At 48.9% G+C, this 71,194-nt stretch overlaps 1 protein-coding gene across 4 annotated transcripts; it reads right to left on the bottom strand.

Moving 5' to 3' along the window:
• Nucleotides 1-13,290: 13,290 nt before the first annotated feature.
• SFXN1 (sideroflexin 1) lies at nucleotides 13,291-49,329 on the bottom strand. Of its 4 annotated transcripts, none has more exons than XM_040972465.1 (11): nucleotides 49,229-49,329; nucleotides 40,976-41,148; nucleotides 39,314-39,484; nucleotides 37,373-37,471; nucleotides 35,660-35,735; nucleotides 34,414-34,499; nucleotides 33,207-33,334; nucleotides 28,520-28,569; nucleotides 20,742-20,791; nucleotides 19,860-19,907; nucleotides 13,291-15,246 (listed from the first exon to the last, which is right to left on the bottom strand). In XM_040972465.1, the coding sequence occupies exons 2-11, from the start codon at nucleotides 41,137-41,139 to the stop codon at nucleotides 15,150-15,152; spliced, it is 969 nt and encodes a 322-aa protein (XP_040828399.1). In that variant the 5' UTR covers nucleotides 41,140-41,148; nucleotides 49,229-49,329; the 3' UTR covers nucleotides 13,291-15,149. The 4 variants fall into 4 exon arrangements, with proteins under 4 accessions (XP_040828399.1, XP_040828382.1, XP_040828374.1 ...); XM_040972448.1 differs by having other exon boundaries at nucleotides 40,976-41,143; nucleotides 49,229-49,276; XM_040972440.1 differs by lacking the exon at nucleotides 49,229-49,329 and adding an exon at nucleotides 42,491-42,572.
• Between the last annotated feature and the right edge of the window lie 21,865 nt (nucleotides 49,330-71,194).

The following is a 71,194-nucleotide window of genomic DNA, read 5'->3' as shown; positions in this document are numbered from 1 at the left end:
ACACCAAATGCCTCCTGTCCCCACAGCCCCAGTGTGGTCCGTGCGCCCTGGAGGAAAACAGGACTCGCACTGGCGCTTTTTATTAAGGAGCTAAACACAAACACAGACCCAATCTCTTCTTGCCTAAGCACTGACTCCCTCATCGTGGCTCAGCTCAGGCTGGCGTTTCCTGCCCCACAAAGGAAATCGCCCTTCACATTTGCATGGAGCGCATCCTGGGTGCCCGGTGCAGAGCCAAGCCATCTCCACGCATGCCCTCCTTACATCCTCCCAACAGCTGCTTGGGTGTGTGGGCACCTGATATTCTTATTTGAGTAGATGAAAACATCTGAGATTTGTGCGGGTGGAAGTCGCTCTGTCAAGTTGCCAGAACACAATTTATACCCAGAGGTAGATTCAGAGGCTTGCACTGCATGCTGAAACCCTGGATCTAAGGACAAGGACCCAAACCTGTTTTTTATATATAAAAAATTATTTATTTGATTTGAAAGAAAGAGGGGGGAGAGAGAGAAAGAGAGAGAGAGAGAGAGAGAGAGATCGCTGTCTTCTGGCTCATTCCCTAAGTGCCTGCAACAGTGAAGGCCAAGTCAGGCTGAAACCAGGAACCAGGGAGTTCAGTCCGCATCTTCCACATGGGTGGCAGAGACACCATAGCTTCAAGTTCTCACCTGCTGCCACCCAGAGTCCACTTTGGCACGAAGCTAGAATTGGGAACAGAATGGGGTCTCAAACCCAGCGACCCTCATGTGGGATACAGCGGTTCCGGGCAGCACGTTAACTGCTATTCCAAACACGTGCCCTGTGTTTCAAATTTTAAGGTCCTTTGATTTGACAGGCAAAGGTGGACTCTATTCAAGGCACGCAAGGTGTCAGTGTGATGCACATGGGCATTGTGCAGCGACTGCCACAGCCAACTGAATGACACAGCCATCAGCACCCGTGTTGGACATGACATCCCCACAGCTTGTTCACCTTATAACTGAAAGTTCGTGTCCACTTCTCCTTTCTGCGTCCGTGAGTTTGGTTCAGATTTCATACATCAATTAGGTCACGCAGTACTTGTCTTACCATGGCTGTTAAGATTTTGCATCATTCTGGACCGTGGGCTTCTGGAAGCAGAACTAAGATTTGGCAACATGAGTTCAAAAGAAACACGCTGAATGAGTGAATTAATGGATAGTAATCCAAGACCAGTGCAGGAGGGTTAAGTAGAAAGAGACCATCCTTTGGAATCTAACATCTGGGTCGTGCCAAGACCTTGCTACACAACCTCTCCGAGTCTAGAATAAAATAGTATGCTTCACATGAAAGCTCTTTGTCCATGGCATTTTCTTTTACGGAGGCCTACAAAGCATTGTCCAAACCAGGACAGTGGGCAGTGGAATGGGCTGCTATTAACAATGTCATCAAGTCCCCCTCAACGAACAGCCAATCTCATCCTGAGTGTGCAAGCTGAAGTCTCCAAGGCTTTGCTAAGAACAGAAGAGCAGCACTTTCAGAGGAGGACCTGGGGAGGTATTTATCAAAGTCATTAACTCAACCTTCTTGGCGCTTGACTTAGAGTGCCTGCTCTGTCCCACTCGCTCACCAGGTCTCCAGTTCCACACACAGAATTTTGGGCTTTCGATTCAGTCCGACGGGGGCTGAGATGATGGGTGAGGGAGTCTGTGTTGTTGAATCCTTTTCCCGTTTGTTAACAGCCTGTGTGAGTCCAGGTGCTTTGTTTCCTACAGGACGTAGAGCCCAAGTTCACAAGCTGTGGAAGATCCTGAGCTTGGCTCAGTCCTTCATTCAGGGAGGCCTCAGTGTCTGGCAAGTGTCCATCTTTCTTTCGCAGTGAACCATGGAATCCATCCGGGTACTTGCTGACACCTGCTACACAGAGATCTGAATTGAGTTTATCATCATCATTGTTTCCCTAGTGACAATTACAATCACCAAGGTGGGAGGGAGAGATGCCTCTTCTGTATTCTGTGGGTCCTTCTGACTTGGCTGGCAGCTGCCCACATCTCTCCTCAAGCATTGGCCTGCATTTCCTCCTCTGCTGAGGGTGTGTCACCCACCAAGGCCTCCCAGTCCCCCTCAACGAACTACTGCAGCTGGGGACTGGGAGTCTGTGGACTTCAGTTCCCTAGCCATTCTGAGCACATTTCAACACTCTTTCAGAGGCCCCCCCTTTGGGGGCCTCTTGACTTTGGCAAAAGTGCAGCATCTCGTCTACATGAACCCCGAGTGCTTCTCTTGGCTTGCTTTGAGTCAGGTTTCCAAGGCAGGTCTTTGGATGCCACTTTCCTGGGGAGGGTGGCAGGGTGAGGAGGATGAGGGGGTAGGATTTATTTTTAGTTGTCGTTGATGAATTTATGACCAGACTATCAGGAAACTTCATCCAAAATTAGACAGATTTGAGGAAGGAAGTCTCATTTTTCAAATCGAACGGAAATTGGAGCCTGGAAAGCATCTGGGTGAGTGGTCGGTCTGGGCAGCAGCAGTGTGGCGTGGTCACCCCAGAGCCTCTGATCCCTAGGTGGACTTGGTTCCCATGCTCAGTTCTGGCCCTGTCTCTGTGTGGCAGGTCCCTGGGTGAGCCATAGCATCAGTAAGATATGGATGACACTGGTGCCTGCCTGCCTGCCTGCCTGCCTGGTAGGGTTGCTGAAGAGGATCCAGAACAATGCCCCCGCCCTGTGGTTGGAGAAGTTACTATAGAAACCCCAGAGCTGCGTTTACTCACTGGCTAGGTGCAGAAGGCCAATGCCATTTGTTGCAATGCATGGGGCAAGGAGGCAGGCTCTGATCAACGGTTTGGCTCTCAGAAGCTCAGAGCTGTGCAGGGCTGAAGGTTCTTTCTGGACAAATTCAGCATGTGTCCAGCTTCCTGGTTTGCTTGGATGTGTCAGTGATGCCATGTGCTTTAAGGAATTTTTGTAATGACCCTATGGATTTCAGTCCATCTGGCAGGCTACTTATAGGTTTGTCCCAGAAATGAAACAACCTTGAGACAATACCATCCTCAGTGATTGAAAGCTTGTAGAAATGGTTGTACCGCTCCCCCAGCTCAGCAAATTCACTTTTACATAGGGCCTCGTGGTTTCTTAGCATCATATTCAAGACACTGTATAGGAGCTTGGTTTCATGGGGCCTGAATGGCAATGCAGTTGGACCACTAAGTGCTGAGAAAGATGGCTTTCCTTTCAGCTGATATGCAGCTTGGGAAAAGCTCCTCCCTGTCCAGGCTATCACTCCCAGTCTATCTGCCTTGCTGGTGCTAGCTCAAGCAAGACCTTGGAGAGCCTGGGGGCTGCAGGATGGCCAGAGGTGGTCCTGTGGCTCCGGTTGCCCCTGCACAAAGCTCTCCTCCTTCTGACATCTTCCTATCTAGGAATCGCAGAGAAGTTGAGGTAAGCACTGGGCCTGGCTGTGTGACTTGCTCTAGCCAACGGCGTATCAGCCAATCTAAAGCAAACAGAGGTGTGACAGTGCTTTGGGTTTGGAGGCCTGACTTCTGGGAGGCTGGGCACCATGAATACAAAGCTGTGTAGCGTTTTGGAAACCGAGGGAGCACGTAGAGGAACACCAAAATGCCCCTGCCAGTGGGCAGCGCCAAGTGTCCCAGACCTCCTGGCATGTGAGCCTTAGAGACACCAGCATGGAATGGCCCGGTCAACCTGCCAACTCAGGGGAAACCATAAACTTTTGTTTTAAGACCCTGTACTCGGAGAGGGTTATTCTGCAGCAATAGACAGCTGATCCACCCAGACCCATAAAAGCGCTTCCAAGAGGGAAAAGCGAATTCTCTGAACCAGGGCAAAATATGTGGCGCCCAAAATGAATGAATGAACAAATGCATCCAACAACCCCTTACTGAGAGTCAACCACGTGCTATACATCCTGGAAGTGTTCTGCTCTGACCCAAATATGGACAAGAAGGCAAACCAAGATTCCTCTCTGACAGTGATACGGAGTTATCTAGGTCAGGGCCCCGTCGCGTTGCTGCATTTCAGCTGAAGGAAGCTCCCCTAAAATTAAGGTTTTTTTTTAAATTTTTTTTCTAATTGTGAAAGGAATAACTACTCATTGCCAAAAATCAAAACATACAAAAAAAAAAAAAAGGAAAGGAAGAAGTGAATATTACCATTAATTTCACTGTCTCTATTCACGGGGCATTCCCCTTGCTGATTCTCAGGCTAATTGAACTGGGCTTTGAAGAGCAAGAAGTTTGCTAGGCAAATCAAAGACTGAAAGAGGCATGATGGGGCACACAGAGCTATGAAGCTGTGAGCATGGTCATGCCTGCAAAGACGCAAACGAGGTCAGGGGAAAGCAGGCTGGATGTGGCCGTGGAAGCTGTCCAATGTCAAGTGAAGGAGCTAGGCGTCTGTCCTGGATTCAATGGGAAGAGGTCACCGAGCTGCAGGAGAGGCTATGGCTGCCCAGGCAGTGCAGGAGATGGGCTGGAAGGGGGAGATCTGGGAGCTGGGACTGGTGGTCACGGTCCCAGACACAAGGAGGGGAGTCATGCTCAGCCTGAAGGTGTGAGACAGCAAGCCAAGAAGGACGGCCCTTGGCTTTTCAGTTCCCCGTGCTGGGAAGGGAGTGAGGACATGGACCCTTCTGCTGGAGTGGACATTGGTGCTAAGTTTTTGGAGGATGGGTCCACATGCTAGCCGTATGATTTGGGGTATGGGGTTGCCTTCTTTGGGGCTCCGTTTTCCTGCATAAAAGTGAAGGTAATGATAGGAACCACCTGTAGAGTTAGTGACATGACTGAATCGCAGACGCAATGTTCTTACGATGCCTGGCATATTCAAATAGATCCTAAATGCAGTTGATCGTCATCAACAGCAGCTCACATTCTACGACCGAAATAATCTCACTTTGAGGAACCACTCTTACAGAAACGCCAGCGTAAGAATATAAAGCTCAGCCTCAGGATATTGTGACTGAGTTTAGTTTTCATTCTAGCAAAAAAGATAGGAATAACTGATATGTCCATCAATAGCGGATTTATAAATAAATGAAAGGATTTCACGTTTTGGAATGAAGCTCTTGACAAGAATAAGGGAGATCTATAAATAGGGCCGTGAAAACATTCACAGTTTTGGTTTTTTTTTTTTTTTGGTAGGGGGAAAAAATAAGGTTTTAGCATAACACCTATATTTAGATTTTTCATTTTTATGAACAAGTCAAACCCAAAACACTTAAAGATATACGTACTGCAGAAGCGTGTAACAGGTTGGGCAAAACGCACGGCAGATTGTAGCTGCCTCTGGGAATAGTTGTGGGAGGATGGAATTAGGAAAGGGGGAAATTGTTGCATTAAACCCTCCTGCCTAGTCTTATCAGCATCCACGTTTCTTTCTACTTTTCTTTTTTTTGTGGTAATAATAAAGAGCTTTTGAGGTCAGAGTGGCTGAGGCGTGAAGGATGGCGGAGAGAAGAGGAGCCCCAAGCATGGCCAGCACAGAGCTGACGTGGGGATATACAGAGAGGCAGGCAGAACAACAACCCCGCCGGGACTCCTGACCACGTCCTGTTTGAGTTACAAACTCCATTCCTACTGGCATCTTTGAGAGCCACGTCCTCCAGGAGCAAGGAGCCTGCCGCTTGTCTGCAGCCACCTTCCAGACTCCTACATCCAGGAGGGGCTGAGTGGAGACCAGGCAGCTGTTCCATCCAGCCTTCCCTCTGAAGAGAAGGCAGGCTAAGCGCAGGGCATGACTGTGACCGGGAGTTGGCACATCCTTCAAGAGACCCCTGGGCCAGATGTCCTGGCCCACTTCTACCTCTGCTGGCTGACCTTGGCCAGGTTACCTAAACATTCTTTGCTGCAAGTTCATGTGCCGAGTGGGGATAACAAGAATAGTCATTTCCCAGGGTTCTTGCAATATTAAGTGAGTTAATGTCTAGGCAAGAACAGTTGTTGAATGAATATTAGGTGCAAATCAGGGCTCGCTGGAATGGAGTGGCTTTCAATGACATAACACAAGTCGTAACTCTTAGTTCAGGACTGGGCACTCACACCTCCCAGAGCAGGATGCTGGACTGAGTGACGTCTGATTTCCATAGTGGAGTGTCTGGGTCCAATCCGGATCTGCTTCCCACGCAGCGTATGGGCATCTTGGGATCTGACCCTGCCACCACACAGGGGCCCTGGATTCAGCCTGGTTCAGTTCTGGCTGCTACATGCATTAGAGGAGTGAGCCCACAGATGGAAGATCTTTCTACTTCTCTGCCTTTTGAGCAATGGGAAAGTAAAGAAATAAAAATGAAAAAATAAAATACCACCCTCTCAAAATTTCTACCACCTAGCACCCTCAAATCTATTAAGATATTTCAAAGCCATCGTCTGTGCCTGGAAAGGCAGTTCGCAATCCATACTGCACCCCAAAACGGCAAGGTTCACATGCTGATTTCCAGGCTGCCCCCATGAACGCAATGAGGACGTGTGAAACACCCCTCGGGGGCTCTGGGAGCAAAGCCTGGAATGGAATATCCTTGCCTGCAGCTACGCCTGCTGCTCTCCTTGCTAAGCCGACTCAGGGGGTAAGACCCTGTCGTTGGACCCCACCCCCGGCTCTCCACACCTCCTCCCTCCTGAAGCCTCGCTGGCCCACTCCTAGCTGCTGTGCGTCTCAGGCCAGGTGCTGAGCCCCCTTCGCTTTGCGCTGTGTCAGCTCTCTGAGCTTTCTGCAATGCCCACACTCTCGTTACGGGGAGAGCTGGAAGCGGGACACAGCTGGGTCACATGGCAACTTCTTCCTCCCTCCTTGGGTCATCGATAGCGGACTTATCCAAGCAACTCCTTCCTTGGCATGGAGACTGGCATGCAGGAAACTATTCTGCTTAGCTCCTGTCCTTGCCTCTTCCGGCTGGGCCTGCACCTGCTCCCACACAGGCCCTCCTGTGTGACACCTGCCCCTGCCCTGCTCCAGATGCGAAATCCTTCATTCTCCCTCTCCGACCTTCTCACTAGAATCATTATTCAGCGTCTGTAGCATGAGGATGGAGTCCTTTGAATTTCAAGAGTTGGTGTTTCAGCTCTATTTTTAGTTGTGTTGTTGTATTTTTAATGGTTTTCTCATGCTCCCTTCTCCCCTGGAGGTGTTATTTTTATGATCAGCATTAGACACACTTTTCTCCCACATGGGACTAAGAGGACACGACTCGTTCCTGATTGCAATCAAACACGAGGAAAATGATTTCCTGCCCCCCTGGACACACCAGCAGGGACACTTCCTCCGACTAGTAATTTCTGTCAAGCTGATGCGGGGGAGCCCTGCCTGGAAATGGCCTGCTGGTCTGTCTTGTCCATTTGCAGGATACGGCAGCGAAATGAAAGAAAGTCACCCAGCTTGGGCGTTGGCTGAGTGTCTGTTGGCCCCTGTAGGCTTCTCAAGACGGCAGGTTAGGCTCAGTCATGCCCATTTCATAGACAAGGGAGCTGAGGGCTCAGAGCCGGGCACTGGTTCATCCCTGTACCGAAAATCCCAAGTGGAAGGACTAAGATTGGATCACTGCCCCTCCCAGCCCTTCCCTGTGAGTGTCGGTGGGTATGGGATGGGCACTGCTGGGCACTCACAACCCGGCCACCTGGCCACATCCTTCTGGGCTGCAGGTCTCTGCATGGATCCCTCCCTTTATTGGGAAGCCCTGGTTTCCTTCCTCCAGTGAGGAAATCCTGCTCAACCTTGCAACCCACAGTGGTGTCCTCTCCTTGCTCTAGTCCAGCTCCATTCCCTGCTCTGAAAGCAGCTGGGGTCACCGACCTGTGTCACAGCTTGGCTCTGGGTTCTGCCCTGTCCTCGCTCTCAGCCGAGCCGGGCAACACGCACTCCGTTCCTGCCCGAGGACGCCACCCAGCTTGCGGCAGCGGGCAGGATCGCGTCTTTCTCCTGGCTTTCTTTAGCTTGTTCCTATCATCTCCTGGCCCATCTGAAGACCGAAGACCGAAGACCGGCCGGGTGGTACCAGGCCGCCTGGGGCCACCTGCCGGCGGCTCCCCGAACGCTCAGCTACAGCCGCGCCATCTCGCAGGCAATGCTGCACCCTGGCGTCATCTCCCGGCGCTGCGGCTCACTTCCCGCCCAAGTAACTAGGATGCTAGGGTGTCGCCTTCATCTCCCCTGGGCAGCTGGGATCCGAGGGAGGGCTCAGGATTCCTGCTCTTTTGACCTGGAGAGGTCGTTGCACCTCCTAGCCAGAGCTGGGAACGCTGCGCACTGGGAGGACTGGGAGGCACTGGGTCAACTTCAGCGTCTTGAACATAAAGGTTTTCTGATGCAAAGTGAATATCGGTGCATTCCAGAACATCCAAGAAGCAGAGACCTGAACAAAAAATAAAGACGACCGGTAAGTCTGAGTCATGTTAATCATATTCATGGAGTGCTCATATACCCTTCCATATTAAGTTGTTTTATATGTGTCACTGCCTTTATTACACGATTGGAGTTTATAATATATGTAGATTTTTATTTTTAAATGATCAGTTTTGTTTGAAAAGCAGAGCCATGGAGAGAAAGGCAGAGAATCCTCCATCTGCAGGTTCACCGCCCATAATTGCTGCAAGGTCGTTCCTGGGCTGTGAAGCCAGGAGCCCAGAACTCTGGAGCCTTCTGCATGGGTGGGCAGGGGTCCACGTGCTAGACCCATCTTGCACTGCTTTCCCCAGACACATCAGCAGGAGGCTGAACGGGAAGTGGAGCATGCTACAGGTGCTCCTATGGGATGCTGGCTTGGCAGGTGGTAGTTTAACCCCTTGACCCACAATGCCAGCACCTTAGACTTCTTTTCTTTTCCTTTCCTTTTTTCTTCCCTTTTCTTTTCTCCTCTCTCTCTCTCTCTTTTTAAAGAGCATTTAATGTGACCTGACTTCAGTCGCAGAAGAAAATGCGGAAAATTAGAGAAGAACACAGGAAAAAGGAAAGATTAAAGCCACTTGTAACTCATCATTCAGAGATGGCTTTTCTCCTTGGTTTACATTATATTTTTGACTATCAACTTTCCTGCATATGCACAATGTCAGACTATAAACCAGAATTTCAAAATATTTCCCAAAGGAAGAATTCATCTTAGATTACATCTGAGATTACAACTGGCACTGAGTTTGTGGGCTCCACATCTGTGGGTCCAACCTACCATGGGTGGAAAATGTTGATTATGCTTGGACTGACAAGCGCAGATTTGCTTTCTTGTCGTCATTCCCTGAACAGTATCACATGACGACTATTTGTATAGCATTTGCATTAGCGCTGACATCGTAATGACTCTAGGGATGACTTGCAGTGTGGGGGAGGCTGTGTGCAGGTTATATGCAAGCTACACCACTTTATGCTCTAGATTTGCACATCCACAGGGCTTGGTATCCAAAGGGGATCTTGGAACCAATCCCCCGTGGGTATTTAGGGACCAGTGCATTTAATTGTTTTTTTCCTGTTTGAAAGTTCCACAACCTCTTCTGGAAACAATTTTGAACTCCTTTTCCGCTGCCCTGTCTCCTTTCCACCAAACATTCTATTCGTTTGGCTGTCATAGGGGTAGCCAAGGTCTTCCATGAATGTGAGAGTGTGCAAGTGTGGGGTTACCTTTCAGGAGTGAAATTGCTTCATAGAGGGCATGTGAATTTTTTTTTAAAGATTTATTTTATTTTTATTGAAAAGTCAGATATACAGAGAGAAGGAAAGACAGAGCAAGATCTTCCATCCGATGATTTACTCCTCAAGTGGATGCAACGGCCGGAGCTAAGCCAATCCGAAGCCAGGAGCCAGGAGTTTTCTTCCGGGTCTGCCATGTGGGTGCAGGGTTCCAAGGCTTTGGGCCATCCTTTACTGCTTTCCCAGGTCACACACAGGGAGATGGATGGGAAGTGGAGCAGCAGGGATTAGAACCGACACCCATGTGGGATCCTGGCACATTCAAGGCTTGGGTTTTAGCTACTAGGCTAACACACTGGGCCTGGCATGTGAATTTAAATGGATGAATGAATGAATGAATGAATGAATAAATACATTTATTTATTTGAAAGGCAGAATGACAGAGTGGGAGAGAAAGACATGGAAGCATCACTGGTTCACTCTCCAATGAGCAGAGCTGGTTCAGGCTGAAGCCAGGATTCCAGCAGGGTGTCCCCCATGGGCAGCGTGGCCCTAGCACTTGATCTATGTGGCAGGAAGCTGGGTCGGAAGAGCTAAGCAGCCAGGACTTGGAACTGGTACTCTTTCACATGACATGTGGGTGTTGCAAACTACAGCCTAAATCACCTTGCCATGGTACCCACCCTGACACGTACTCTTTTTAGATGTTAATGTGATGCTTCACAATTGCAATGGTAATGTAATCGTTTTTACTCAAATTAGCTGTTAACTCACTATAGTTTCAATTTTAATTGATAGGCAATAGTACACGTGTATGGGGTCATGTTATACTCTGATACAGAGGCATAATGGGCAGCAATAGCCTAAGGGTCATCAGCATTCCTGTTTCCTTAAGCAATGACTGCCAATTGGTGTTGGGAGTCTCGAACTGCTTTCTCCTAGTTCATAATACACAGTAAACTGCTGTAACCCATTATCACCCTGCTGTTCTGTAAAACATCGAGCCTGAGCTTCAAGTCTTCCCTTACCATTGCAGGTGGGGGTGTGCCTGTGCTCAGCCTCACGGTCCCTGGGGATCCAGCTCCTGACTCCAACTTCCTGCAAATGCAGCCCCTGGGGAGGCAGTGATGTCGGCTCGTTTTGGGGTTCCTGCATCTACGTGGCAGCCTTGATGATGTTCTTGGCTCTTGGCTTTGGAGGATAAATCGGAGGATGGGAGCTCTCTTAATGTATATGTACACTAACATATTAATATAACATTTATTTAAAATATTTATTTTTATTTGAAAGACAGACTTACAGACAGGAGGAAAGACAGAGAATCTTCCATCTGCTGGTTCATTCCCCAAGTGGCTGCCATGGCCAGAACTGAGCTGATCCAAAGCCAGGAGCCAGGAGCTTTTTCTGGGTCTCCGACCTGGATGCAATGTCCCAAGGACTTGAGCCATCCTCTACTGCCTTTCCAGGCCATAAGCAAAGAGTTCGATTGAAGTGAAGCAGCAGCTGGGACTTGAACCTGTGCCCTTATAGGATACAGGCTCTGCAGGTGGAGGATTAGTCTGATATGCCACCATGTTGGCTCTAGCTCTGATTCTTAAAAAGTGTGTGGGGGTAATACCTTGAGAATTAAATATTTGCATATCTCCTGGCTCCCTGCTGCACCAGCAGCTTGAGGGCAGTGGCATCCTCCTTGTGAGAAGGGCTGGCTCTGGACCAGTGTTAGGGCTGGGCTGATCACAGCTCTTTCCCCGACCCTGCATTCGCAGGAACAATATTCCTTTCCAGCTGTTTCCTGAAAACCGGACACTCTCCATGACCACTGGATATGATGTGAGGATGCCCTGCAAATTCCTGAAGTGCTGGGAGAACCCAGGGACCACACGAACCCTGAGCTGCAGGGAGAGATGCCGGCAAGATAGGACTTGCTATCTTCAGGAGCCTGATGGTACCATGGCCCCACCCAGGTCAGCGGTGGTGCCCGATGCTCATTTGGAAAAACACAAGTTAACTTCAAATGAATCTAAAAAAACCTCTCTAATCTCTGGCAACATCAAAAACGGGGGTGGCCAGAAGAACCTCTTGAGCTGTGTGGTAAGTTTGAGTCCCCTGGGACTCATGTTACCTGAAGATCCTGTTGCAGAGTCCAGCCCAAGAATTTGTGCCTCTTGACAAGCTTTTAGCTTGGCTGCTGTGGACTCACAGGTCACTTCTGGATGATTTAGCCTTTGGGTGCTATCTTATGTCACCCCTGCCATGAATACATGTTGAGCGCGCACGCACACACACACGTTTGATGAGCACTCTGCAGTTGTCCACACACGGGGCTGCAGGTGTGGGTGTCAGATGTGGGCCCCCCACACACACCTTGGAAGTCCCAGCTTTCTCTTCTGTGAGGAGACGTCCTTCCTCCCCCTACCTCTGCTGGACACTTCAAAAGGGACACTTTGTGTGGCCTTTGTCTTCTGCTACTTTTAGCTGTGAGTTCTCCCAGAGGAAGTAGCCAGGGTTGCACAGCCTTAACCACCATGTGCAGGCATTCTGAATGCATGACTGTGTCGGCAGAGCAAACAGCCGACATTCGCTGAATGCTGACGCTGTGCCAGGCCATGTGCCATCTCTCTGCTGCACAAGATTGTCCTGTGCCATCTTGAGCACTCGACGGGGCAGATTCAATCAGGCTCTGCAAACAATCAAAGCAAGTCAATCAACCTGAAGGCCGCAGCCAATGTCACTGAGCTCAAAAGCATACATTTCTAAGTAGGTCCAGCAGACACTGGACCTGAGCTGACTCCCGCATCCACACTCTTGACTGTATTTCAATTCCTGAAGCAGCAAAACTGGGTGTACAAATGGGAGGAGGGTGAAAATGCACGGTTTTCTAGAAGTCTGTTGAAAGGGCTGCTGCCTATCTTAGGTTAATGTACAGTGGCAAATGCCAGTTCCACGTTAGAGCTGAGACGAGAGAAGCCGGTTTATCATCGTGCACAATGACATTAGTTTTTGGGGTCTCAAGCAGAAACTCACGTCTCTTCAAGTCCAGAACTAGTACTCGTAAAATTGCAGTTAGGGTGTGACAGGTGCACCTCAAAGTACAGTGGTTCCCCATTATCCACCCCCTTTTTAAAAATCCACCTTCAGGGACCTGCATTTTGATCAAATATTATATGGAATTTCCAGAAATAATTCAAAAGAACTTTGAACAAAGGATGTTGCTACAATTGCTCCATTTTTATTAGCTATTGTCTTCCTGTGCATAATTTATAAATCAAACTATAGACTCATGTAGGAATAGAAAAATCAGCATAAACAGGTTTGGGTAGTAACCATGATTTTCAGGCATGTACTAGGAGTCTTGGAACTTACACCCTAAGAATATGGGGGTACAACTGAACCAGTGCTTCAAAAAGTTTGAGGGAAATGGTACCAAAGGATGCATTTGTTTTCTGTTTCAAAAAAAAAATTGTTTTGAAATCCATAGTTTTTTCATAATACATATTTTTCATGAACTTTTTGAGGACCTGTCCTATACATAGTTCAAGACGCTTGAAGACTAGCAGCCCAGGACGAAACACATTTCCTGTTAAAGGCATAATACAAGTACTTTTGCTTCAGAGCTACGGATGGCATCAAAGATATTAACTCTGAAACATACAAACTGTTTTTCCTTGCCACACAAATAAAAAGAGAGAATTTATTTTTCATTTCGAGTTTATTTAACATTTCATCCAACTGAACCTAAATCGTACGTTGACTTCAGTCCTGGCAAGACACTGTGCTAATACTGAAATAAAAATGGCCGCTCAGACAAACCCCATCCTAATTCTTCGCATCCTGTCCACAGAAGTATGAATCACTATTTACCTTTGCAAGCTTATTGCACTTCATATGGATACCATTTTTTTTTCCCCTTCCAGAAAGGGTATTTCTACATGGTTGGCAAGGATTTCCAACCTTGCTTCATTTGTTCTTTTTCCATAAACGATGATTAAACCTTACAATTAATATTTCTATACAAAAGCATTAAGAGTCTGAAGCATCAATAAGCAACATTTAAAAAGATGCACCTGCAATCAAGTTCATTGTGCTTTCTAGAAGTAGGCTTGGATCACCTCTTTCTGGTGTTAAGACTGGGTCATTCATTATTCGTCTTACTCATCAAGACCTGTTCACTTAAGGTGAACATTCCGAATTGGGGCTACAAAGTTACTGGGGGCTCAGGGCTCTACTACACTGCCAGTGGGGTGGGCCTCCGGGGACTTCGCTTCTTAGGAACACGGAGCTCTGTCGTGCGTGTGAGGGGTGACCATTCTTTTGAAAGAGAAGCCTCCATGCACGTACAGCATGTCCCAGGACATAACTGTCCTGTGGAAAGCCATTTGGCTTCAAGTGGTTTAAGACAAGGAATCTAAGAAGATGCTGGCGGCAACCAGGAAGGTCTACAGCTTCTGATCTGTGAGTCCTTCCGGAGATGAGAAGCAGACACAAGGCACAGCATGGTTTATGTGAAATTCAGTCTGGTTACACTGTCAGAAAAAACAAAGAATGGCCCAAACTCAATAATCTCTGAATTACGTGGATCTCAGCGGCATGACTACCTAGACCTGACACATAGGATCCGTTTAAGTCATTGCAAATGATGATGTCACAGTGACATATGGTTTCATTAACTGCAAAACAGAATAGACAACATTCACCTAAGAGTCTCCTTGATGGATTCAGCCAGACATTGTCTTTGCAAAAGTTGAAGATCTATAACTAAAGACGTGTTGGTAGCTGGAACGGTGATCTCACTTTAAAAAAAAAAATTAATCCAACAGTCCAGGTGGAGCCCAGTAACAGAGCATTGGCAGAATTTGACAAATTCAGTTATTCAAAGACAGTGAGAGCAAGGTGAAATGGATATCTTTATAGGGATGTCAAGACACTAAACTTAACGTCAGCTGAGTCGCTCCACCACCGATGATATGCGCTGACAGCAGGGACAGCGGACAGCACTGGGGTGAGGACTGATTTGTGGCTCGAAGGGAGCCACCCCCAAAACTTCATCATTTGCTTCGGGCCTACTCACTGCCCAAACCGGGAGCACACTGCTTTTGCTATTGATGGACACGCTTTGTCAGTTTAGCCTCCAAGTTTTTGTATTTTTCCCCAACACGACACTGGGAATTTCCTGATTTGCAATATGAACGGGAAGGAAAATTGAGGAACATTTTCAACAGATAACCTTTATACGAATCCCCTACTCTAGGTCTAGCACTGCTTTTTAGAATCCTAGTGGAGGGTTGGGATATTATCTTCGAGAAACGATTATGATAGGAAGGCCACGGGAAGGGTATTTCAGTGAATCATAACATGATTTCAATAGAAGGGCGCCAGTGGGTGTCGGGCACCTCGCCTGCACCAGGTGTCGTGCAGGAAGTAGCAGCTTCATTCGAAAGGGCTAACGTGGACCTTTGCCCCTGGGAGCACGCAGGCTCAATGGGGTGTTTCCTCAGTGACATGGCTCCATCAGGCTTGTGCAGGCAGCAGGACGGAGCTGCGGAGGCATCTCTCCCAACTCTACAATCCTTTATTGAAGTACACGTGCCGTAATTCAGGACGGGACTCCTGGATCCGGGCCTGCAGCTCCGCCTCCAAGCTGGTCACAGACATGGAACTGTGGGAAGGGAGAAAAGGCGGGGTGACTGAGGGTCAGGCACAGAGAAGCAGGACCCCGAACGAGATGAGTGATTGCTCCTTTTGGAACTTTGTCCGGCATCAAAGAGATGCACTGGGCATAAGAACCTACCTGGAGTTGGCACCATGGCACAGCAAGTTAAGCCACTGGCACCCCATATGGGCACCAGTTCGAGTCCTGGTTGCTCCATTTTTGATCCAGCTCCCTGCTAATGTGCTTGGGAAAGCAGTGGAGGACAGCCCAAAGCCTTGGGACCCTGTACCCATGTGGGAGACCCAGAACAAGCTCCCAACTTTGGACTGGCCCTAGCTCTGGCTGCTGTGGCCATTTGGGATAATGAACCCGGGGATCAAAGATCTCTCTTTTTCGTCTCTTCTCTCTCTGCAACTCCACCTTTCAAATTAAAACAGAAACAAAAACAAAAAGACAAATCTTCAAATTAAAAAATAAAAATTGCACCTCTACTTCCAAATCAAAGATAGACTCCCAATGCAACTGTTAAATCTATCTTGACAATAGGATGCCGGACTGTCTGGCATTCCATACTCGCCAACGTCAGGACACACTTAGATAGCAGAATGATGGACTTCTGACTGCTTAAGAAGGACTATACTATTGTAATAAGATAGGGGAAATCAGTGGGCAGGGGAGGGATTTTGGGAGGGGATAATGGAAATCCCAAAGCCTATGGAATTGTATCATAAAATAAAAAACAAAAATAAATTAATGAAAAATTAAAAATACATATATAATAGAAATGAAAAAGAGGAACCTACTGCCTACCTTTTTACTTCTTACATTGTTGAAAGATGAGGGCCCAGGGCCGTGGCCTAGAGGCTAAAGTCCTCACCTTGAATGCACCAGGATCCCATATGGGTGCTGGTTCTAATCCCGGCTGCTCCACTTCCCATCCAGCTCCCTGCTTGTGGCCTGGGAAAGCAGTTGAGGACGGCCCAAAGCCTTGGGACCCTGCACCAATGTGGGAGACCAGGAAGAGGTTCCTGGTTCCCGGCTTCGGATCGGTGCAGCACTGGCCATTGCGGTCATTTGGGGAGTGAATCATCGGACAGAAGATCTTCCCCTCTGTCTCTCCTCCTTCCTGTATATCTGACTTTGTAATAAAAATAAACAAATCTCTTTAAAAAAGAAAAGAGAGAGAAAGATGAGCGGAGTCTTGGCTGCTGGCAGGAGTGGCAGGGAGTGGCCCCCAGCCCTTGCTGGTGTCAACATGGCAGCTGCGCTGATGTTATGATACCGTCTGTGTCTAGCTTCGACGGGGCAAGTGCTATGCACCCAGGGTGATCTGTGGCAGCAAAATATCATTTATACTAGAGTGCTTTTATTTACTATAAACTGATAAATGCTTGTTGTACCATGTTTAGAAAATAACACGGACGCGAAAAAACACCCCACGTGTACTGCCCTCCCCGAGACAGACCTGACGCTCGTCACCGATTTAAGGACTCGGTGACAGCGGCTAGCATGTCTTGTGGGGCATCTCCAGGAACACTTGCTTTGTATTGGAAGTAAATGCCAAACACAAGGAGTCTCCAAAAAAGTTCATGGAAAACCTGTCCTTTGGAAAACTGTTTATACATGGATGTCAAACTCTTCAGACCCAAAGGAACTTCCGTTTCAGGTCTGTTTCCCATGAACTTCTTGGGGCACCCTTGTGGAAGTATAAGAAAAACTGCCCAGGCTTTCTGCCAGAAGGACCAGCAGTGATACTGATGTATAATGTCTTTTAAAAACCACTGGCATTTAATACAATTCAGATTAGGTAAAAGTGAGAAGTTTAAAACGCAAAGATGAATTCCCACAAAAACAGGCAAAAGCATGAGAAAAAGTATGCATGCAGAAAAAAAAAAACACTAAGAAAAAAAAAACGCAGTGGATGTTTCTATGTAGTGGGTCTTTGGGTCATTTTAAAATGCCACTGGTGCTGCTAATGATACTAGCCATGCTTTACTGAACACTGGTCAGGGCAGACGTGGCACACGGAACCTTTATAGAAACCCTGGGGGCCAGAAGATGCTGAAACCCCGGGGCCCCTGCACCTGCTCGGGATAACCGGAAGAAGTTCCTGGTTTGGGCCTGGCTGCTGCGGCCATCTGGGGGTTGAACCAGTGGACAAGAGAGATTTCTCTCTCTGGGTCTCTCCCTCTTTACCTGTAACTCTGAGTTTCAAAGAAATAAATAATTATTAAATCTTTAAGAATAATACCTCCAAAAGGGAACTTATTATTGCAATAATTTTACAGCTGAGGAAACCCAAGGGGCAGATGAAATACGAAGGCTGACCTTTCCTGGCTAAAGCCAACGCGGTCCTAACCATCATGAGGGTCGGCTCCAGGCCCTTCCTCCACTGATCTAGGCGTGTCTATAACTACTACGAACACACCTGCAGCCTCTTTTTTCTTAGGTACAACTCAGTTCATCTCTTCTGGTCTTGCTATCTGGGCTGGGTTCACTGTAAAGCCAGCTGTGTGGGTTTGGCTGAAGATCCAAGGATTGTGTTTAAACCAGCTCTGTGCAGGTGAGGAGCAGGTGGTGCGCCAGCCTCCACCGTGAGCACCTGCCTGCACAGACTTCCGAGAGCTCCAGGCTTGCTAATGCTTTTCTAGAAACTTGGCTTTTATATGTTCTCAAATCCACTGGTTTAATAGTACGGATAGTATATTTTTAATCTCTGCCAACTCTATACTAATGCCTTTTTTCCATTTATAATATGACTCGCTGTGCTCTGACTAACCCACCAGAGAACCTTTACTCTTTTCAAAGAACCAACTTTAAGATTTACTTTCCGAAGCCAGGAGCCAGGAGTTTCTTCCGGGTCTCCCATGGGGGTACAGGGTCCCAAGGCTTTGATCAGTCCTTGACTGCTTCCCCAGGCCACAAGCAGGAAGCTGGATGAGAAGTGGAGCCACCGGGACACGAACTGGTGCCCAGATTGGATGATGGTGCTTGCAAGCTGAGGATTAGCCAGTTGAGCCATTGTGTCAGTCTCAAAAACCAACTTTTTTCTGGGTTAAACCTCTTGCTTTGTTATCTGCTTCACTTGTTTCTAATTGTCTTATCTCCTTCCTGCTTCCTATAATTTATTCTTTGGTCTTTTTTTTTTTTCAATTAGTTTTCAGCCAGGCTTTCTTCCTAACATGTACAGGTAAAGTTAACTTCTGTAAAAGCAACTTGTCTGTTGCTTCCAACGCATTTTAATGCAAATTATTTCATCACACATTCACGCAGGAGAAAGGATGACGGCAGTCACACAATAGAATGATCACACAGCTGCAAAACCATGACTGACGCACGGCCACGTGCCGCCACGTGCTGAGTGGCGGAGTTCCAGAATGTTCCAGATACCTGTATCTACATTTCCATCTGTAGACACGGACAGCCAAACATACAGACATTCCCCTGTGTCAGAGCAGGGGAGGCTGGGAGAGGGGCTGGAGGAGCCTGAGGGTGTAACTGAACGGCAGGACTTATACGGACAAAATGAAGGGCTGGGCAGTGGATTCACCGATGTTCGTGAGTCAGGCCCACAGGAGAGTGTTATGAACCCAGGATTGTGTTGGACCTAACCGTGCGCAAGCGAGGAGCCAGAGACCCAGTGAAAGAGAAATACGTGCATTACAGACGGATGGGGGAAGTTTTCATCTTCCACCGAACGAGGCCCATAAACAAGCAGAGGGTTCCCCAAAGTAAGCTCATCCTCAACTCCATGAGGCGTGGCCCCTCTGGACGCTAAAAGGTACAGAAAGCTTTTGACTTCTTAAACCTAAAACTTACAATGAATCACAAAAACAGATACTAGGAAGAATATATCGGTTTTCTCACAACACTCCAAAAGCAAGAATCATGGCTTCAACAGGAAGCTTCTCTCTGGGTTTGCAGATCTTGTAGCTGTCCCCCGTTGCGCACGGGGGGGGGGGTTAAGCTCCTGTCTCCCGGGCTTCTCTGGCCCGCAGTCTCGTGGGCGATGGCACAGCATGCGCATCTAACTGCTGTAATGCCCCTTACGTGCGATTTTTTTTTTTTAAAGAAAACCTTTATTTGTTTGAGAGTCAGACACACCCACACACCCAGAGGGGAGAGAGAGAGAGCAAGCGAGCATGCAACCTATCCACTGGTTCTTCCCAAATGCTTGCAATGGCTGGGCTGAAGCTGGGACCAGGAGCTTGAGCCAGGCAGCCCACGGGGGTGGAGTCAGAAGGAAGAGACAAGGCAAACACCCAGGACTTTAAGCTGAGTGCCGATCATCGCTGAGACCCGGGTAGAACTTGAACGCTAACACATCTGTGCAATCGCTGCGTTTTGCAAAAATAAGCACACCCGTACTGGAATAAACTTGATTCTCATGAAAGAATCAAGCATATTCAAATCCAACACTAGGGGGCAGAAAAGAGCTGCTACGAGAGGTGGGAAGCTGAGATGAGGGGCAGCTGGGCCGTCAGAGATGCTGGTTTGTGATCTTTGCAGCCCTAAATGCCCCTGCCTGTGAAACCACCATCCCAGCACCCGTGTGCACCCCAGCAGGATGGCGGGGCCCAGACGCGCACCCTGGGGAAACAGGGTCGGCAGGTACGTACCTCTTCTGGGGGAACAGGGCGCAGCACAGGGGCGTTGCAAACACCAGACTTCCAAAGAAAACAAAAAGACAAATCAGACCACTTGGAGATGCCTGGCATTCCAGGTTTTTTTTTTCTTTCATTTTACCTTTTTCATTTACCCCAAATATCGGGGTCCCTCGTCCCGCGAGCAAGACCCCGATGCAGTAAAGATTCTTAAAAAAGTTTATTGGGTAAGACTTCAAGCGTTGTGGCAAAGTGAAAGCAGTTACAGCACTTGTAAGATTTATTACAGTAAAGCAAAAGCAGCCTAGTGCTAGCTAGCAATAGCCTTGAAGTGATAGCGATAGCTCTAGCCTTGAAGCGTGCCTGGTTATTGCCCGGTTATTGTTTAAAGCATTACACTGCCTTACACAAATAGATTCTGTTTGTGGTGATTTTATGACCTCCTATTGCCAAACGAGTGGAGGAGAAAAGAAAAAGGCAGAGATAATTGGAGTTTAGAAAAGAAATCACACATGTAGCCCCATGCATAGGTTCCTCGAATGGTCATTTATTTTTATTTAAGTATTAGGACCATGAGCCCTGGATGGTTTTTATTTATTTTTTTTTCCTCTTAAAGGAATTTTTATTAAAACAAGAATTTTATCATTCAAATTATGTTTCTTTGCTCAGTTATCAACTCGTCCTTAACAGAACTGACATTCTGAGCTATCCCACAGTAAAGAATGGAATCCTTGAAATTTTTGTGCTTTGCCGAAAAGTCTTTTTTCCGGGGTCTGTGAAACCACGGGCTTTGGAATGCGGGGGGAGGGGGGGTGGTCCCACGCGTTCCACCTTTTGTAAGTTGCATGTTTAGCCCTGAAAACATGAAACGCGTTGTACGCAGTGATTTCCACTCACCAGAAGCCGACTAATCCAACCTGAATGGGGGCGCTCATCCACGGGAACCTCTGCATTGAGAAAGAGATGACGGTGAGTGGTTTACACAGGCCTTTAAGACAATTCCTGCTGCAGCCTTCTGGAAGGCACCTCTCCCCTTTGCAAAATCAGATGGACTGGGTTAGTAAGATGCCAGGGTGACACGGCACCAAGTGCGTTAGTCCGGACTTCATGGAACGCTCTTTGCTCTGTAAACACGCATGCCAACGGCCGGCGGCTTCTGTCTGCATTCGCCCTGGCCGCAGGTGCGCTGCTTTGCTGTTATCAACGCCACAGAACACGCAAACTCGTGAACAAAGTGTCTCGGAAAGTTTTTTGCCCCTCCAAATAAATGTCTCAGATTTCCAATTTCCAAGAACCTTTTTTAAAGTGCCCTCACGGAAGAGGTGGAGAAACAGCGGAGGCAAAACCGTAATGGGGAGGTTAACATAGCATGGTGGTACGGTCTGAAAATCGATGGACGTCTCAAGCTCTGATGGCTTCCTAATCGTGTCCAGAGGAGGAAATGCCAGCTAATGTCCAGGATGCACCTGGTCCAGATGCCTTGAACACAGCATCTGCCATCTCTCACCTGCCTTGCAACTTCTTCTTTCTTGCTTTGAGTTGCTGTTGGTGTGGTTCAAGCCATTTCTGCCACAAAACATTGTACTACTTGCATTTTTTTTTAAATCAATGAGTTGACCTTTTGTGGGATGAATGCTGTTAGATTTTTATAAGGGAGAGCTACCAAAATATACAATATAAGGCTCAATCAGGTCTATGGTTATGCAAATAAAGCCATGAAAAGAGCTGCAGCCAAGGTGGGAGTGGGAGTGCGGTGGTGATGAGATGAGCCAACTTGGGTCCAGAGTCAAGGCAAGGTGTTAGAAATAGCATGCGAGTGGCGTACCCTTGTCTCCAAGGAGACTCCTCTGACAACAAAGTTAACTCAGGAGGGTTGCTGTAAGACAGAAAGGCATGGGCGAGAGGGCGAGAAACACAGTCAACAGGAAGATGGTCCACACGGCTACCCCTTAGAGAACAGAGAGAAAAGGAAAGCAGTGATATGTCACTAGAATGACAGATTCTCTGAGAAATCTGCTGAGCAGTGATGCTGTCATGTATGATGCTAAAGTGTACACACACAAAGATGTGACATCGCTGGGCGACAGAGCCTCAAGGGACGACACTGCCCAGGTGGGTGGTCACCAGCTGCAGTGCTGAGATGGCTCTATTTGATGAAGGGTTTCCCTAAGGACATAGTAAGTACTTGCTCTAGTACTTTCTGGATATGTGACAGCGGTGCTGGCCGGGTCACGGCCTTGGTGACGGGAAGGCGAGCTGAATGCTGAATGACATCGCGCACACAGATGGACTTGAACCCACGGGAGCGGCCTCCTCATTACACATGAACTCTGCTCTGCCACAAACTGGCTACCCTGTCCTCCACCCAGCACCTCCGAGATGAGCAGGCTAGACAGAAGGTTGAACTGAGGGTCCTTCAGAGTTTCAACGGAAAGGCTCCTAAATGGCCAGAATCCTAGGGAATCCCAAACAGACCTTGGGTGTCAATCGGGTATCTCTCTTTTCCTGCCTCCTTGCCTAACTTAAACCCACCTTTAGCAAAACTCACTCTGGGAATCACGCCAGTGCATGGGGGTGCTGCATCTCCCACCAGCTAGACTGCCTTGCCTAACAAAACCACACAAATAAAGGGTGTTGTAGCGATGGACATTGTGACACAATAGTAGATTCAAGCTACTACCACAGTGGAGTGCCGTTTGAGTCCCATTTATTCCAGTTCCAATCCAGCTTCCTGATAATGTGCCCAAGAAGGCACTGCATAATGCTCAGGTACTTGGGAGACTCCAGTAGAGTTCCTAGGTCCTGGCTTTTGGGGACTCAGCCCCAGCTACTGTGTCCACTCAGGGGAGTGGTCTAGGTCCACGTAGGTCCATGGAAGATTTCTCTCCCTCTTCCTCCCTATCTCTGTCAAATCAATCTTAAAAAAAAAAAAGCAAGATATTTTAAGTAAAAAGTTCAAATGAACTCAATACAGTTATCACCACACAAAGCTCAAAAGGTGAGTAAGACTTCATAGTTATTTTCCTCAAGGATTCTGCTCACTTCAGTATCTTTGCTCATTCACTACCAACTGTACCTATTTGATGCGTGCAGTCTTAAGTGGCCACATTCGGCTACACTGGGAAGCCATCAGCAGCACAACCTGACGGCCATATCCACCATCTCCCACGTTTCCCTATGACCCTCTGCCACTCCTGCCTCATTCCTGAACCCTACACCCCAACTCTCTGTGCCCTCTGACCTACGTTATCTAGTATTAGCTTCCACCCCCAGGACTTCACACACAGCATCTCCTCTTTGGGGTAATCACTTTGATGCTCACTCATGTTTCTAGTTTGGGGTTATGGACACAGGCTTTCACACCTCCCAAGTAAATACCTAGGAGTGAAATGGCTGGTCACATGGTTGCCTAGGCTTAACTCTCTAAGTAACTTCCAGGAGATTTCCCAAGGTGGAAGTACCATCTGCCATGCCCGCCAGCAGCGTAGAGGGTTCCGGCTCCCCCGTATCCTCGCCCGCTAAGGTCAGTCCTTCCTGCAGCCATTCTAACAGCTGTTCAGTAGCTGTTCATGCAGTTTTAAATTTGAATTTCTCCAATGACATATCAAATGCCTTGTACATTGGGTGAAGTGTCTGCTTGATTATTTTGTCCCACTTTTTAAATTAAAAGGTTGGGTTTTTTTTTTTTTTCCTACAAAAATGCATTTGAGAAGGAGATAGAAACAAACAGAGAGAGATTGATTCTATCCCGTGTATCGGTTCACTCCTCAAACGTCTACAACAGCCAGGGCTGCAGTGAGGCCACAAGCCGGGCCTTTAGTGCAGGTCTCCCACACCGGTAGCAGGAACCCCTCGGGCATCCCTGCCCCCTGCCCCCCAGGGTCTACCCCGGCAGGAAGCTGGGCTCAGGAAGCACAGGTGGGCCTTGCCCCTCGGTGCTCTGGCATCGAGGACACAGCTCCTGGGTGTTTGCTTGGGTTGAGTGAACAGAAGTCCTCTGTGCGTTCCACGCTGTCCAGCGATGGTCTCCCAGGCTGTTTCTCGCATTTCATTCTCTTTACAGCTTTTGAAGAACAGAATTCCAAATTCTTGACAAAGTTCAGTATGTCAAGTTTTCCCTTACTGTGCTTTTGGAGTTGTGTCTTTTTAATCTGGAGTCAGCTAATCCTCTGCCTGCAGCACCGGCATCCCCTGTGGCCGCAGGTTCATGCCCCGGCCGCTCCACTTGCCATCCAGCTCCCTGCTTAAGGTCTGGGAAAGCAGCGGAGAATGGCCTAAGTCCCCGGGCCCTGTACCCGTGTGGGAGAGCTAGAGGAGGCTCCTGGCTCCTGATTAACTCAGCTTTGGCCATTGCAGCTATTTGGGGTATGAATTAGCAGATGGAAAAGCTTTCCTTCTCTCTATAATATCTGCCTCTTCAGCAAAATATATATATATATTTTTTTTTTTAAAAGATAGAGACAGAAATAAACTGTGTCTAACTCTACTGTTCCGTCACATTTTATTCTAGTAGCTTTATACTTGTAGACTTTGCCACTTTGGATCTACGAGTCAACAAGAGGTCATTTTTGTATATGGCACACTCCCCAAACACTGCTTGCAACCCAGCGCACCTCAGCATCCACAAATTCCCCAGACATGCCCTCCGTCCTCACTGAGCTTGTACGGACCATGTGCCCTGGGCCGAGTCTCCCCTCCACCCCGCCGACCTACAGCAGTTGGGTAACACACCTCTTCTGTGCCCCAAGTCCCGTGACCATCTGTCCTATGCTGCTCTTCCCCACCATGCTATCCGTTCCCTGTGTCGCTCCAGTGCCTAGTCCGCTGCCTGGCATATGAGAGGAACTGGGCAAAAGGCTGCTAAGTAAAATCTACAAATGAACAAACAGACGCCACGTTCACAGGCAGTTGCAGACAAGCCTGAAAAGCTAAGGAAGACATGGTCATGCGCTCTCGCTAAAAGGATTACGTGACAGCTACCACTTCAGGAATAAGGACCCGATGGTACACTACGCCAGAAAGACCTAAGTTTAAAGATGCCACAGCAAAAAAAAAAGCTGTGCAGGAAAGCACCCAATTTTAAGCAGTGAATTTTCAGCTTTAGCTGCAAAAACTTCCATGAGTCACCTGCCCACAGCCGACGCCTTTTCTAGCATGTACTTGGGTAGAGATGAGGCGTGGGGCAGGGGAAGGATGAGTCACAGGACATGCTCCCCTCCTATCGCTGTTTAAAAATGCCATGGCTGTTCAGCTGGTTTCACACTGGCAGAGGGCTTTGTTCACTGCCAACATATAAGCCTAGATACGCTCATCTTCACAGCGGAGGCACACGCAGGCTCTGCAGCTGCGGAATGAGAAGGGGAGTCTGAGACTATAGAGCGAGCTGCTAAGACGCCTGGCAGAACTGGGTATCAGGTGGCATCTGAGAGTCTGGGGAAAGGAAAAGGGGAAGCTTGAACAGCAGTCAGGATGTAGTCCCTAAGGGCGACCTCTGGACTGCTTTCCTGGGCGTGTGCAAATGCCCATGATGACCTCCCATCTTTCTTGGTTCAATGACCTGTATTCACAACTCCTCCCTCTTGGATGCTCTGGCTTATCTGCCAAACTGATAAGATGAGAATTTACAAGCCTCATATCCTGGGGCAAGGCAATCAGTACTTGCTTTCAAAGGCCGCTTTCACTTGTATTAAATAGGAGGGGGCTTTGCTTTAGCAAATGTGTTTTTCAGTTCTTGGTCATTTCCAAAGTGAGACACCAGGATACCTTAAGAGTCACCAATGAGGCGTGCAAGTCAAAACGTGCTTGGGTCAGCACATATCTTCCTGGAATTTTACAATCCTAATGCCTTTGCAGGACCATGAGCTGACAGAGAGCAACCCAGGACAGCGGTTCAGGGATGGACCACCCTGTCAGGGAGGGTAATGCTACTAGCCTCCATTCTGAGTTCATCCTGTGGGTGTCTCTCAAAACTTGACTTATTTCATTTAAGACCATTTTGACGTTTCGGATGAACTGGAAACCTTGGGGATGTCAAAAATGGATGAATTCCAGCTGACGACATCAAGTGGTAGCTGTAAGAGATAGCTGCAGCTCCCCCATTCAGTCATCCCTTAGTAGCTGCACAGTTAACACTGCCTAAACTCAGCACTGGAAACAGAGGTCCGTAGAACACCTTCACACGAGTAGGGACTTGCTGACGTCTGCCGCATGGCCAGTGAGGCCGCAATCACATTTTGGCTGCCACAACAGCTTCTGCTGACACCCAGAGGACACGCCCCAAGATGTCCATGAACCCCTAAGACTGTAGACAGTGTTGGATCCCACATACGCTGTGCTTTTCCCTAAACACACATTCTCATGATCTAGGTGAATTTGTGAATCGGGCATAGGCAGATGTTAATGAGAACATACTCAAAAACAGAGCCATCATGACAACAGACCACAGTGGGCGTGCCAGCATCCCTACTCTGCCCGCTGGGATCAGCACTGTTAAGCCAGGGTCCCAGAAACACAGCCCCACTCATAACCAAGATGCCTGCTATGTGACTGACAGTAGAGGTGGATCTGCTGGACAGACGTGGAGGATGTGAGGTTTCCATCCCACTATGCAGAATGCTGCACAATTTCAAACTGATGGATTGTTTATGCTTGCAACATCCCGTTTAACACGTCTGGACTGCAGTGGTCCACAAGCCACGAAAAGCACCAGAAGGCAAAACTGCCAGGAAAGGTAGTACCAAAAAAAAAAATTTCTCCTACTTGGGTATATGTAGCTGATGGTACTTCTGTTTAAGGTAGCTGTCAGAAGCCTACAGTGGAGACTGACGGGGCTTGGTGGGCTTCTAAGGGTGCATCTTCTGGGGAAGCACAGGGCCTGTGGGTTTGTTTTCAGGAGCAGAACCACCAGGATACGGAGTCACATACTACATATCAGCCCATAGGATTGCTACACGTGGCAGCTTCAAAGATGCAGCCCCTCTTGCATGTCTCCAAAATTTCTAAGAATAAATCTAAGAGCAGCTACTGAGACAGGGGCCACCTTCCCTGCCATGGGGTGGGTGCAATGACACACAGCATCCTGATGAGGCCTCTTAAAGAGGCCCCCAGTGTTGCTATTTCTTCATAGCATGGTTCCTAAGCTTGTTTACCCAAGAGCATCAATGCACAGAAAGCAATCACAAAGGGTTCACTTAACACTGACCCTCTGTGTTCCCCTGAGAGGGCCTTAGTCCATTTCCTGTGGCCAGCACAGGAAAGCTGAGATGGAGCGCTTCATGAAGAACAGAAGCTTATTTGCCTCATGGTTCTATAGGCTGGGACATCCAAGAGCAATGCCACTGTACCAGCTCAGCTTCTGCTTGGGGCTGAGCAGGGATAAGCTGAAGGGGAGTGGGCAGGGGCCAAGGAACCGGGCTCCTCTCCCTTCCCCAGCTCTGGCCTCGTCCTCCCAGGAAGCCATGACAGGTCCCAACTCCGGTGCCTCCACCTGGGCAACCAAACCTCAGCTGTGAACCTTCCATGGGGCAGAGCACATCCCAGCCGCCAGACGTAGGCATGCCTACGGACACAGCGACCTCGGTCAACAATAACGTCCCTGGGGTTAGTGGTCCTGGGACTCACCCCAAGGGAAATGCCCTCTTCCCAATGCCAAGTTCTGCCCGTTCATGGAGGAGCCCAAGCCATCTCTTCTGGTAGATCAACCATGGCAATTTCTAAGCAGCACTGAGCCCAGCCAGTTGCCCTATCCCATGGTCCCCTGTTGGTTGTGGGAATAAGCAAATGAAGACTAAGCAAGTGTGATGTGTGTGGTCAAAGAACCTACCACATGCACAGCGCATAGTGCACAGTGGATATGTTCTGAGACTCCTGCCGAAGGAATGCCTGAAGCTACACTGGTGAATCCTATCTATGCCACGTGTTTTTTTTTTTCTCCCCATTTATAACATTTCATTTATAAATTTGGCAAGAGATGAAGAGTAACTAATCATAAAACAGAAATATCATACAGTCCAACCAGATTATCATATTGTATATCACAACAAGAGTTCATCATGCTGCAAAGAATAGTGTGCACTTCGTAACTGATGGATTGGTCTGGAATTTTTCACTCAGTAATTCTGGACCGCGGTGGACGACAGCAGTGGGACCTGCTGTAATACACTGAGATGTCTTAGCTATAAAATTTCATCTTGTGATATTTTTAGGTTTTGAAGGGAGCCAAGACTCCCCTAATGAATCATTAGACTAATGAATCATTAGATATGATCACTGAAGAGAAATGTATCAGGGCTATAAAAATCAATCTTCCAGGAACCTACCACTCCAAACCATTTTTCTAATTTCCGACTGTACAGTTAGGGACTAATAAACATATCAACGCTAGGTTCACACCGTGCCTTCCTTTTCGCCTGGCTAAGCACCCCGCAGATGCCTAAGTGTACTGGTGAGATAAAAAAAATCAGTCTGCACCCAGTGGTCTTCACCGACAAGCCTTTCAAAATATCTGAGATGAGAAAGAAAATGTTCCCCAAACACCTTTTTACTGCCGTCACCGCTTGAGAAAAACCGACTTGCAAAGTCAAAGTCCATGTCGACGCCGGCAATATTTTGCATAGCTTGAAGTCTGAAAGAGGACGGAGAGGGCTGTGAAGGGGACAGAGGGTAACCGGGCTTACCTTCAAGAAGGCCTTCTTTTCCAAAGTGTTCATGATGAACGGAGGGATGGCTGAAAGCAAAGACAGAACCGTTCAATTCTTCATTTAGTCTCTTACTTCCAGCTCAAATGCCCCCATCCTCGCCATCCCCAACACGTGACAATAAACTTAATGGCACTCTTAGACTGGCAGAGTAAAAGCTACGTGTAGTAATCCTTGAAATGATTAAATTCCATTTTATTGAGTTAAAAACTGCAATCATTTTCTATATCTAAAAACAAACAACAACAACGAAAAACCCACTCTAATGCCTCCTGCCAGTCAGAAAGGTTTACAACCTTAAAGAGAACTTCACATTTTGGGGGAAGGATTTCTCTTATTTTTACTAGAAAGGCAGTTAGTTACAGACAGGGAAGTAAACAGAGAGAGAGAGAGAGAGAGAGAGAGAGAGTCCACCCACTGCTTCATGCCTCAAATGGCTACAATGGCCAGAGCTGGGCTAGTCCAGAGCTAGAAGCCAGGAGCCAAGAACCAGCAGTTTCGCCTAGGCCTCCCACATGAGTACAGGAGTCCAAGGATTTGGGCCAGCCTCCGCTGCTTCCCCAAGCTGGTTGGCAGGGAGGTGGACTGGAAGTGGAGCAGCCACCAGGACTTGAACTAACACCCACTAGGCATGCCAATACCACAGGTGGAAAATTAGCCTGAAATGCCACTGTACTGGACCTGGAACTTATCTTTTAACTTTAAGTAGGCTACTGTACAAACAGTAGGAACTTTGCTCTTCTGTTTTAGTTAAACATACAGAAATTCACACATGGCTAACAGCATGTAGAATCCTGTCTGGGACAAGGGAGAAAGTGCTTTAGCGGGAGCAAGTCCATTTGCTACCCACCAGATCTTACAAAAGTTCCCTGACTTCCCTGAGCTGCCCTTCTTTGCTTCCCTTCTCTACAAAAGGGAGGCAAACTGCTTTAGACCTGGCTATGATGATCACACGCCAACTATGTCTGCAAAATGTCAGGGATGTGGCAGGCAGCACTGGTTGATCCGCTCACACACTTTGTCAGACTGAACTGTCATATCCATGTCAATTACCCTTCCAGATTTCCCTGGGAAACAAAGAGTGTTTGTTCTCTGGGGCCTAAAGAGTCCTTAAAACAGACAACTGACTGGGAATAGACGAGTGGGCTGGCTGAGCGTCAGGAGGAGGGAAGGTGTTACATAACAAAGAAGACCCAAACCGAGAGTTCACGCAGCCGGAAGCTGGCACTGTGTCCCTTGGCCTTCTGCAGGGGCAGGACCCTCACCACCTGCTGGATCACTGCTGCCTTTGCTGGTCCTGAACTCAGGGGAGTCTGGAGTCTGCCTACATGCAGGACTGTGGTTTGCCAGACATCCCTACTCGAAGCCCTGGCATCCCACAAGGCTGAGGCTGTGTTCCTTTGTTGAGTCCAGCCATTGTGATCCTACCACAGTGAGCTTTGGCCAGGCTGTGAAGACAGGGGTTCCGCTACAGATACAGCCCAATCCACAGATGCCCCAGTTGCTTCTATCAACGGAGTGATGTTTACTCAAACTACTGCATGCTGTAAATGGAATTGGAAATTTTTCTTCTGCCAGGGTCCAGGGAGACAGAAATCAGCAACTAGGAAGTAGCCTGCTCTGGATTTTCTGAGTGTTGAGTTCATCTGCAGTTCCGTCGGGGGGCCCAGACCATATAATCCTGCAGGCTTCATACAGCCTACGGGCTGGAGTTTTCCAACTGATCTCTTGGTGACTCATAATATGTAATACACTGTAACTACTATGTCAATCTGAGGGGCTTCAAACGTGTTCATGGAAATGAAATTAAAATAAGTTTATTTTGGTACAAATACTCTGGTGTCTAGGCAGGTTTTTTTTTTTTTTTTAATAATATGTATTTCCAAGAACTTTTCATTTTACTTTACTTGAAAGAAGTGCAGAGAGAGAGAGATTCATTCCCTAAACAGCTGCAATAACCGGAGTTGGGTCAGTCTGAAGCCAGAAGTCAGGCGCGTTTCCCCGAGTCTGCCACACAGAGGCAGGGCCCAAAGCCTGATGCTGTCTTCTGCTACTTTCCCAGGCACATGACCAGGAACTGGACAGGAAGTGCAGTAGCCAGACACCAACCTGCACCCATACGGGATGCCAGCGCTTCAGGGGCACAGTGGGGCTCCCTTCATGAACATTTTGATTCATATGTCATTGATTTCAAAGAAAGTCTTTTGAAGCAAAATAAATATATCTTTTAATCCACTTCCTGTGGGGTTTCTGAAGTAGTACCCTTCTTACACAGTATTGGTTGGGGATTCATCACACACTCACACGCAGGCTGTACTCATTTAGTACAAATGAGATGTGGTTTTTACACATATTTTCAAGCCTCCACTGCCTCAACCTGCGCATACAGAACCTGACTCTAGAATGTTCCTCAAAGTCTTCCTTCCTGCACTTCTACTTTTGTCGGTTACACCTGTTTGCTGGCCAAGGGGCACTGTGGTGGCAAAAGGGATTTAAAGACAGTAACTAGGAATACTCCTGGGGATACCCGACGGCAGCTGATTCAGCGTGCGTCCTTGGGGGGCTCCATGTGGACAGCCACGTCCTGTTCATGGCAAACGGTGGGATCTGTGGCATCTGTGGCTTTCTGTGACGATCACGGCGATGCCCAGTGATGCCCAGGCCCTGGTTCCCAGCAAGGCAGGATCTCTGCCACGCCTTGGTCCCAAAGTGCTTCTTAGCAGCTCACCAGTGGCCCAGGGACTCCCAGGGGAGCCACAGAGAATGGAGATTTTCCGCTTTTGGTCACACCAACTCTAGGGGTGAAAACTGAGTAATTAGTTGGCACATGTTTTGTTCACAGCTGCTCCAGCCTTCCACACTCACTCTGTATTCCAAGCGGTTTTCGATGGACAGAAATAAATCTTGGATATAAATTAGTTCTCTGCATGGACCTTGCAAGATTTACAAAGACAGCAAAGTCCTACCCTTCAAATTCTCATCACCCCTAGCATGCCGTCCAGGTCCAACCTGCCACTGCTTCTCACCTGCAGAAAGAGAGATAGCCTCTACATGGTCTCGCCAACATTTTCATTCCCTCCTCCGTCTGTTCTTGGCACAACATCCAGTGCTACACAGTGAAAATCTAAGTGGGATAACACCATTGCCGTGCGTACCATCTGCACGGCTCCCTAGCCCGGAGGTGCAAGGTCAGAGGCAGGCTGCAGCTCCCGAATGGCCTTCTTGAGATGCCCAAGTCCTTCCGTGGCCCTCCATGTCCCTCCCTCCTCTCCGGCGGACCTGCCTCCTGGAGATGCCTCCAACCACAACAGGCAAACCTCTGCCTGCTGGAAGCTGCTGCTCCCTGTGCCCAGGAAACCTGTCCCGGGCGCTTCACTGCTTTACTCCCTCACCTCCAACCGCCCAGACCTCCTCTCTGACTGTTCTTTCCACTTCCATACCAACACGTCCCAACACATTTGTCCCCTTCCTCCCTTACGACTGGTTCAGTGGTTGACTATCCCTAAGCCAAAAATCCTAAATGCTCCAAAATGAGAAACAGTCCAAGCACTGACATGACAGACCACGCAGAAAATTCCACACCTGACGTTCCCGGACAGTTCGCAGCTAAACGGCAGAGGCACAACACAGTTTATTCTGAACTCCCAAGACCTACTCAATGCACTTCAGTTGGGATATACAAATTTGTTTCCGGCAGAAAAGCATTAAAAGGATGGTCTCAAGTCACTTTTAGGCTGTGTGTATGATGTATATATGCAACATAAAAGAAATTCCTTATTTAGACTTGGGATAACTTATTATGTATAATCCCATGCAAATATCCCCCAAATTTCCCTAATCCAAAAAAAAAACTTCTGATGAGAAAGATTCCAAGGTAAGGCATATTCAACCTGGAACAAGTATTTTTATTTATTTTCTGCTTTCTCTGGTGGAAAGTAATTTCCACTAAAAGAGCTGGTTTGTGTTTTTAAAGATGTCTTTATTGATGGGGCCAGTTAATCCTCTACCTAGCAATGCAAGCATCCCATATGGGCACCCGTTTTCTAGTCCTGGCTGCCCTACTTCTGATACAGATCGCTATTTGTGGCCTGGGAAAGCATAGGTCCTTGGGTCCCTGCAACCATGTGGGAGACCCGGAAGTGGTTCTAGGCTCCTGGTTTCAGATCAGCTCACGTCTGGCCTTCGTGGCCATTTGGGGAATGAACCAGTAGAGGGAGGATGTCTCTCCCTATCTCTCCTTCTCTCTGTAAAGCTGCCTTGCAAAAAAGATTGACTTATTGAATTGTCTGAAAAGTAGAATGATTCACAAACAGGTAGATTAGTTAAATGAAAGATACAGATCTTCCAGCCACTGGTTCATTCCACAAATGGCTGTAATGGCTAGGATGGAGCCAGGAGCCTAGAAATTCATCCAGGTGTCCCACATAAGCAGCCCAGGCACTTGAACCATCTTCTGCTGCCTTTCCAGGCACATAAATAGGGAACTGCATTGGAAGTGGAACATCCAAGACTTGATCGAGTGCCCAGACATGGGATGCTGGCATCATAAACAGGCTAACCTACTGTGCCAGAACTCTGGCTCCTAAACAAGGGGCGATCTCTTTTGTTGACTGAAAGCACGTGAGCTTCTTCACACTCTGTAGATGGAGAAGCAAGCCCTACTCACCCATGCCAGGGGCCGCCATGAGAATCCGGGATATGACAACTTGGGCGATGGCCTGCTGTGCAGCATTCGCCGACTCTCCCAAGCGGTTGCCATTCTCATCGGTGACAGGAATGCCAACTTTGAGTTCCCTGCAGAGCAGAAACACCATCATGGAAGTGTGCCCACGGCCACGAGGGGAAAGACCAAAGCCCTGCTCCATCTGGATACCCACTCAAGCGTCACTTGGCACCGATGGTTCTATCTTTAAACACCATGAACAAGTTTAACAATACGACCCCGCCGCCCACCCTGTGACAGCCACAAAAGCACAGTTAACACTTAGAAGCTTCTACAATAGGGGATAATTTTTCTGATAACAGTCTGATGTGAAGTATGGATTTACTCCAATAGAAGACACAAGTCTATGTGCATGTTCAAACTCGAGACAAAAGTCCTTTGCATTACTCATTCAGCTCATTGTGCGGCTACGGAAGGAGACCCAAGCACATGGCCCTACTGTCATTTTAACTCCTGAGGCTCTCTACTTTCCTATCCACCCCAGAATGCTGTTTCCTTTTGTTTCTTCCCCTATAATTTTTTTTTTTGCCTGTTCAAAAGACAAAACAAAATAAAATAAAACAAAAATTTCAGGGTTCAGGGGAGGAACCTGTTTGAACCAATCCTTTTTCGTGGACCTTCTGTGTCTTCCCCACGCACAATGGAATACAAGCTGGAGCTACGTCTTCTAAACTTTATCTTTAAACAGGAGCGAGGCTATTCTAGACACCCATGCCCTCACCTGCAGCTCAGGTAAGGTACAGTGGTAAGCCTGGCTGGGATGCCCACCTCCTACAGCCTGCGTGTTGGCACTATTCTGGAATCCAGCTTCCTGCTAACGCATGCCCTGTGAGGCAGCACTGATGGGCCAAACAGCTGCAGAAGCCCTGGATTGGGTACTCAGTTCCTGACTGTGGCCTGCTGTCGCAAGCATTTGGGGATGAGCAAAACGGAAGCTCCGTCAGCCTCTGCTAGCTTCTCAAAGTAACGCTCCTGTGCAGTGAGCAGCCCTTGCTAAGCTTGTTTCATCAATAGCCCTCCTCTCCTCCTCCTCCCCACCCTTAGATGATTTCAAAGCAAGTCCCAGATCTGGACGAATTAAGACAGATTTTTTTTCCCAGGTCAATCAAAACGAAGTAAGACCACACGAGAGCCTCGCACCCCATCTTACCTTTGCCTCATTAACGGAATGTTGATGCAGTTGGCTGCGGCCACAGCAGCAAAGGGCACGAAGCGTCCTATCAGAGGGGACACGTGCTGCGGACGAGACAGGTCCAAGAGCGTTATCCTGCTTTCCCTGCACTACTGAAAGCAAGTATTGAGTTCTTCTCAAAAGCTCTTCAAAACACAGAGTCCTATTTGTACAGAAACGTAAGCCCGGATGATGTTTTTCCAAACCTATAGGCTTCTTTAGTGTTCCTCTGCCAACTGGCAGCATGAGCAGGCGAGGACCAGGCACACACGTCTGGGTCATCCTGGCGGTTTAGTGTAGCGGCAAGTGCAGGTCCTGGTCTAGCTTGCAGTGAATCCTGACACTGCCGGCTCCCCTCCCTCTTCTGAGCCACATGGTCTCTAAGGGCTGAAATGTGAGCATTTTACATACCGAGCCAAGCAATAACCTTGGCCTTGACCACTGGTATTAGTGATAACCCTTCCCAAACTCATTTGGAGCTAGAACTTAGATATGCAGCAGAAGATAATGATTCTAAGACATCAGTGAGAGGGCTGGCACTGTGGTGCAGCAGGCAAAGCCACAGCCTATGATGCCAGGATCCCATGTGGGTGCCATTCCAAGCCCTGGCTGCTTCCCTAACTGAGCCAGCTCACTGCTGGTGGCTTGGGAAAGGCAGCAGATGATACAAATGGCTGGGCCCTTGCCATCCACGTGGGAGAGCCAGAGGTGGCTTCTGGCTCCTGGCTTCAGCCTGGCCCAGCCATGACTGCTGCTGCAACCATTTGAGGAGTGACACAACGCACAGGAGAGTTCTCTGTCTTTCCCTCTCTCTCTGTAAATTCTTACCTTTTGGGCTGGCATCATGGCATAGTAGGTTAAACTTCTGCCTGCCGTACTAATATTCTATATGGGTACCAGTTTGCGTCCTGGGTGTTCATTTCGCATCCAGCTGCCTGTTCTTGGGCCCCTGTGCCCACACAGGAGACCTGGAACAAGCTTTGGAGCACCCTAGCTCTGGTCATTTGTGGCCATTTGAGGAGTGAACCAGAGGGTGAAAGATCTCTCTGTCTCTGCTTTTCTCTCAAATAACATCTGTCCCTTGAACAAAAAAAAACAACTGAATCTATTAATCTGTGACTTTCAAATAAAAATTTGAAAAACTGAAGAAGGAATACAGGAGCCTAGGGCCAGACTGGTGGAAACAAATGAAGAAGCTCCACTACTGAAATAGAAATCCGAGTACCTTGGCCAGTGCATTCAGTCCCAGAGCTGTGGCCACAGCCCCCGTCGTCGCAGACACGTAAGCTGTCCCCAGTTCCCTGGGAAGAGAAAAAGATGCTGCATGAATGGTGAGAGAACGCCAGGAACTGTGGGTATGTTACTGGGACTCAAGGAGAAATAGGACAAGGAACGGAGAATCGGGCAGGGGGCATGATGTTTGACCTCAGGATGCTGATGAAGACGTGGTGCCCCTACCAGAGCACCTGAGCTGCACACACGCCTCAGCTCCGGGCTCCAGCTTTCTGCTAACAGAGATCCTAGCAATCAGCCGTGGCTCCCACAGTTGGAGCCCCGCCGCCCACGTGGGAGACCTCGATTGAGTTCCTACACACTGGTTCTGCCTCAGGCAGGCCCCAACCAGTGTAGGCCTTGGGGCGTGCACACTCTCTCAAAGAAACACAAATGTTAAAAAATGAGAACAATAAAATGGCATACTTAAGAAAGGAGAATCTACAAAGCAAATGCATTGTTACTCTACGAGGGGAAGAATCTAGAAAAGAAAGTGAAGACCAGAAAGGTCTTCATCCTGGACTACATTGTTAAACAGGTGCACATCTAGTTATGCACTTAAGGGGCAGGGACTGCTGAGGAAGAAGGAGGTTGGAAAGCAAGGAAATGCATACACGGCTAGACATCTGGAGGTATCTGCTTACATAAAAATCCTCCCTCGATATTAAATAAACATACGCAAAGGGAAAATGCACTGGTGTTGTTCTTACAATGAGACTGCAATGGCTCATTTTCAACATGCAATTAAGTACGAGCAAGTCTCTTAAAACTGCAAAAGTGACAAACGTGGCTGGTTTGAGGCTTTTAATCATCTCTGTTCTGTACAATGACAGTAGAAGAATAGGGGCAGTCAAGAACAATTGGAAGTGATTGAAAAAAAAAAAAAAGACAAGAACTATTTTTTCCTTTCCAGTATTACACAACTTATGTTAGCATTTGTGGTTAATCTCTAGCCTGTCTAACAAAAATTTATGGGACGGCCTGGCACAATAGCCCTGTGGCTAAAGTCCTCACCTTGCATGCACAGGATCCCATATGACCACCAGTTTGTGTCCTGGCCACCCTGCTTCCCATCCAGCTCCTTGCTTGTGGCCTGGGAAAGCAGCCAAGGATGGCCCAAAACCTTGGGACCCTGCACCCACGTGGGAGACCTGGAAGAGGCTCCAAGCTCCTGGCTTCATATTGGCTCAGCTCTGGCTGTTGCGGCCACTTGGGGAGTGACTCATCGGATGGAAGATCTTCCTCTCTGTCTCTCCTTCTCTCTGTATATCTGACTCCTAACAAAAACAGATGAATCTTTGTCCCTTGATTTCAGCTGAGACCTCATGGCCGACATCTGTTTTGATATTGGTGGCCACTGATGGATTCCAGACCAATGGGGGTGAGGGCAGTCAGTCACTTAGCAGAGGCCAGACCCTGTGCGGTCTGCTCTGATTCGTGCGGGGGCAGTGACCTCAAGGATGTCAGAATGGAACTGTCCTCCGGGACCATCACCCACACGTGAGAGTGAGGTCTGAGCACACAGGCTGGAAGCCAAGTTATCATGATTGGAGGAGACAGACTTTATTACGTGTACTGTGCGCTGTCTGGGACAATGTAGAGAGAGCTTGGTTTGAAAACAGGCAAGAACACGTATATCAAACATGGGGTGAGACCTCAGCCTTACTTCACAGTGAGGGGCGCGTCTCCACTCCGGTTGGTGTAATTGACCACAGCGTTGAAGGATTGGTTGATCCACTGCCAGAACAGCACAGCCGGCGTGGTCCTGCAACACAGCATTCTGTCACTGTCCCCACCACGTGTCACCAGGACCCAGCCCCCCTTGCCAAACAGAACAACCGAGGAGGACAGTTATGAGACAAGAGTTATGCTGACGAAGGGGGCATTCCAGGGGCACAACAGCTACAGCTTGGGGTCTGTGAGGCTGGGCAGACCCCGACCCTCTCTGCTCATCTTGTCCCTAAGGATGGCACCGTGGTCAGAGGCTGCCTAGCAGCACGGAGCCAGACTTATGGAGAACCGGGTGCAGAGCTTTTCTGTTTGGGAAGAAAGAAGCCACTGGTGGACACCGGCAGTCCCGGCCCCTTCTCGCTGCACCTGAGGTCCCCTGTGCTGATGGCTGTCTGAGGTCCAAGGCTGTGCTGAGGTCACACCTACAGTAACTGATGCACACACCTGTACCTAGATCCGGTGTGGGGCAAAGTCTGTCCACAGGCTGTGCAATTCTGGGTGACATTCAAAATTCAACCACTCTATAGAGGGCTTTTTTCAGCGCATTATTTTGTATGGGCTGCAAATGATCACGCCGTTAGTATTCAACTGGCCCCAGGAGGAACAGCTTCCCCACCCTTGATCTGTACAAAGGGATTTAAGACGATTTGCTCACAGCCTCTGCTTTTTTTGTTTTTCTTTCTTTGTCTACTGAAATCTCTCCAGTATGTTCCTTTGGAACAGCACAGAGAATATTATTTGGCAGAGGGAAAATATAAAGTTACCAGTCCTGATTCACAAAATGGAACTGAGAGTAAAATGACATTTTCTTTTTGAAGCAGCAACATCTGAATTTTAACTTAAAAAAAAAGTAGTCTATCTATACCTCATTTATTACAGAGAAAATAAAAAAAAATATTCAGTATCTTTTTTAGACATTTCTAACTCTTCCCCCACTCCGTTCTTGGTGGCATCATTCAGGGAGTGAGTGCCCCTCAGTTAATTGTAGTCTCAGGGGATCTTTCAATGCTTCAGGACATCATTGCTGAGTGCTTCCACGGTCACTAGTTCGGACAAGCTGGATATGCGAGTATTTTTTAGAAAATTTGTTCTATGGGTTCAGTGTTGTGCCTCAGCAGGTTAAACTGCCACCAACAACACTGGCATTTTATACAGGTGCCAGTGCGTGTCCCACCTGCTCCACTTAGGATACAGCTCCCTGCTAACGGCCTGGGAAAAGCAGCAGAAGGCGACCTAAGTACTTTGGATTCTACTACCCACACAGGAATCCTGGAAGAAGCTCCCGGATCCTGGCACTGCCTGGCCCAGTTCTGACCATTGTAGTCATTTGGGGAGTGAGCCAGCAGATGAAGATCTCCACCTCTCCTCTCTCTCTCAACTCTTACAAATACATAAATCTTTAAAAAAAAATCTTCTGAAAGCCAGTTTCAGTATGTCTCACATGCGAACGAGAAAGACCATCCACTGGTCCAATTGCACCTGCATACACTGGGCTTCAGTAAAACACATCCTACGCTGACGACCTGGGACTCAAATGTCATGAAAGCCAGGACAATACATTTGTCTTGCGACGTGCAAAGGAACACCTGCCCTTGGGGAAAACTGTTTGTAGCAGAAAACAAACTCTTTGTGCTTCTCCTTTCCCAAGTCCTCCCCCAAATAAAATAACCCCACCACCAATTTTGCCCCCCAATTTTCCTCGCTTTCACATGTTTCTGGGGTGCAGTGTGATGCTCTGATACATGTCCATGTTGTGGAATCAAACGCGTGAACACATCATCCCATACAAGTGTGTGTTTGAGTTAACTACTCACAGTGGAAGGCAGGCCGGAAGCTACGCAGAGGACTGCCTTTCCGGACCGGATGCCCGGCTCACCTGTAAAACGTCATCATGCAGCCGGTGATGGTCATGTTCATGGGGACCTGAGCTGACATGCGCCCTATCAGGATCATCTTCTCACCCGTGTCGGGGTGAAACGCCGAGTCGTAAATGTACTTGGCCCTCCACAGCTCATTTTCCGTGAGACCTAGAGGAATAATTCCTTGTCTGGGAAAACAACAACACATCACATGGCGACCGTCCATCTCCCGGTTCTCACCAGTGCCGCTTCCCGGAAACAACTGGGCCGGGTTGCTGGGACCCGCCTAACTGCCGCAGCCAGTCGGGGGCCGCTTAGAGACGGCGGGGCAGAACGGGCACCTCCAACACTGCACCGCAACACTTCTCACATTGTCTGTGATTTGGGAGAAGCAAAGAAATCTAAATCTTTGGTGCAATAAGGAAGTCTCCAATTTTGAAGCCTTTGTGTGGAATGCCATCCCCAGAGATGTCCTGTACAAATCGTGAAATATTTCTATTCTTGTAGACAAAGGCTATGGCCATCAAAGATAATGAATTAGTTTTAAACCTCTGGCTTGGACATCCAGATAGGTGAAAAGTAAAGATTCAGGTACATATGCATTATTTTTTTTTTCTTCTATAACCGCTTCCCCCGCACAAAACGCCAAAACTCAAAAGGCATGTTCGCTGCCAGGAATTGGACAATTCAGAAACGCATCAGTGTGACCGAACCCTTCGCCTCCCCCTCCCCACAGCCACACGGCAGTCCCGTGAATATCTTCGGCCTTTCTTCTAGCATCCACGCAGCAACTGCGTGTTTGTTTAAGGACAGCACGCTACACGTGGTGCTGCATAACCACCCTTTTCACCCAGACGCATGCGCAGCTGAATAATGTCTCCCCTCAAATTCACGTTCATCTAGAATGTGATCTCATTCAGAAACGTTCTCTGCCAATTCGATTACAGCCACCCTTTGGGGTTTTCAAGTCCAAGGTGCTCGAATTCTGTAGATGAACTGGCATAGTATTTGCATAGAAGCTACGCAACGCTCTGGATACTTAACATCAGAGACCTTCGCGCGTGGTCCACAATGACCGCAGCACTCTGACGGCGGGGCACGTTGCCCAGGGCTGCACTGAACACAGCCATCCCTCTGCACCCAGAGGGGTTTGCCTCCAGGGTGCCCCTTGGTGACCACAAGCCATGGCTGTGCAAGGCCCTGGCGCGGAATCCTGCAGTATCAGAACCCACACATAACCGCCTACGTACTCCAAACCACCTCTAGGTTACTCACACCTGCAGCACAGAAAAATGATAAGGACAGTGTGTGCATGCAATTGTTTTCCAATCTCCCATCTCCAGCTACAGGCAACTTGCTTTTTGCACGATGCCGTCTCTTCCAGGGATAAGAAAAAGCATGGGGTGGTTGCATCAGAGAAGAGGAGGCGGGTGCTGGGAAAAGAGGCTGTCCCAGATTGGCACTCAGAGGCAGGAGGAAGAACCGCCTTTGAATATTGGCCTTTAAGGGTCAGCAATGGGGGATATTGGTCTTCCCACCTTTTAGTTTTTGGCTAAAAAAAAAAAAATTGGGGCACTATTGCCAAAAAAAATAAAAAGATAAAAAAGAATTGGGCAACCACTAAGTGAAGGTTTAGAAGAAACAGACTAACCGAACGGCTTCCATTACACACGCAGTACCTGTAATCATGGACTACTTTTTTTGCATTCTCTAGTTGTTCGTTGGTTAACAGAATGTTCCTGGGATCCGTAACGGTGAAGAAATGATTGGCACGGCCGACGAAAGTGCTTTGGTCCCATCGAGGCTCGCGGATGTTAATGTTGGGTGGGAGTGTTCCAGACATCGTCCTGTACTGCACAAAGACAAGGCCACGTGAGTTTCACACCCCTGGACTGCCCCGACACGCACAGACTCACTCACTCCTCCTACTGAAAAATCAACGTCATGACAACAGCAGAGAGGCGCTCCCAACCCAAAGCTAACTTGGTCTCAAGTCTCACTTGAGCTATATCCAACTTCAACCCTTTCCCAGATGTATTTTTCTTTCAGATGCATGTTTTCCCACATTCCTTATTTGTCAGAACCCTAACACAGTGGAGAAAAATAGAAACGTGGACAGTTTTCAAACAGCATGGCCAGCCACGGGGTCTAAGTCTGAATCCCTTGTGCTGTAAGCTAGCCTGAGCTCCGGTCTACCAGATGAACCCTCTGTCCCAAGAGGACTGACTAGTGACACCAAGAAAAAAGCAGTAGTGCCCGGACATGACACGATTCAGGTTCATTCAGCCTTGTTGAGCACACGTACTGCCAGCCCAAAATGTAAAATTCTATTCTTCCTCCTCAGCGCTGGGTATGCAGTAAGGAAAAAAACTGGCCTGACAGCCTATGAAAAGGCGTAGCAATGCAGTATGCAATTTCCCACACAAACTTTCTACTGTCTGTCCAAGAACCAGCATTTTTCCACAATGGCAATTGACTTCTTTCTCAAAGCAATTCATGCTTATTTTATAACCATACTGTATTATTATAATATATGCTTCATAATGAAAAATATAAATTTGAGAGGAAATGAAAAAAAAATACCCATAATCTAACCACTTTGAAATAATCATGGTTAATATTTTGTTACATTCTTTTGGAAACATTTTCCGAACATGTTATCATATAATTTAAACGAGAAGTCCCCAGTTATCCACCAGTGAGGCACTCCAAGCCTCCCAGCTGACGCCTGAAAGCGCAACATTGCACAAGGCTCTCAACCCGGGGGTCTCTCCCCCTCTATAAACACCTGTGCTCCAGCTTGGTTTATAAACCAGGCCCAGGCATGAACAACAGCAGCCAATCAAACAGAACAAGTGTAACGATTGACTACAGCAAAGGTTGAGCTCATGGGATCCCTTCCTTGCTCTCAAAATTCCTTAAAAGTGCAGTCACAATTTTCTGCTGGGCGTTTTCAAACCTCAGTGGATCAGGGGTAACTAACTGATACAGAGGAAAGAGCAGTTGTGTAGAGGGGTAGGCCGGGGATGGGGGGCTCTCGCACATCTGTGGGGAAGCAGCTGAATTCTCAACTCCCTCAGCTGCCCGATGTCTGAAGCATCCAAGATGTGCCTGGGTGTTGAGACACAGTGGGGTCACCATCACTTGGGACCCGCTTTCTCTAACAGTGTTTGTGTGAGTCTTGGCTGTCCAACCTCTGATCCCATGTGAGTCCGGCAGGTCCACTTCTGATCCAGCTCCTTGCTAATTCACCTGGAAAAGCAGAAGACAGCCTGGGTGTTTGGGCCGTTGCCACCTGCAAGGGGCGGTTTCAGCATCAGGTGCACAGGACTCCACAGGTGCCCTGGCCATTCACCCCTGTGCCCATGATCCTGGGCTCGGTCACGGCTGCACACACAGGAGGCTGCAAGCTACTCCCTGCCTTGCCTCTGCCTTCCCTAGGCCCACACGGCCTGTGACGTTCCCCAGGGGACACCTGATACCAGAAAACCAAGTACCATGTCACCTTTCTTTCCTTTCGAGTTTTTACTATTGCCATGTCTCCTTTAGGCTTAACACAAACAGTTGAAGCAAAAGTTAGAGCGTAGCTTTATAGATTTCTAGTTTCTCAGGGACAGAGTGGCTCCATCACAGCCAGCCGTTGCCGGGATCATTTTATCAAATGGTTGCTTTAGGAAAAGAAAGGCTAGGTAGGGCAAAGATAGCATCTGACACCTGACCCATCCCCTGGGTTCACCAGAGAGATAAGGATGCAGAAGGCCAGGGAGGGGGTGGGGGCTGTGTGGCTGATGTCCTGGAGCCACCCGGAACTAGAGAATCCAGAGAGACTGCGCTCCAGGGCACTCTCTCCAGCTAGTGAGCATGCCAAGACCACGCTGCCAACTGGTGTGTGCAGGGTTGGCGTCTTTGAGGTCCCGCCTTCCTCCTGTTGCCCACTGCACCAAGCAGTGCCACACTGCTAGTGAGTCAGAACACTAGCAAGCCTTCTCTGGCAGACGTAGGGACAGGAGAGGGATGGGGCAAGCAGCTCTAATGGCTTGGGGTGGTTTCTATTATACACAAGGAACTGGACTAGACACTTCTGCCTACACATGCAGCACCAGCGTCAGGGTATCCCCCATTCTCACAGCAAGGGGTCCCCTATGACACACACGTAACGCAGGAGCAAAGGTAACATCCCCAGGTGTCACCCACAGCCAGGCTGGGCCAGCCCAGCAGGAAGGAAGGGGGGCTCTGACAGAGAGGTCCATGGATGGCTTTACACGGGGGAGGCAGAAAACAGGCCCGCTGAGATGCCCACCCTCAGAATCTGAGGACATGTGACCTGGCAGGCGACTGAGGATCTTGAAAAGGGGAGACTGCCTCAGATTGTCCTCGGAGGGGCTGATGCAACAAGGGTCTCTCCAAGACAATGAAGGGAGAGGGGAGGCCTGCGTTGTAGCATAGTAAAATAAGCCGCTGCTTGCAATGCTGACACATAACACGGTGTCAGTTTGAGTTCTACGGCTCAAGATCTAGCTCCCTGACGCTCCTGGGAAGGCAGCAGAAGATGGTCCCACGCAGGTGGGTCATCAGGATAGAGCCCCTGACTCCTGGCTTCAGTCCAGCCTAGACTTAACTGTTGCAGTTACTTGGGGAGTGAGCCAGCAGATGGACGTACATGCTATTTCTCTCTTGCTCTTTCCTTCAAGTAAATAAATAAGATCATTTATATATTCAAAAAGAAACAGGCAGAGAGAGAAAGAGAGAGAGAAAAAAGGCAGGAGAGACAGGCAGTGAGCACAGGAAGATGTACAGGTGCTGAGACCAGAGCTTCCGGTTCCCAAAAGGCAGGGACGGGGCACGTGCCCTTGTGGGTGCAGGTGGCCCTCAAGGCCCTTGAGGGAAAGGCTCAGGCCTCAGGATGGCACTCCTGGCAGGTGGAGGAGCCTCTGAGAGGCTTTGGGGGGGGGGCCCAGTGTCTCTCACCCTTCTTGTCTGTTGATGTGAGTTCCCTCCTGCCCCCTTCCATCCCAATCTGTCACCATCACCCTCCCCAGGGCCCGATCCAACAGGGCTGCCTGTTCCAGGATTCCGGAAGAAGCAAAGCTGTGAGCTACAGGAGAATTCTGTGCCAGTCAGCAGGCTGCCTCCTGCTGGGGCTGTGGAAAGACACAGAGCTAACGAACATGGGACCTCTCTCCCCCAAAGCCTCCGTGGGAACAGCTGCCCATTCTGGACTCAGGCTTCCAGAGCCACAACACTCCAAAGCTGCCTCGCTTTGTCTTGTTCAACGTGCAGCAATGTCTCATTTGCACTCCCTGTAGCAGCATGACAAGTACCCGCTTGACTCCATAACTGTGTCTCCTCTACTCCCCAAATTGAAAGGATGTTAGCATTCTCCCCAAACAGCTGATCTCAAAGCAGACAGGTTTCATGAACTAGGATCCTATGTTTCAATTAGACAAGCCTTTTCCACCTGTGAACTTTCACACAAGAGTGCCACAGTCTCACTTTGGCCAACTTTTATAACCAGGGGCTCCTGCGTCTTTGCTTCACTTGAGAGGCAAAGATACAGTGACAGAGAGCTCCCGCCTGATGCTAGTCAGGAGGGAGCCAGGAGCTTCTTTCGGGTCTCCCACGTGGCTGCAGGGAGACCTAAGCACTTGGGCCATTCTGTGTTGCCTTCCCAAACATATTAGCAGGGAGCTGGATCAGAAGTAGAACAGCTGGAACTAAAACTGGCCCACACATGGGATGCCCATGTTGCAAGGGAGGTTTAGCCTGATATGCCACAATGTAATAAGCTTATTTTTTTTTAACTTATCTCCTAACTGTACATTAAAACTGATGAGACCTGGTCTCTCTTTGTGCCTTGGATTCAGGAGGGAGGGGCTGCAGATTCCTGCTGTGACAATGCCATGGGGCAACTCTGTGCCAGGATTTGAACCAGGGCCTTACTGCATTGGCAGCTATGTGGGGGTCCTCGGGGGGGGCTTGGGGGAGGGGGGAGTCCTCCCTGCCGCTCACACTTTAATCAACATCAGTAGGGTCCATGAGTGTCACGGCTGGACTATCTGTAGCAGCTGGCGATGGGGGTACAAGTGTGACACTCAAGTGGGCTCTGAGACAAGCACTTTTGAAACGGAAGTTGCTGTCTACTTTGTCTCGCAAGATTGCCGACCCTCTTGCATCAGCTCTTGTGTCTGGTCGACCTGCCTTCGCGCGCCAGGCAGCATGGGTTTGGCTCTTCTGCTCTCAATGGGGTTCATCATGAACCAACAGGTCATCCTGTCCCCTCTGGCTGCCGTCCCTGGTGGAGGGAACCTTGGCCAAGGGAGAGGAGCACAAGTGTCAAAGACTCTTTCTCCAAGACAAACAACAACAAAAAAGAATTTTCCAGATCTCTAGAGACAGCGAGTCAGCAGTCAATGTGCTGTACTAGGAACTCACTAACAAAGGCCTTCAATCCCAGCTGAAGATTAAACTAAGTGGTGAAGCCAGAAGTCTGTTGCGAGTGGGTGCAAATTAACTTGTTTTCAAAGTGTTACGTTTTGGCCAGGCTGTGAAGCAGCCTGTTAGGGTTACCATGACGACCCTAGGGACACCAGGGGCCCGGTCCTGGACCGAGGCTCAACCTGCACTGTGAGATGACTCCGTCCTCACTCGCACCCTCCGATCCAGTTCCCTGAGTGCTGTGCATGCCACCCTGCGCACCAGCTGGTGGCTAGCGGTGACAGGACCACCGAGGGCAATCGCACTGACCTGCGAGCAGCCTGCAAAGCAAGTGAGCTCTGGGCTGGGCATCCACACCCAGCGCTCTCTGTCCAAGGACACGGCCGCGGGAGAAAAAGGGAGCAGAAAACCGAACGTGGTGCACAGACCTGGATTCCTTCAAAGGGCATTTCCTCTTGGAGACAGACTGGCAAATGCTTTTGTGTCGAAGGGATGGTGCGGCAGGAGACACGGGGCCTGCGCAGTCTGAGGAAGACCTGGCCAACTGCCACCTCCGGCCTTCCTCCCCACCACCACCACACTCTTCCTTGCAGCACCACCTCCCTGTCCTGTTTAACAGGTGACAGTGTGACCACTGTTCACATTCAGACCTCAGGACTGACTCTGGGTTTCCTGAGCAGTGACTTAGGGTAAAGTTTTCATCCACTTTTTAAAGTTACACGGATTTTCACTTGCTACAATAGTACAAGCCTATAAAAATGATACAATATAACCCAATTGCAATTATTTTGGACACATGCTGTCCAATGTTTTTTGCCCTTCAGATCAAGTAGACAGCGCGTATAGCAAAGTCTATGAGCACATTTTACACATTAACAGCAGTGAGTGAAACAAAAACTTAATAACCTTGAACTTTGGGCAGTTTATTATAGCTTTTATATGAAATCTAACTTCATGTTGTTTTACATATGCCAAATGACCCCTACCTATTACCCATAACTGCGCCCCACCACAAGCTGGGGCTGGAGTCACAAACCAGCAAGCCAGCAAGTTTCAAGTGACAGGAACCCAATTATCTGAGCTGTCACTGCTGTGTCCCGGGGTGTGCACAGGCAGGGCACCAGGCGGGGGCTGCGACTGCATATCCAACTCAAAGACTCTGTATCTTAGCCAAACACCTGCTATTCCCTCCCCTCCCCCACCCCACCTTTAAAAAAAATAATATCTTTACTTATTTGAAAGTCAGAAAGACTTTAACGAGACTTTAAAGACTTATTTAAAGAGAAAGAAGGAGAGACACAGAGAAATCCTCCACCTGCTGGCTCACTCCCCAGACGGTGGCCATGGCTGGGAGCTTCTTCCAGGTCACCTAGGTGCTTGGCAGGGACCCAAGCATCTGAGCCGTCGTCCTCTGCTGCTCTTCATGTGCACACTAGCAGGCAGCTGGATGGGAAGGGAGGCAGACAGGACAGGCACTGGTGCCAGTATGGGATGCACACAGAGGCTTTGCCAACTACACCACAATTCTGGCCCTACTTTTAAAAAAACAGATCTATTTATTCGAAAGGCAGAGTTGTGAGGGGGAATGAGAGAGGTCTTCTGTCTGCTTCAACTACCCAAGTCTTTCTCCTGAATACCCACATGGCCTCAGAGACGCCATGCAATCAAACCGGGAATGTACACTCGGAACACTTGTAGATTACAGCTGGCTGAGGACTGACACCTGCTCTGCAAGCAGCGGCTGCTTTTGTCAGACACCTGCAGGGCCACGGGAAGACACGAGCTACTGGAATTCCGGAGTTTCTTGCCAAAGGCTCCATTCTTCCTTCCCAAACAGGTCACTCCCATCTTCTAGGTTAAGCCTGACTTCAGCACCAGCCTGGAAGTCCCCCGTGCATTCCCTCGCCCACCCTGTTCTGACTACGATACCCAGAACATGGCAGCAGCACAGTAAACTGGGGCTGCATGGAGAAGGGGGTCCAGAGGCATCCATGCCGGAATCGAGATGGTGAGGCTGAAGCAAGATTAAGCAACGTGAGGAACGTACAGAGAACGGTTTGGGGTCCAGAGGGCACCTGTCCACGGATGGTTATCCGTCCAAGCTCTGAGGCCCAAGCTCTCAACACTCACTCACTGAGGGCCTCCTGGGTGGAAGCCATTGCAAGGTATAGGGGACAGACAGGCCAAGCAAGACAGAGAACCCCAGTATGTGGGGAGACCAAACTGAGTCAACAGGGCCTGACACAAGTGCTCAACTGGCTAATCCTTTCCCTTCAAGTGCCGGGATCCCGTTTGGGAGCCTGCCTGCGTTTAGACTGCTCTCACTTCCCATCCAGCTCCCTGCTTGTGGTCTGGGAAAGCAGTCAAGGACGGCCCAAAGCCTTGGGACCCTGCAGCCGCATGGGAGACCCAGAAGAACTCTGGGCTCCTGGCTTCAGAGAGGGCTCAGCTCTGGCCTTTGTGGCCATTGGGGAATGAGTCATCCTCTCTGTCTCTCCCTCCTCTCTGTATATCTGCCTTTCCAATAAAAATAAATCTTAAAAAGAAAGAAAGAAAGAAAAGAAAAAGCAAAGCAAAGAAAAAAAGCAAAGAAGGGATGGATAAAGAGCATGTGCAGGGGATGGCTGGTTTTAGACAACACTGCCATGGGAATGCGTGTGAGGAGGTAAGCCCCAGAGTAGGGCTCAGGGGGCCCTACTCTAGCTGTGTGACCTTGGGCAGGACACTCCATCTCTCTGAGCCCCACTTCTCATCCCTGCATTGTTCAGAGGAGACACGGCCTCCAGCAGGGGTTGAAAGAGTGTAAGAGCAAATGGATCTAAGTCACCCTGCACGAATGGTAAGACAGGGCTCTGTGGCACACGGAAAAGATGAAGAAATAATGCAGGAAATTCAAGGTCCACGTGTCGTGCTCGCACTGCTGCTCCAGGGAACTGTACATGCCCATCCCAGCCTGGCAGGATTCAGAGTCCCAGGGCAGGGGCCGGGGTCTCCTCTCACAGGCCCCAGAGTGAGAGTCCAGGGCCAGCTTTCATCTGGCCACCGGGAGGGAGCCGGCGTGCGGGGGCTCGGTGGCCTTGCTCGAGGCAGCCATCTTGTGTGTGTGTGCAGTCAGGGTGTTGGGGCAGCCCGGCAGGGTGCACGGCGCGTGGAAAATCGATCCCTTCCCACTGTGGGGGAGCCTCGCTCCGCCAGCGGGCTCGGGGGTCGCCAGGGACCTCGGGATGCCAATAGCGGGGGAGCCCCAGGTGGTGGGGGCGCTGCCAGGTGGCGGTGGCACGGGGCAGGAATCTGTAAGGGGGACAGGGATACCCCTCTCCCCAACCTTAGGCATCTTCCTCAGCTCCGGAGGAGGGGGCTTGTGACCGGGGAGCCCAAGGGTTCCCTCCTGCAGCTGGCCTGCAAATGCGCGCGGCGCTGCCGGAGCCTGCGCGCCTCCATTGGACTCCCTGAACCTGTTCCATCCGCCAGGGCCGGGCCAGCAACCCACGACTCACCGCTTCTCCCGGGCCGCCGCCCGCGCTGCTTGCAGGTCCCAAGTCGCGCTGCCTCCTCCTCCGCCACCGCCACCGGAAGCGTTCCACCCGCCCCGGCGGCCCTGCGCGCCGCCGCCTTCCTGGAGCGCGCCCCTGAGCGCGCGCTTGCGCGTGCACCCTGGAACCAGTTCCGTGGGCGGTTGTGGACCCGCCCTCAGCGTCTCAGCCATCCTCCCAGCCTCGCTAGAGCCCGGCAGGATCCCTGAAACGCGCGCCCTTGCTCTGGCCCTGCTCCCTAGCTCTAACTCCCAAATTGCTCATCACAGGGCAGTGGGGACCAAGGTGGGAGCTAGAAGTGGTCTCTAGGAGGCACAGGGTTGGCTGGAAGGGAAGGTTCAGTAGTGAGAAATGAATCCAGGACCTGTTGCCATCACAACCATAGACCCTCTGGGCTATTGGTGTTCCTGAGCGTGTGGATTGCCCACAGGATTTCCTGCCACGCCCGCTGTCAGCTGTGAGCTGTCACTGGCTTTGCTGATCTTGGCAGGGCTTTGCAGGGCCTGGGGCCATCGCCGGAACAGCTGGACTGCCCTGGGTATGCTTCACGTGTGTGGTATTCCAGCAAGCTGGCTGCAGCAAGTACACGTGGCAGGGGCTGAGAAGGGGGGCGAGAGCAACCTCGCTACCGCTTGGCACGTCTTCCCTTAGGTGGCATGCTATTGATCCAAGCTAGTCTTCGGACCCTCCCCCCACACCCCGCCCTTTCAGGGCAGGAAATGGGCTGTCTCTGAAAGAGAGGAATGTCCTCTGGCGTTGTCCACATGTCGAGATACACAGACGGGTGGACAACGTTTCCTTTTGTAAATGTTTTCTGGCATCCCTTTTACCTTGAAAGCATCACAGCCCCCTCCCCTGCCTTATTTATGTTTCAGATCCACTAATCCTAAGACTTCATCTGCCACTCTTAGGGGGATGTACGCCCACCTGAGGACCAAACAGAACCCTGCCTGACCTGCTCCGTAGGAAGCCCCCCAATCCCACCTTATGGGGGTTCCAGAGCTGAGTGTATCAGGATGGTCCAGGCTGCCCAGTCTGCTGGCTGCAGAAAAAATTCAGATTCAATCATTTCTGGTCCCGGGATTCTGTCAATCCTGAGATTAGATCTACCTCCTCAGCTTTTGGAACTCCTAAATTTCTCTCTTTTCTTTCTTACTGCTTTTGTTTTTTTATGTGCCTCTCTCCCTTGCTCCTTCTCTCTCCTCTCCCTCCCTGCCTCCTTTTCTCCCATCTGCTTGTTCTCCATCTCTCCTTAAGCTTGTTTTGGCTTGAATTTCTATCTCAGGTTGACCGCTAGTGTTCCAAGAGGTGGTGGCATGTGAACTAAGGGCGGCCGAACTGGGAAAGGAAGTGGGGCAAGGAGGAAGGCATGAGCTTTGGAGCGAAGGCTAGGACGTGTGCCTCTTTCAGAAACCGCTCCCGAAATGGATACCTGGGAGAGCTTGCTAAACTCGCACTGGTGAAGGTTGCAAAACTCTTGCGCTTTAATCTGGACTTTGAGCGATTCAGGGCACAGCGAAAGCCAACCAGTGCTTGAGTCAGCAGAGAACCGGGACAATTCTGAGTAGAGTGAAAGTTCAGGAAGCTGAGGAAAGATCTTGTTGAGTGAGACAGGAAATCCTGCGAGGACCAAGAGAACAACCCCTAAGTTAACTTGTCAAAGGAAAACTTTAAATTCCAGATTATACGAATGAGTTGGTTTTTTTGTTTTTTTTAATGATGGAAGAGATACAACATGGCTTTTAAAATGTTCATGGAAAATGGGATCAAAAATTAAACTAGATAAACTTCAGGGGGTAGCACAATGGCTCAGCTGGCTAATCTTCCATCTGCAAGTGCCAGATTCCCATAGGGGTGCTGGTTTTATGTCCTGGCTGCTCCACTTTCTATCTAGCTCCCTGCTTATGGCCTGGGAAAACAGCAAAGGATGGCTCAAGTCCTTGAGACCCTGCATCCACATGAGAGACCCAAAAGAGGCCCCTGGCTCCTGGCTTTAGATTGGCTCAGCTCTGGCCATAGTGGCCATCTAGGGAACAGCCAATGGATTGAAGGTCTCTCTTTCTCTTTCTCTCTCTCTCTCTGTAATAATCTGTCTTTCAAATAAAAAAAACTTTTTTTTTTTTTTTAAGAAAGAGGAATGACCAAGAACATTGCTATGGCGGAGAAGGACTCTTTGGTAAAGTTTCCCAGGCATTTTCTTAGCTAACTTTCTCAAATAGTCACTAAGCGAACAGATGTTCTTGCTCTCTGGTTCGCCAACAAGCGAAAGCCCACAAGCAAAACACATTGAGTATTTGTAAAGAGAAAAAAATGAAGTCGATTGCCATTACCTTGGCCGTGGGTTTGGTCCACTCTTGCTGGGCCACTTTCAGCTCTTGGTACTCCCCTCTGGTCCTCTGTCTTCAAGGCTATGCTGGTAAAGCCATCTTTCATCTCCTGTTACAATTCCTTGGAGAAATGCCCATGGAGCTTGCTTCAAGCTTGCACAGGAAGCTTGTCGGCAGCTGAAGCGTGTCACCTGTAGCCCTCAGCCTTTTCCCACTCTGACCGAAACACTTGAGTGAGGGGTTGTCAGGGCAAGAGGCTGATTTCACCTTCCCGTTTGGAGGTTCTCAGGCCAAGAGGGAGCATCTCTGTTGGTCCAGGTAACTGGAGATGCTGGATAATCATGGAAGGTCAGTCACAAAGTGAACCAGAAGGGGGGGTAGAGAGAGAGAGAGAGGACTGGAAGCATCACCTACAGAATCTACCTTCTCTGGAGAGAAGAGCCCTAAAAATCTCACACTAGATCCATTTCCTGGTAGATAAAGTCTCCACCTTTAATCCATCCACTTTGTAGGCATTAACCCGTCAGTTACCAACACAAGACTTTGGGGATTGGGAAGTTCATATCTGGCTCAAATTTTGATCTCTCCCAGTTCCCCCAAACCCACACCTTTCTCACATACAATATGTATTCACACCATTAGCAAAAGTTCCAAACTCTGAGACCAATCATAATTCAACAGTCTACAGTCTGTTTGTATCCGCTGAACCTCAAGACAAACTCCCTTCGCTAGTAGCAACCTCTGGAAAATCAATAATGAATTTCGCCCTGCCAAAATCCACATAGAGCGTAGATATCCATTCCAAAAAGGCAGAGCAGGAAAACAGAAGGGCTGCATGGGGCCAACAAGACAAATCCAGCGGGGCCAGCCTTGAATTCTGAAACCTCTATGTCCTGTGTCCTGGCCACCTGTGCTGGGAACGGTTCCACCCACGGGCTTTGTGCAATGGCAGCCCATGCTGCAGTTTCCACTGGAGCCTTATTTCTGCAGGTGCACCAGGCATGAACCACATGGGATTTGCCTGCAGTAGCTCTGGCCCCACATTTCCACTTGGTGTTGCTCTGGTGGACTGATTCCGTGCCTGTGGCAAATCTCCAACTGGACCCCCAGTTAGTTCAAAATGGAAACAGATGTGAAAATCTCCATTCTCTGCTGTTCTGTTGGGCTCTGCTCACATGGCTGTTCTCTGAGTCCTTGCACTGATGCCTGTGTCCTTCCCAGGGTGCCTGGTGCTCTGCTTGCGGTGTTTGTCAGCAGGTATATGTCACATGGCCGGCACCACTGTCTTTCTGGAGTCTTCTTTGTGGCTCCACTGTCACAACTCCAGCGCTGCATTCGTCCGTATGGGGTTCTAACACTGCAGTGCAACATGGCCTGCTTCCCCAGGCTTGCCCACAACCCTGCAAACCCAGTCGGAAGTGGATGATACCAAGGTCTGCCACCAGGAGGAGCTGTGCCTGCGCCTGGGAAGCCGGACTGGGCCAGCAGGGTGCTGGGATGCTCAATTAGCACCTCCAGGCCTCTGAGGGACCGTGAAAGGAAGGCTTTGCCACTTACGTTTCTGAAACCCGTTTAGACTCTTTCTCCAGCTGTGCTGCCCAGTAACACATGCAGGAGCTAATTTCTGTAGTTTCTCTACTTCATCTTCCTCTTATGAGTTTTCCTTCCTTCTTTCCCTTGCAGGCTGGGATCTTTCCAAGTCTTTCTTCTGTGTTCCTTTTTGCACCTGGTTCTAAAAGCATCCAGCAACATCGAGGCTGAGGCTGGGACACTCCGTCGCCTTAAAATAGTCTTTTTCAAACACATCACAGCTCTTAGTTTAACCTCCCACGGAGTGTCAGGACAGGGGCCCCTACAGAACTCACTTCCTTAAGTCCACTTCCCAGTGGGATCCACATTTCCCTGGGAACCTTAGCAGCATGACCCGGACCACCCACAACCCTCTCGGCATTCAGGACTTTCAAGTGCTCGGCCTTGTAGGCATTCTCTTACATGCAGCTCCAAATTCCTCCAGTCTTCTGGTAAACTAATTCGTCTTAAAAAAAAATAGTTGTGTTGTTTTTATTTGAAAAGCAGAGTTACAGAAAGGAGGAGAGACACAGAGATTCCTGCTATTTCACTCCGCAAATGGCCGCCACAGCTGCAGCTGAGCTGATCCAAAGCCAAGAGCTTCTTCCAGATCTCCCACCTGGGTGCAAGGGCTCAAGGCTTTGGGCCATCTTCTGCTGCTTTCGCAGGCCATACGCAGGGAGCTGGGTTGGAAGTGGAGTAGCCAGAACTTGAACCAGCACCCATTTGAGATGCTGACCCTGCAGGTAGAGGCTTAGCTTGTTATACCACGGTGCTGGCCCCTCTGCTAAGGCTCCTCTCCAACGTCAGGCAGTTACTCAGTTACTGGCCATGACCTTGCTTCTTGAGTACCAACATCCTCTGTTATTCAGTTTTCATTATCGTTACTTTAAAATATCCAAGACGAGCTCCTGAGGAAGGAAAAGGTTTATTTCAGCTCACGGTTTTTGGAGACTCACAGTCCACAGCCTGACGGCTCCCGCCAGTTCAGTCCTCTGATGCACCTGCAGGGCAGTAGCAGCAGAGCACATGGAGGAGGATTACACAGCAAGCCAGGAAAGAGAGCGTGAGAGGTGCCATGGGCCTTCTCTATGTGTGTGTGCTCTCTCCAACGTGATCATGATTGTATTATGAGACGGTTCGGTAGTAACCCCAGTGCAATGCAATCCAATCCAATCATTTTCAAAGACCTCTCATTAGACAGCATGATTGACTCCCGTCTGCACCCTTAATCCATTGACATGAGTCCACCGACTGTAGGCGTAAGACTCTACATTTTAAATAACTGTGTAGGGTCTTGTCTAGTGGCTAAAGTCTGCCTTGCACACGCCAAGATCCCATAAGGGACAGCCCTGCTTCCCATCCAGCTCCCTGCTTGTGGCCTGGGAAAGCAGTCAGGGACGGCCCAACGCTGTGGGACCCTGCACCTGCATGGGAGACCCGGAAGAAACTCCTGGCTCCTGGCTTTGGATCGGCTCAGCTCTAGCCATTGCGGCCACTTGGGGAGTGAACCAGTGGATGGAAGATCATTCTGTATCTCCTCTCTGTATATCTGACATTCTAATAAAAGTAAATAAATCTTAAAAAAAAAAAAAACTGCGTAAGTCTGGGGAACCAAGGCCTGTTTACACCAAAACAACTCGCATCAGGCAGGAAATTTATTCAACTTTTTTCTTCTTTTAAAAAATATTTATTCTTTGAAGGAGTCACACACACACACACACACACCTTCAGTCTTCTGGTTTACTCCCCTGATAGCTGCAATGGCCAGGGCTGTGTCAGGCCAAAGCCAGGAGCCAGGAGCTTCAGCCAGGCCTCCCATGGGTGCAAGGGCCCAAGCACTTGGATTATCTGCAGCTGCCTTTCCCAGATGCATTAGCAGGGAGCTGGATAGAAAGTGAGGCAGCCAGGGCTCCACCTTGTACCCATATCAGATGCCAGTACTGCAAGCAGTTGCTTTACTCACCATACCACAGTACTGGCCCCTACAACTTGCATTTTCCACCATAATTGGAAGACAAACTAACTGAGATGGCCTTTAGTGTGCCATGGGACCTTGGGCCAAACTACCATCTGCCCATGGATGTGGCAAGAGATTTGCCCGAGCAGGTAGAAGAGCCCTAAAATTTCCTAGATTAATAAACAGGCAACGATACTTGAAAAATAAAACAGCATCAGCTGTAGGTAACTGCCTAGGTTGCATTGTACCTAGGCAAAATGTTATCCTGCTGGGGGAAAGGCAGCTAGTAGCTGGCAGGCATTCTGGGCCTGGTTAATGCCAGATTTGTGTTAACTCTGCCAGTGTTCCAGCATAACTGCTTATTCTATTCTATTCTATTCTATTCTATTCTATTCTATTCTATTCTATTCTATTCTATTTTTTTTTTCTTTTTTAGAGATATGTGGGGGTAGATGCCAGCATACTGGCAGATAGGATCTGCAGCCTCGGGTTGGCAGACAGGGCCCAGGCTGGTGCGGCATGCTACTGGAACACAAGGCTTGGGAGCCTACACACTCGTGGGCATGGGGAGCTGTGGATTGCCCAGGGAAGGCGGTCTGGGGATGTGTGGGAGGACTGCTCAGAGAGAATGTGATAGGTGAAGAGTGACTTCTGGGGAACTTCCACCGACCAGACTACTGCACTTGCTTGTAAGTGACGGTGCTGAGACCAGGTAGTTTGGTGAAGGGAAACTGGAGGAACTTTTAGGGTCAACACAATACGTCCACCCATGTGGGAGACCTGAGCTGGGACTTTTGGTGTCGACCACCATCTATGGCACATAAAAAGGCATGGCTGAGAGGTCTGTTTGGCAGGGCTTGACCACAGTGCCCACCAGTGACTGTTGGGTCAGGGGGTAGACCATGTCAGGCTGGGCCATGACACTAACCAGCAGGCAAGAGAACCAGGTCTGGGAGCAGATTCTGTAGGGGATCATAGGCTTGGCCCAGTGAGACTGCCATACCAGCTGGTTTGCGTGAGGCCAAGGAGTGCTGGCTGGCTGAGCGGTGCATTGCACATTGCATTTACTATTGTTTGTTTGTTGTTTTTGGATGACGGTCATTCTAACTGGGAGTGGTGACCTCCTATGGCTTTTATTTGCATTTCCCTGATGCCCAGTGAGCATGAGCTTTTCTTTCACATATTTGCTGGTCATTTGCGATTATCCTTTGAGGAATGTCTACTGATCTCTTTAGCTCATGTCTTCACCTGTTGCTGTTGAGTTTCTGGTGCCCCTTCTGTACCCTGGATGTTAGTCCTCTTTCGGGTGTGTAGCTTGCAAATGCTTTCTCCCATGCTGTTGTTGGCCCTTTGATGAATGCTTCCTGTGCTGTGCGGAAGCTTCTTAGCTTGATGTGATCCCATTAGTTGATGACTGCTGTGTTGCCAGTGCTTCTGGGATCTTATCCAAGATGTCCAGGCATCTGCCACTGTCTCCTGTTTCCCCTGTGTTGTCTTAGAATCATTTGATGGTTTCAGGTTTCAGGTTTAAATCCCTGACCCACTGTGAGTTGATCTTAGTATATGGTGCAAGGTAAGGGTCTTGTTCCATATTTCTGCATATATAGATGCAATTATCCTAACAGCATGTGTTAAGAAACCTTCTTTGTCCAGGGAATGCTTTTAGCTTGAGTTGGTTGTGGATGCATGCATTAACTATTGGGTCTCCAAGCTGTTCCATTGATCCCCATGTCTGCTAACATTTAGCTCTTCACTTCTAATATTTTAACTTGTTTTCTCTTCAATGTCTCGGTCTCCTGGTGATTTCTCGCCCATATCATGTATGGATTTTTTTTTTATATGGCCATGCATTTACTTCTGCGGGTGTTTGAGTAATCTTTTTTTTTAAAGATTTATTTTTATAATTTTTTTTATTGGAAAGGCGGATATACAGAGAGGAAAGACAGAGAGGAAGATCTTCCGTCCGATGATTCACTCTCCAAGTGAGCACAACGGCCGATGCTATGCCGATCCGAAGCCAGGAGCCTTTTCTGGGTCTCCCACACAGGTGCAGGGTCCCAAAGCTTTGGGCTGTCCTCGACTGCTTTCCCGGGCCACAGGCAGGGAGCTGGAAGGGAAGCGGGGCTGCCAGGATTAGAACCGGCGCCCATATGGGATCCCGGGCGTGCAAGGCGAGGACTTTAACCACTGCGCCACCGCGCTGGGCCCTGTTTGAGTAATCTTATGATCATTTATGAAATTCTTTTTCAGGCCTTTTTATTACTTTAAAAATATTCATTTATTTCAATTGGAAAGGCAGATTTGCAGAGATAAGGAGAGATGGAGAGAGAAAGATCTTCCACTTGCTGATTCACTGCCCAAATGGTCACAGTGCCTGGAGCTGAGTTGATCTGAAGCCAGGAACCAAGAGCTTCCTCTGGGTCTCCTGCATGGGTTCTAAGGCCTTGGGCCATTCTCCACTGCTTTCCCAGTTCGTAAGTAGGGAGCTGGATGGAAAGTGGAGCAGCTGGGACATGAACTGGAGCTCTTATGGGATCCCAGTGCTGCCAAGGTGAGGTGTAACTATTGAGCTATCATGCTGGGCTCTCTGTTCACATTCTAATATTGAGGTGTTGCATTCTTTTTGGGGAATCACGTTATCTTCCTTGTTCTTTTTTTTTTGTATTTTTATGCTTTAAAACTTTTTTTCTTTTTAGATATTTGTGATTGATGTTCTCTTCTGAGGACTTTGCGTTTTGAAATCTGCCTTTATGGCTTTGTGGATTGCCTGTTCCTCCACCGGCTTTTCAGAAACATGGGTGGGTGAGGCCAGGGAAGGTGGCTCAAGAGTTGGAGTGATACCAAGTTGGGTGTGGTGGATCTCTGCTATCATCAGCGAGGGTTGGGGGGTTGATGCACTGGCTGATGTGAGCGCAGACTGCAGCCACAGAGAGCAGGGCGGACAGCCTCTTAGCCCTGGAAGCCTCTCCTGTCCACAGATAGCTGCAACATTGCTGGAACCAGCTGCCTCTCCAACAGAGGCTGATGGGCTCTCTGCATCGGCGTGTTGAGTCTGGATACTTTGCCAGAACGAGGGAAACGGAGTGCTTCACAGACTTAAGTGTGTGCCCTGCCCCTGCCTCACCTCCAGGCCAGACCTAGTCAGCGGGAACCATGGACTCATCCCTCTGAGAAAGTCTTCCAGTGGTGGCTGAGCTGCAGAAGCCTTAAGTACTTTCACTCTGCTGGTTGCAAGGTGCAACATGCTCTTCCTTCATAGGATCTAGGGGGACACACTGCCCCCTGCTGGCACTTCAGGGGAGACTCCAGCTCAGTGAGGACCACGAGGCAGAGACCTGGGCTGCCACAGGTTCCTCTGACCCGACTGGAGGAAGAGGGCATCCCCTCCAGCCACTGGCTGCAGTAGTCCCCCTCCGTGTCCTGCTCACTGCCATCCGTGTTGTCCTACTCTGCCCCTCTTCTTTCTGCAGATTTTTCCGATGCAAACTTATCTTCCAGCTGTCCCTTGCTGATGGGACGCTGCCCTTCTGCCCTTTTTTCCTGCTATTGTCCTTCGGTCAACATCAGCACATTGTGAATCTCTAGTTCAAAAATAGTTTCTCTGTAGATCTGATCTGGCTTCTCACTTGTTTAAGTAGCACTGAGTTTTGGGGACATACTCGTAGTTTTTTTTGCAGAGTTGTAGTTTGTTCCGTTTTTTGGTGTAGGACCACCACAGTGTACGGCTCCACCACCAGGGGGAGCTCTTGCCATGACTGCGCTGTCAAACATCCTAAATTTTGCCAATCTGCTGGGAACAAAGTGGCATATTTTCATTTGGATTTGGATTTAATTAGTTATAAAAGAATCTGAGAATCCTCACAGCTACTAATTAGCACTTTCTAGATCATAGTTGTTGTCTGTTTTTCTAAATCGGGCTTTCTGTCCTTGTTCCTTTGAAGGTGTCTTATCTTTCTGTTGGCTTCGCCTGCAGTGCCTTCTGCCGGGCGGAAATCTTTGCCAGTAAATGAAATCTGTAACTAAGCCCATCAATGTGTTCATCCGTCTTGAGCTTTTGTGGTCTTGTTTAAAAGGTCCCCCTCTACCGTAAGCTGTCACGATGTGCTTGGATGCTTAGCTCTTCAATGATAACGCTTCTTGTCTCACGAATATGTTCTCAGTCCATCTAGACTCTAGGAATCTATCTAAAATTGCTATACAGATGTGAAGTAGGAATTCAACTGGAGTTTGCTTCCAGGAGTGAGCTGGTCTGCCCTGCGCTCTACTGGATGGCGGGTCAGGGGCTGGAGGTGTGTAGGGTTTTAGCCCTTGCACAGGCAGTGGCGTATTTGAGCTTCTGACGAAAGAGGAGAGGAGGGGGAAAGAGTAGAGAAACCCCACACTGATATGCGCCAGGGAGAGGAGACTGCGCCCTGCTTCCCCGGCAGAGCTGCACAACGTCTGTGGAGACAGGTCTTCCCGCTGAAGTACCTCGGCACTTGCAGTGTGGGATCTGGAGACGCAGCTGGCAGAGTCCAAGGGCCCTGTCAGACACGCCTGAGGCTGATGCGAAGGTCCACTTTCGTATCCGGATGTGTGCACGTGGAAGCAGCAGCCTCTTTGCATTGATGAGGAATCAGATGAGTCCTCCCACCAAGCCTGGGAACTTATATGCCACCGCACGAAAGTGGGAGCACGGGTGACTCCTGAATTAACTGACCATTGTTCAACCATCCTGGTGGACTAAAGACTCAAGATAGAGACTGAACTCGACTATGGAAGATGCTCGTCTTAGTAACTGACAAGTGAAATTGAAACAGATTTCTCTTGTTTCGCTTTGATCTTACCATATTAATCGATTTCATGATAGAATTAAACTGCAATCAAAACCACAGGCATTGTGTATCTATTTTCTAGGAGTATTCCAAAATATCCAAGACTCAGGTAAGTTATGAAGTCTAGGGATGACATAGCAAGTTAAGCCATGGCGTTGGCATCCCATAAAGGTGCTGGCTGCAGTCCCAGCTGCTCCACTTCTGATCCAGCTTCCTGCTAACGTGCCTAAGAAAGCCGTTCACATCCATGCGATAGACCCACATGGAAGCCCCTGACTCTGAGCTTTGGCCTGGCCCAGCCCTGGCTGTTGTGGCCACTTAGGGGAGTGAATCAGCAGATAGAAGGTCTCTATCTCTTCCTCTCTCTGTGTAATACTGTGTTTTAAATAAAATAAATGCTTAAAAAGAAGAGGCATTCACTCGCTCACGATTTTGTAGGCACCTGGTAAGGGTCTGTTTACAATATTACAACATGGCAGCGGGTCTCCCATGGCTCTCTTCCTTTCCTTACGGCACATGCCTCTACAGCCTCATGTTCACGATCCCGTCTAGTCGATAGGTCTCAAATACCCTCAACAACTGCCTTTGTGGACTCAGTGTCCAAAACATGAACTTTTCATGTCACACCTGAAAATCACAGTATATAGCCTGATTCAGAATGCGTTGCCGTGATTTGGCAATAGTCATTGAAATCATCCTGCAGGAACCGTTGTCTGCATTCGGCTTAGAATGAAGAGCACTGTGCCATGCTATCCTCATTTGAAGTTTGGTTCTACACATACGTGTTATCTGAGTGTTTACAATACACTTCTGACGTGCGTTTCAGAACGGGGGGTTGCTAAACATTTACTCCTGTACCTCTGGGTCAAGCCCTAACCTACTTGGAGATCCACTGTCTTCTAGGTTGCCCCGGGGCAACCCTTGATTAATCTAAGCCAATATTTGCTGTTTCATTTTCTTTCTTTGTTTTCGTCTGGCCACGGAATCCTGCCCTGGCCAGTAAGATACGAGTGGAAATCTGTTGGAATAAGGGTAGTAGTGCAGTGGCTTCTGGGAACAATTTTTGCTCTTAAACACATATCTTTTTAAAAATATTTATTTATTTGTAAAGCAGAGGTCTTCTATCTGCTGGTTTACTTCCCAAGTGTTTGTAAAGGCCGGCAGTAGCCAGGAGTCTGGAGTTTCATCTGGGTCACCTATGTGGGCTGTAGGAGCCCAAGCAGGTGCATTGGCAGAGAGCTGGATTGGAAATGGACTAACCTGGCCTGGAGATGGCGCTCATAAAAGATGCCAGTGTCACATGTGGCTGCTTAAGCCAATACACCACAGTGCCAGCCTCTTCAAAGAAAGAGTTTCAGGGAGTACATTTTTAAAAAAAAAAAGTGGCTTGGCACTGTTACGCATGTGTGAGGCTTGGAACAGAGCTGGCCATCCTGCTACCATGAAGAGAACAAGCTGAAGACCAAACCATATTAACATGACAGAATAGAAAGAAAACCTTTCTCCTTGACAAGAATATTCAACAGTGGAACTAAGCACATCCAGAGTGGTTCTTCTGGTGAGGAAGAAAATGTTCTCTTTGTTTCAGCTCATTAAATCGGCCTGTCCATTGCTTGCAGTCAAAATGCCCTTGTGATACCCCGATCCTGGGAAGCAGTTACTATAATTTTCTGTCTGCTCCAAACCCGATTTGCTGAATTCTGCTCCGTGATTTGGGACTGTGCAAACCACACTGTTGCCAGGCCAGTTGGCTTGGATGTAGGCTCTGCCAGCTGGGGCCAGGGGCGGGATAGAAGCCCAAAAGTGGAAGGAGGGACTGGTCCCTGCCTGTTTTGCCAATTCTTGCTGGCCTCAGCACAGCCACTTCTTCATGAACAGAGCCATGAGAGTCCTGCAGATAACGCAACCTTAGGTGACCCCAACACTTGCAGGTGAGTGGTGCCTCAGTTCCATGTTCTGGGTCCTGGACTTCGGTGAGCTCTTCTTGCAGCGGAAGCACCAGCCAAGCTACAAGCTACACTCTCTTCCTCAAGCCTTGAAGATTCACAACCCCAGCCTCTTCCCTCCATTCCCTCGGCATTCAGGTTGGTAGCTGGTTCCTGCAGTTGCTACGCTGTGATGGTTTTATGGTCATGTCAATGTTCTGTTACCTGGTTAAATCATTTTTACATTATATCCTGACTGGCAAAATAACCTCTCTTGATTCTGTTTCTCCAATTAAAGCCCTGGCTGAGAGAATGTGCTCAATGGACAGTTGCTTTCTCTTCTTCCACACCCGACTCTTTCACTGGGAGCAGTTGGTTCTTTGCATCCACCTGCCCCACCCTTTAATTCCTGTTATAGCACCCATTGAAGTTGGTGGGGTTGGGCCCTGGTTTTACCTCTAGGAGGATTTGGTGAATCTGATATCAATACCTCGTAAATTTCTGGTTCAGGAAGTGCTTACAAAAAGTGAGGTCCAAAGGGCAAAGCTGGAGTTGCTGGGGAGTGGGGTGGGACCCTGCCACGTGAAAGTTGAAGAGGAGGCTGTCATGCGTGGTAAAGAACAGGAATGGAGAAAAACGTCATGCTTGGTGCATTTTCTTTTTAAGATTTATTCATTTGCATCTGAAGCAGATTCATAGAGAGAGGGAGAGACACAGAGAAAGATCTTTCATTTGCTGGTTCACTCCCCAAGTGGCCACAATGTCTGGAGCTCAGCAGATTCGAGATCAGGAGCCCGGAGCCTCTTCCAGGTCTCCCACACAGATGCAGGGTCCCAAGGCTTTGGGCCATCCTCGACTGCCTTCCCAGGCCCAAGCAGGGAGCTGGATGGGAAGTGGGGCTGCCGGGATTAGAACCGGCGCCCAAATGGGATCTCAGGGTTTGCAGATGGAGGATTACCCAGTTGAACCATTGTGGCAGGCCCACCTTTTTTTTTTTTTTTGTAATGTATGTGTGTGCATATTCATTTCTGGGAGCTAGAGATGCAACCTAGGTCTCCCATATGATCGACAGGGACCCAACTACCTGAGCTTTCTTTGACGCCTGTGTCCCCAGTGATGTGTGAACTGCTATGGCAAGGACTCCTCCACCTTGGCCCCTCATCCCAGCCCTACCCAGTACTTGCCTGATGCTGTGCCTCTGGAGGCAGCTCTGTCGGGTCTGTTTCTATTGCTATCATGAAAATATCCAGGGCTGGCTACTTTATAAAGAAAGAGATTCATTGAGCTCACATTTGGGGAGGTTCCTGAATATGAAGCTGGCTTCTTAGCCAATAACAGGCATGCTTTTTGAGACCCCTGCAAGGGGTGGCTTTGGGGTGATACTTTGGAGCTTTGGAGATTGGTGGTGCTTTTTGCAGTGCCCTGAAGGTAACTTTGGGGAACTGTGGTCCAAGACGCTGGTAGTGGACAGAGTCCAACTTGCCCCAGAATGATGTCATCCCAATGTAACCATCACTACAATGTTTCTATTTCCAAATAAGGTCACATTCTGAAGGCGTAGTGGTTGGGGCTTTAGACATGATTTTAAGAGGCACAACTTGCATCAGCGTCTATCAGGACTGGAGGTGGTTCCACTCAGCAGACTCTTCCATAAGGAGGTGACTTCTGCCCAATCCCTGCTTCCCTCCCTGGCCTCTCTAGCCCATCGAGTCTGTTTGCCGCATCACCAAGTTTTCACTGCAGTCCTGACAAGGGCCCTGCAAGATTGGGGGGAGAGAGGTGCAGAGGAAGACATGGCCGTTTAGAAAAGGGACAAGTCCACGTGGTGGAGCCAAGATGTGGGCCCAAGTTCCTCGCCACAGCCCCGTGTCCTTTCATCTGCCTTGGATAGAAGTCCCCAAGGCGACTTAGGGGACTCAGAGGAAACTCACTTGAGGAATTCCTTGGATTTGCTTTGAGCGGACAACAGGTAGAGAGGAGAAAAGCAGGCGTGTTTTTGGAATTATGCCAAAGACAAGAAGAATTTCTCAAATGGTCTCAAATCAGAAAGAAACCCGCGAATTGCTTTTCTGGGTTGTAGCTAAGACAACTCAAAAATGTTCAGCAGTAGCATTTGGCTTTGTGTAGGGATGCTGAGAGTTCATTTAAATGCAGCTGGAAAAAACAATTCTGGCTCCCCTAAGCGGGTGCAAGCAAATCTGAAAGCAGCTGGAGTCTTTCAGCCACAACACTACCTGCCACGTGTGGATTTGATTTTTGGAGTTGCAAAGGCCAAGACGTGTTTGATTTGTTTAGGAGAAATGCCACCGTGAAGTGTGCCAGGTGCGCGACAGGCATTGATGCAAATTGCTTTCCTGCTGAGTGGCGCGTACGGGGGGCCTTGGAGTTCAGTGTGTTCTAGCCAGGACCTTGTCCCGTGTCCCCGTGTCACTCTGTTGTAGTAGCCAGCAGAGACCCCTGTGTCAACAGGGAGGGACTTACGAAAGGATAGTCTCCGGAGTGTCTGAGCAATCAGGGACAACACAGTTGGGCACAAGAAACGAACATTGTTCTAGAAAAACCACGCTGCTGTGACCACCCACCTACAGAGTCAGGTCTCAGCTGCAAAGCTTGCCCGGTGGGACCCTGTGAGGTTTCCCCACATCCCTGCTTCCCTCGCTCACTGCTGCATCCAAGGGTCGTGCCTCAGCTGGGCGGGAGCCAGACCTCACACCTGTGTCAACACCGCACAGGAGCCTGGGAGACATGCCTTTGGCCTTCCTTCTGTTCTGGCTCAGATAGACACACCAGGAGGGGTCTGAGACGGGCTGCGGTGTGAGCCATCTTCCAGGTGGGCCACTAATCTGATTGTACTTCAGAAAACTGGTGGGAAAATGGGATGAAAAGAGAAATCAGTATTTGGGGGCAAAACTTTTGAGCTCCATGCAGTTTTTCATCAATAGCATTTTTTTCCCATGATGTTTTGGAAGAGTTCCTGCTCAAACCTGGACATGGCTGACCACGACGTCAGGGATAAGAGCTAGCATCTCTGTTATCTCCTTTCTGTCAGTTTCCAGGTGTGGTGTTTAAGCCTCCCACATCACGGAGCGTAGGAACCTGCTTCGCATCTCCTTTCAGAGGCAGGAGCTTGCTGGGGTTGGCTTTGCCCTGCGGCGCCTTAAGCCACTACATCGCATGTCAGAGTGCTGGTTCCAGTCCTGGCTACTCGACTTCCAGTTCAGCTCCCTGTTAATGCCCCTGGAGGGTGGCAGAGGATGGCTCACAGTCTTGAGCTCTTGCTCCCCACGAGGAAGACACGGACAGACGGAGCTCCTGGCTCCTGACTTCGGCCTGATGCGACGAATTGAGGAGTGAAGCAGTGGCATGATCAATTCTTTTTCTCTCTCTGCCTCTCCTGCTCTGTCACTCTGCACTTCAAATAAATGAATCTTAAAAACAGGTTAGGTGTGATTTCAAACCTTGCTTCTTTCTTATCAGGTATGTGTTCTTAGGCAGGCTCTTCCTATTTAAAATAAAGATGTTAAAACTTCAGAGTTGACCAGCAGAGGGCACTAAACCCCACTAATTTCCTCCACACTTTGTTGCTTTAATAGTTGCTATTTTGGGGGCGGGGGGAGGGAATGTGTGTTTCATTTGTGCACTTAGGAACAATAAAATAACATTGATCCTGTTGCACCAAACACAGAAGGACTTTTTGATACTGGCTTGAATTCATAAAATTAACCCATTGGGAGTTGGCTTGGCATTTTCGGTAACTTAACTCAATGAATTTTGTCATTTATAAACTAATTAATTTGAAGTAAATTAGCTGAGTGGCTCCGTGCTCTGTCACTGAATCTTCTATGCTCTAATTAATGTGCTGATTTTGACCTTAAAAAAGTGACATCTGTGCAGGCTGGCTTGGGCACAGAGCTGAGGATGCACTTGGAGTTTCTGCAGAAAAGAAAAAACTGATTCAGAGTCAACCATCACAGCCTAGGAAAAGAAAAATTTAGGTTCAACCAGCCCCAAACCATCAACTCGCCTCTTTCTAGGGACTTTGCATCTAAGCTCGAATCACATACTTTCCTTTGTCTGGTGTCCAGTAGAAAGTTTACAAATGTTTTGCTTTCATGCCCTTCGGAGGAGCCCAAACCACTTGGAGTATGGCGCTGTCTGATTCATAGAATCCCCATTGGCTCAAAGAAAAACTCACCACAATTTCAGTGTGCCTGTGAAAAGCGCTGCTAGGAACACCAGTGCATGTAAGTCTGTTCGAGCTCCTGCTTGCGGTTCTCCTGGAGGTGTGTCTGGAAACGGAGTTGCAATTTCATGGGGGTAGTTCTGCTTTTCCTGTCCCGAGGCACTGCCGTACAGCTCTCCATAGCTGCTGAACCATCCTGCCTTTCTACTGCAATGCCCTCCCCGTCCCAGTGTCCACCTCCTTGTGAACGCTTGCCAGTTCGCACTCTTGCTTCTCGTTTTCCTTTGGCAGTGGCTTTCCTAGTCTGAACTAGGATGTAAAAGTGCTTCTGATTTGCATTTCCCCAATGATTAGCGACGGTGATGATCAATCAGTCCTCCTGCTTCTCAGCTATTCTCATCGCTTCTGTGAAGAAATGTCTCTTTTAAGTCCATGTTCTAGTTAACTTTGTTGTTGCTGTGGATCTGCATGAGTTCTCTGGGCATGCTAACTCCGCACCAGATATTTGCTTTACAGATGTTTCTCTCATTCTGCGCCTCTGCTTTCATCCTGCTGTCAGTGTCCTCCAAGGCACAAGAGTTTTTGATTCTAATCAAATACCATTTCTGTTTTTCCCCGGGTGCCTATGTTTTTGTGTCATAGTAAAACAATTATTGCCAAATGCAGTGTCAGGAAGATTTCCCCTAAAAGTTATAGCTCTAAGTCCTAAAAGTTCATCTTTTCCGGTCCATCTGAAGTTGCTTTTTTTTGTAGCTGGCATAAGGTGAGTTTCTAACTTTATTCTTTGGCACTTTCTTCAGCACCATTTGTTGAAAAGACAGCTCCTTCTTTCATTTGTCTCTCTGTAGCTTCCTTAAAAGTTCAGGTGCCTACAGGAAGGGGGCTCTTATGCCTACCCCAGGTGACCCCAGGGATTGAGTTTCATGAAGGCTGGCTCACCAAACTCACGTGATCAGAAGGAGAAAGATGCTAAGTTAACAGAAAAGAGAAACCTGCTCTAGCCAGGAAGGAACTAGAAACATGGGCAAGTGCTGAAGAGGAGGAAGCTGCCAGGTTTACTTGCTTATTTATCTTTGTGGCAAAATTTCTTCTCCAAGTGCAGTCACGCCAGCTTTTCCCCTTCCTGTCCATGCAGGAGAATTTCTTGCACCAGGTGACTCACAGAATTCCTCTTATTGGAATTGATCCAACGGAACACTTAAGAACTAACAAAAGGCTAGACAGGTGGCTCCCCACGTCCTCCAGTTCTGCACCCACACACCCAGCCAACCGGAGCTTGAAATTGTTGTGAAAAGTTGGGTCTGGCCCGAATGTGTGGACTTCTCCCCTCCTGTTGTTGTTCCCTGAATAATAGAGCAACAATTTCTAGAATGTTTTCAGGGTGACAGGTATTCTAAGCAACCTCGAGATGACTGGATCTATGCAGGAAGACGTGCACAGGGTCTGTGCAGGCACAACAGCATTTTATAAGGACCTTGACCTCCATGAGAGGTCCTGGAACCAAGGCCCCACAAACATCAAGAAGCAATTATAGAGGGTGCAATGTATTTCAAAGAGACAGACAAATAATGTACGCTATTAGCTGCCATATGTAGAAAACTCACATTAGGAACATGGAAGGGGCAGTTAAAGGCATGACTGATTGACATAACCCATGACCTTACAACTTTTGCCTTTGTCATAAGCCCTAGAGAAAGGCGGCGATATTGACTGGGAGGTCAGATGGAATAACCCTTGTGGTTGATGTTGGGTAGTTACAGAAATAGGGAAGGGAGCCAACATTATGGCATGGTAGGTGAAGCCACCAATTGTGATGCCAGCATCCCAAATGGGCACCTGTTTGTACTTGGGCTGCTCTATTTCTGATTTGGAGGCTTCCAATCAGCCTAGAAAAGCAGCAGAAGATGGCCCAAGTGTTTGGGAAAAAAATATGGAAAGGGGGCAGATGACTTCATGACTCCCAGAGGAAGAGGCACAGGAGTAGATTCCCTGGAATGAGGGCAGGAGGGGGCAGACACGTCAGGCAATGCCCAAGTCTCCCCTTCTCTTCAGGGAGAGAACAGATGTTTTTCATCGATGGCTGAATCACAAGACAAACAGTGCATGTTGGAGCTGGGGAGGGTGTGTTTATTAACGGCCGCGCTAGGTGATGATCTGGTAGAGATGAAAACTCTTCCATGAGACCCCGGGACTCTCGGTGAGCCCTTTGACAGCTCTTTGTGCCCTTCTCAAGGTCCATCTCTTCCAAACCGGAGCCGTTGAAACGTGTGAAGTTTCTGCTCCTAGAATGCCTGTCTCACCAACAAAACAAGGACTGTGGAGTCCACAAACGACAGCACATTGACCTTGAACATGGGCAGATTTCAACAGGGTCCCCGTTCTATTTCCGTCTGCCCTCACAGTCCTATCTCCCACCATCTCCTTCCCTTCCCTGCTCCCCTGACCTGCTCAAGGGGTCTTTGCTTACTTAGTTCTCCCTGTCCTCATCCATCTCACTCTGTCCTGCCTTTTCCTTTACGATCAGGCTTGCTGCCTCTGAGCAACGCCCTTCCGTCCTCCTGTTCACCACGCACAGCTGAATGGGCGCCTCTGCTAGGTAAATCACGGTGTCCACTACATGAAGATTCTGTGCCTGTTGACTCCAAGTGCCACAGATGGAGGCAGCTGGGAAGCTCTGGGGATCCAGAACAAGAAGTTACCCAATGGGAAGGGGATAGAGAAATTGCATGGTTTCTTTTATCCATTGAGTATTTTTGTTATGGGTTCTAGGATCTGGATACAGTTTGCCTGCTGTGGGGTCTCTGCTGGGAGCTTGGTCCCCAGGGTGGCGGTGGGAGGTGGCGTGGAATCTTTAAGAGATGGGGCCTGGTAGGAGATCCTTGTGATCCCAGAGGGCTGTCCACCCTCAGAAGGAAATGTTGATCTCTTGCAGTGAGTTCTCTAAGAGGACGTTCTTATGGAAAGCTAAGCCTGCTCTTGGAGTCCGTGTGACAGCAGAGAGACGTGAGCTGCTTAGCCCTCATTTTCCATCTGTCATGGGGTCCTTCGCCAGAGTCCGTGCTGCCACACTGTTTGGTCTGTCAGCCTCCAGATCTGCGAGCTAAGTGGATCTCTCTTCTTTAGCAAGTTAGCCCGCTTCAGATGTTTCATGGCAGTAATGCGAAATGGACTAATACAGTGGGGAATAAAGTTTGCATATGAAATGAGTCACACCGAAGACCCATAAACTCCTTAAGCTAGTTCTGTTGGTCCATCTGTTACGAAAGAAACTCAAGATCCCTTAATATTTCTTATTATAGTCCAGGCAAGTAAATAAGTTGTCTCTAATTGAATAAGTTCAAATAAAATGCAAAATGTTTTTCTTTGAGCTGATCAGATGTTACCCTGAGGTTGTATGTCGTGTCACTGTGATGACTGGAGGCAAAGGGACGTTTCCTGGAAAGGTATCATTGAGTGGAGGGAAAGGCTGCAGATGCAGGCGGGGCCGTGCAGGGAGTCAAGTACCTTGGCTTCTAAAAGCAAGAGTGAGGCCAACAGAGTCCCAGCAGAAACACTCCGGTTAGGGTCATGTGGCGGGGGAGTGACATTTCATTCCAATATCTTCTTGTTTTAAACGATTTATTGGGCCCGGCACGATGGCGCAGTGGTTAAAGTCCTCGCCTTGCACGCCCAGGATCCCATATGGGCGCCGGTTCATATCCTGGCAGCCCCGCTTCCCATCTAGCTCCCTGCCTGTGGCCTGGGAAAGCAGTCGAGGACGGCCCAAAGCTTTAGGACCCTGCACCCGCGTGGGAGACCCGGAAGAGGTTCTTGGCTTCAGATACCATCGGTCGTTGCGCTCACTTGGGGAGTGAATCATTGGATGGAAGATCTTCCTCTCTGTCTCTCCTCTCTGCATATCCGCCTTTCCAATAAAAATAAAATAAATCTTTAAAAAAAATAAAAGATTTATTTAATTTTTATCATAAAGTCAGATATATAGAGAGGAGGAGAGATGGAGAGGAAGATCTTCTATCCGTTAATTCACTCCCTAAGTGGCCACAATGGCCAGAGCTGCATTGAAGCCAGGAGTCTGGAGCCTTTTTCAGGTCTCCCATGCCGGTGCAGGGCCCCAAGGCTTTGGGCTGTCCTTGACTGCTTTCCCAGGTCACAAGCAGGGAGCTGGATGGGAAGTGGGACTGCCAGGATATGAACTGGTACCCATATGGGATCCCAGGCGGGTGCAAGGTAAGGACTTTAGCTGTTAGGCTACCACGCTGGGCCCTCATTCCAATAGTGCCAATATCTCTGCCCCCCTGCTTAACATTCAAATCTTGCTTCCAATGCTGTGGCTTATTATGCTAATCCTGTGTCTGAAGTGCTGGCATCCTGTGTGGGTGCTGGCATCCCATGTGGGTGCTGATTTGAGTACTGGCTGCTCCACTTCCAATCCAGCTCATTATTTTATGGCCTGGGAAAGCAATGGAGGATGGTCCAAAGCCTTGGATCCCTGAGCTGATGTGGGAGACTCTGGCTTCAGGATCAGCTCAGCCCTGGCCGACAAGGCCTTTGGGGGGTGAGTCAGCATATGGAAGATCTCTCTCTCTCTGTTAACTTCTCCTTCACTCTTTGTACATCTATATCACAAATAAAAATGAATAAATCTTAAAAAAATAATTTCAACTCTTATGGAAAAACATCTAAAAATGTCCCTCAGGTCATATGCCCACCTGCTGGCCAGGGAAGAACAGCCTATCATATCAGGCCACCAGGATGCTTTTAATCAATGAGTAATTCCTCTAAAAGAATTCGGGATGCTTTTAGCACAGAAGATGAAATGGCTACAGGGATGGCGACATGCAGCTGTAAAGGGCATGTAAAGTGAGCTCCACAGCCTTATGGTCATAGTAGCATGGGAATCTTCCAGAGTGGACAAGGAGGTCAGAAGCACGAAGGAACATGACCAAGGCCTCCCAGATTTTAGATAGCAATGAACTGGAACTCAAGATTCAGTCTGACTCAGTGACTCTTCTACTGTGGCAGCAAGCTCCCATCTCATGGGAACTGGGACACCTGCAGCTTGGGGCAGAGGCAGGGCTGGGGGAAGGCCTTGCAGGCTCGGGAATCCCAAGGCTACTCCTTGGGGACTTCTGGTCATCTTCAGGGTCATGAT

This window comes from Ochotona curzoniae, unplaced genomic scaffold (assembly GCF_017591425.1).
Source record: "Ochotona curzoniae isolate NIBS_2020 unplaced genomic scaffold, NIBS_Ocur_1.0 contig_1, whole genome shotgun sequence".
Taxonomy (NCBI): Eukaryota; Metazoa; Chordata; class Mammalia; order Lagomorpha; family Ochotonidae; genus Ochotona; species Ochotona curzoniae.
The sequence above is the reverse complement of the archived record's forward strand: the minus strand, read 5'-3'. Positions and strand labels throughout refer to the sequence as shown.

What these genes read in the sequence shown, in the direction of transcription:
- SFXN1 (XM_040972440.1), bottom strand. An exon ending in GACTGAATGCACTGGCCAAG is followed by an intron (nt 34,500 to 35,659) that starts GTACTCGGATTT and finishes TCTCGTCCGCAG; the next exon opens with CACGTGTCCCCTCTGATAGG. An exon ending in GCCCTGTTCCCCCAGAAGAG is followed by an intron (nt 15,247 to 19,859) that starts GTACGTACCTGC and finishes CCCTTCCCACAG; the next exon opens with TTCCATGTCTGTGACCAGCT.